At 45.1% G+C, this 54,744-nt stretch overlaps 1 protein-coding gene across 2 annotated transcripts; it reads right to left on the bottom strand.

The window, feature by feature from the left end:
* Positions 1-13,945: 13,945 nt before the first annotated feature.
* Positions 13,946-54,534, bottom strand: ZBED4 (zinc finger BED-type containing 4). 2 transcript variants are annotated; one of them, XM_075927857.2, is made up of 3 exons: positions 54,265-54,534; positions 41,498-41,574; positions 13,946-19,198 (listed from the first exon to the last, which is right to left on the bottom strand). In XM_075927857.2, the coding sequence occupies exon 3, from the start codon at positions 18,804-18,806 to the stop codon at positions 15,288-15,290; it is 3,519 nt and encodes a 1,172-aa protein (XP_075783972.2). In that variant the 5' UTR covers positions 18,807-19,198; positions 41,498-41,574; positions 54,265-54,534; the 3' UTR covers positions 13,946-15,287. The 2 variants fall into 2 exon arrangements, with proteins under 2 accessions (XP_075783972.2, XP_075783981.2); XM_075927866.2 differs by having other exon boundaries at positions 41,498-41,570.
* Between the last annotated feature and the right edge of the window lie 210 nt (positions 54,535-54,744).

Genomic DNA, 54,744 nt, shown 5'->3' with positions numbered 1-54,744 from the left:
GTCTACACTGCAAGGAAGCCATGCCCGCATCTGACGGGCATGAAGCCTGTGTAAGATGTCTGGGAGAGGCGCATGTACCCCAAAAATGTGCTCACTGCACAAAATTAACTCCCAGGGCGCGCAGAGAAAGGGATATGCGTTTAAAACTCCTTCTCTGCGATAAGGCACTACAGCCTTCTGAACAGCAGTTCTCAGAAGCTCCCGGAGGGCAAGGTAATAGATCAAGGTCTCCACCGGCAGCGGGAACGAAAAAGAAAAGGGCTTCCCCTACGCGCTCCCTCCCGCCTCCTTCAATGTCCCGCGTTCCTCAGGGACATGAGCAAGGGGCCTCCGGGGCCGCAAGACAGCCGGAGAGGTCGCATAAGCCGCAGGCGGCAGCATCAAGCCACACGTCATCGGCACCGGCTCTGCGCCCCGCTGACAGCGCCAATGACTCGCAGCGCGCGGCACCGCTGCAAGGGCTGGAGCCGCGGCAGTCTGCCCAGCCGCAAACCCGAGCGGCACCGCAAATGGCTGCATTAAGCCAGGGCAAGCCAGCACAGGGTCCGGCACCGGACGCAGCCCTGACAGACGGCACCGGGGAGTTTAGTGAACGGGGCCGGCAGAGCGCCCCCCACTGTGCTGAGTCGGCACCGGCGAATCAGCCTATTGTTACAGCCGCACCGGAGGAGCAGCTGACCACGGTGCCGGGCAGGGCAGCAGAACAGCATGGACGAGGCTATTCTCCAATCGGCAGCAGCGATTTGGCATACTCCGGCTTCGACTCCACCAACTTCGAAACCGGCGGAGAAGCGCTACTTTATAGCATCTAAAGACTCAGAATTTCTGTTTACTCATCCGCAGCCAAACTCTTTGGTTGTTGACGCAGCTCTCCAAAGGGCTAAGAACCCACAGCTAAAAAATGCGGGGGTTGATAAAGAGGCAAAGAAACTGGATGCCTTTGGCCGGAAGGTTTATACATCGGCCACGCTGCTCCTTCGCATAGCGAACTATACAGCTCTCTTGGCGAATCACAGCTTCGATAGTATAGCGAAGCTTACTGAGCTATCCCAGAGATCATCAGACGCGGACAGGGAACTGCTCCGATCTATCCTCAAGGAGGGCTATGCATGTTCAAAGGCTAACCTCCAGATAGCTATGGACATAGCTGATACGGCAGCGCGGGGAGTAGCAACAGCGGTGTCAATGAGGCGCTCTTCCTGGCTCGCCACGGCGGCGGTGCCTAAGGAGCTGCACTCCAAGGTAGAGGACCTTCCCTTTGATAAGGTAAAGTTGTTTGCAGATAAAACAGACGAGGTCCTTCATACGGGGAAAGACTCAAGAACAACGCTTCGTACGCTCGGCATGTACGCACCACCATTCCGTCGCCGGCGTTATTTCCCATACCAGAGACGGTATGATTATCAGTCTCGGAGGCAGCAAAATCGCCCTTTCGATCAATCGCGATGAAGACAGCGCCCTCAACGAAGGCGTCCACCACCACCACCTAGAATGTCGGGCACACCTGCCTCAAAACAGCAAGTTTGACTCCCTGGTTGAGGGCAAGCGCACACTACCAATCACTCTGGCAAAACCCATTTTCCACCACCGCCTACGACCTTATTATCACCAATGGGTCGAAATAACATCGGACAAATGTGTTCTGGAAGTCATAAACAGCGGTTTTACCATTCCCTTCGTCTCCATCCCCCCCACCACCCCACCCTCCCCGTCCCTTTTCAGGGACCCATCTCACGAAAATCTCTTGCAACAGGAAGCTCATCACCTCCTGGATATCGGAGCAATAGAGAGGGTCCCCGATCAGTTCAGGGGAAGAGGGTTCTATTCCAGATACTTTCTAACGGAAAAGAAAACGGGGGGTTGGAGACCCATTCTCGATTTAAGAGGTTTGAATCGTTATCTTCGCAAACAGCGTTTCAAAATGGTGACCCTGAATTCTATAATACCATCCCTCGATCCCAACGATTGGTTCGCTGCCCTCGATTTACAAGATGCGTATTTTCACATCACAATACATCCCGCTCACAGACGTTTTCTGCGATTTGTGATAGGCCACGAACATTTCCAGTATCGGGTTCTACCGTTCGGGCTTGCGTCAGCTCCCAGAGCGTTTTCAAAAACCTTGGCTGTTGTAGCGGCGCATCTGCGTCGGTTACAGGTGATAATATACCCGTACCTGGACGACTGCTTGATAAAAGCTGCCACGCAGCGAGAGGTATCACAGATGGTGGCGACAGTCGAGCAAACGTTCGAATCACTCGGCCTCCTTCTCAACAAGCAAAAATCGACACTTGTCCCAACTCAATTCATAAAATTTATAGGGATAAACCTAGATTCGCGCATGGCGAGGGCTTATCTACCTCAAGAAAGGTTCCATGTAATCAAGGATCTGGTTACTATACTCACAAGGAACATGACCGTGTCGGTACACAATTGCCTTCGTCTCCTGGGACATATGGCAGCAGCCACTACAGTAGTCCCTCATGTGCGCCTCCACTTGAGGAGTCTCCAACATTGGCTATCCACGGTTTATGTCCCCGTGAGACACGACATTCAAAAACTAGTGTGGTTACCTCCGCATGTTCAGAGATCGCTGCAGTGGTGGACAAAAGAGCAAAACCTCCTGCTGGGAGTTCCATTCCATCGACGACAACCAACGGTACAGATAACATCGGATGCCTCGCTCATAGGCTGGGGGGCCCACATGGACAGCGAACGAATCCAGGGCAAATGGTCGCTCAACGAGAGGCGTCTGCACATAAATTTGTTGGAACTTCGAGCGATTTTCTACGCATGCAAACATTTTCTTCCTCAGATCAAAGGTCTCACAGTAAGGATATTGACGGACAATGTAGCTGCGATGTATTATATCAACAGGCAGGGAGGAGCACGATCACGCTCCCTATGCGCCGAAGCAGTACGGTGTTGGAACTGGTGCATACAGAACAGCGTAACCATAACAGCATCATACTTATCTGGCACCGCCAATGTAATTGCAGACTCCCTCAGCAGGCAATTCCCCACGGACCACGGGTGGGAAGTAAGGACAGACATACTATCTGCGATATTTCGAAGATGGGGTACCCCACTGGTAGATCTATTCGCAACATACAGCAACAGGAAGTGTCGCCTATATTGCTCAAGAGCAGGGCTCGGCAAAGGCTCTCTAGGCGATGCACTTCTGATCAGATGGAAGAAGGCACTTCTGTACGCGTTTCCTCCCACGCCACTTATCTCCAGGACACTGGAGAAAATCAGATTAGAGGCGGCGACGGTCATTTTGCTAGCGCCAGCATGGCCCAGACAAGCCTGGTATCCATTCTTACACAGGATGTCAATTCAGCCGCCTTACCCTCTTCCTCTCCATCAAGATCTCCTTACGCAGGAACGAGGTGCGCTAGTACACCCCAGACTGCAGCCGTTGCATCTGACTGCGTGGCTTCTCAGTGGTTGAAAGGAGACGAAAATCTGTGCTCTGAAGAGGTCAAGACAGTACTTCTTCACAGTAGGAAGGAGTCTACGCGGAATACGTACCTGGCAAAGTGGCGAAGATTTTCTGACTGGTGCACTCAGAACGACATGCACCCCCTATCATCCCCTCTACAGAATGTTTTGGACTACATCCTTTATTTACGGAACTCAGGTCTTACACTATCATCTCTAAGAGTGCACATGGCAGCCATCAGGGCTTTTCACCTTCCAGTAGAAGGTTCAGCGCTCTTCTCCCATGTGATTACAAAGAGGTTTTTGAAAGGACTCCAAAACCTATATCCGCCACGAAGCGCACCCTCCCCGTCTTGGAATCTCGATTTAGTGTTGGATACCATTATGTACCCACCTTTCGAACCCTTGATATCGGTTTCGCTACATTATTTAACGATGAAAATAGTCTTCCTTCTTGCGATTACATCGGCAAGACGGGTGGGGAAACTGGGGGCGCTGATGGCAAGCCCTCCCTTTACGATTTTTTCCAAAGACACAGTAACGCTTCGATTACACCCGGACTTTATTCCCAAAGTCTGTTCTTCTTTCCACATTAATGAGCCTATCGTTCTCCCGACTTTTTATCCCAAACCTCATTCCTCCAGTAGAGACGCTCTGTTCCACACACTCGACGTCCGACGCGCACTGTCTTTCTATATAGACAGAACACGCCAATGGTGACGAACTGACAGGTTATTGGTATCCCTGGCACCTAGATCGGAAGGCAAGGCACTTTCCACTCAGCGCATTGCAAAATTAATTACGCTCTGCATTACGGAATGTCACTCAATTAGAAACAAACCTCTTCCTTCTTTGCCTCGGGCTCACTCCACACGAGCGGTAGCGACTTCCACCGCCTTTGCAAGGGGAGTTCCCCTAGCGGATATCTGCCGTGCGGCTACTTGGGCTTCTAGTGTAACTTTCGCACGTCATTATGCCATAACGAAGAGATGGGCTTCAGACGCTGCGGTAGCCTCGGCGGTACTGTCCACGGTAGAAAATAATTGACCCGGAGCGCGTTCTGGGTTACTGCTTTGTACTCACCTGGAGTGGAGCACCCACGGGGACCACTCGAAGAAGAAGAAGTTACTCACCCTGTGTAGTAACGATGGTTCTTCGAGATGTGTCCCCGTGGGTGCTCCACGCCCCACCCTCCTCCCCGCTCTGGGTCTCTTTGTTTTGTCTTCCAGGGACCGAGCGGTGAGAGGAACTGACAAGCGGGGGCCGGACCGTTGCAAAGGCGCGAACGCCGCGCGCTGCGCTCGCGCATGCGCGGTCCGGCCCGGCTACGGCTATGGAAAACTTTCCGACCAGCGGCGCCGGGACGGGACCCGACACCTGGAGTGGAGCACCCACGGGGACACATCTCGAAGAACCATCGTTACTACACAGGGTGAGTAACTTCTTCTTTCTACTTCCACTACTTTTTGATCCCCAAGGTAAAAGGGGGCCTACGGCCTATATTGGACTTACAGGGCCTCAACAAATATTTAGTCTGCCTCAAGTTCCATATGGTTTCCCTGGCCACTATCATTCCTGTCTTGGATGCTGCTCTTGACCTCAAGGATGCGTACTTCCATATCGCCATCTTTGAAGGCCACAAGTGCTTCCTGAGATTCATAGTGGGGAAAGAATCACTACCAATCCACTGTACTGCCCTTTGGCCTATCTACAGCTCCCAGGGTTTTCACCACATGTATGTCAGTGGTTGCAGCATACCTGAGGTATCAGGATGTATCAGTGTACCCTTACCTGGATGACTGGCTCGTCAAGGGCCCATAAAGGCTGACGGTCCAGTGTGACACGTATCTCCTCCTGGACGCATGCTGCCAGCTTAACCTGCTGATCAACAGATAAAGGTCCTTCTTCATACCAACTCAAAGGATAGAGTTTATAGGAGTTGTTCAGGACTCAACCACAGCCAAAGCATCGCTCCCATCAAGAGAGATTTGAGGCCCTGTTAGACATTCAATAACTCACAGGCACTCCCACGAGAGCACAGATATGTCTGCAGATCCTTGGGCATATGGTTGCTTGCCCGTAGATACTGCCCTTGGCCAGACTCAGAATGAGGCCCCTTCAGCTGTGGCTGGCCTTGGTATACGTACCAGTAAAACACTCTCTGGCAAGAGTAGTAACTGTCCCGCCCCAAGTTCTGTCAGCCCTGGTCTGATGGATGAGCCTGGACCAAGTCACGTCAAGCAATCCATACCATCCTCAACTGCACTTGTGAGAGCTAGTAGCCAATGCTTCAGACTGCAGTTGGGGGGGGTCCACTTGGGGGGACCTTTGCAGTCAGGGCACGTGGTCCGTTCAAGAGAGATCACTCCTCAAACATAAAAGAGCTAAGAGTGATTAGGAACACATGCAAGGGGTCTCTCCCTCACCTCACAGACATCTGCCACCGTGTACTATGTAAACAGACAAGAAGGGACCCGCTCTGCAAGGAAGCTATGAAACTTCCCTCCTTTTCCCCTCATCTACAAAGTCCTGCAAAAAGGCTAAGAGACAAGGTGACGGTGATCCTCATTGTACTGGCCAGGCCTGACCAGCATTAGTTTGGGGCACTGCTGAATCTGGTGTCCCATATGCCCAGGCAGCTGCTGCTGAGATCATACTTGCTCCCCCAGGACCAAGTGTGCTTGCTCCACCTGACAGCATGTTCACCTGTGATTGAACCCCCAAGAGCTAGTGTGTTTGGACAACATTCAGAGGGTTCTCCTCGAGAGTCAAAAGTCCTCAACGTGGTCTGTCTATGCTGCAAAATGGATTTGTCCGTATGGGTGCAGCAGCAGCATGTCGCTCCAGCCAAAGCTTCCCTTCAGGAAATCTTGGACTATTTGCATCTGAAGCAGCAAGGCCTTGCTCTGGCTACCATTAAAGTCCATCTGGTGACCATTTCTGTGTTTCAGCCGCCCATGCAGGCTTTTTGGTATTCTCTCATATCAACTCCTGATTCCTAGAGGCCCAGAATGCCTCTAGCCTCAGGCCAGAGCCCCTGTCCCGCAGTGTAACCTGAACCTAGTCTTGGCACAACTCATGAGTCCTGTTAGAGCCCTTGGCCCCATGTCCGTTGGTGCTGCTCTCCTTCAAGGCAATTTCCTTCCTGATTGCCATCTCTTCGGCTAGACTGGTGGTGGACCTACAAGCACTGACATCAGAATTGGCATGTACTGTACCTGGTTCTTCAAGGATAAGGTCCAGCTGCATCCTCATCTAGCCTTTCTCCCCAAGATGGTCTCCACCTTCTGTGTGGACCAGATTTTTCTGCCAGTCTTCTATTCCAAGCCTCATATGAACAACGAGAGGTGCCTTCACTTACTGGATGTACGTTGAGTGCTGGCCTTTTACCTAGAAAGGACAGCTACCTTTCACTGCTCCACATAGGTATTCCTGGCCTATGAGGCACATGGGAGGGGTTAACCCATTTCCTCACAGCAATTGTTCCAATGGATCACTTCCTGCATCTGCATGTCCTGCGAGTTGACAGGGGCCCAGTCATCAGAGTTGATTAGGGTCCTCTCCACCAGGGCTTGGGCTTTCTCATGCATTTACCTTGTGCACATCCTGATCCAGGACATTTGTCGGGTAGCAACATGGTTATCGGTATGTACATTTACGTCTGATTATGGCATCAAGCAGCAGGCCGGGGACGATGCTGTGTTTGGCAGAGCTGTACTGCAGTCTGCATTCCCACAACTCCTACCCACCTCTGCAGACACTGCTTAAAGTCACCTATGTTGAAGGGACATGAGCAAGCACTCAAAGACAACAATTACCTGTTCTGTAACTGGTATTCTTCGAGATGTATTGCTCATGTCCATTCAACCTCCCACCCTTCCCCCTTCTGTCAGAGTTCCATCAACAAGAAACAGAAGGGAGGGGACAGGGGCACCCTATGTATTGAGGCATGTGTGCGCCACTCCAGGAGCACTGGGGACACCAGCCTCTATGGATACTGCTTAGGGAAAAACTTGGGGCACCAGTGCACATGGCAGGCACACACATCTATGTTGAATGGACATGAGCAACCCATCTCAAAGAACACCAGTTACAGAACAGGTAACTCTCTCTTTTCTTCACCTTGTTTGCAGCAGCAGCAGCCTAAAAAGCAAACAATGTTGGGAATCATTAAGAAAGGGTAATTAAAAAGTGTGTAGTAGGGAATGGTTGACATATGAAGAGACAGTAAGACTAGTACTCTTCAGCTTGGAAAAAAGGTGACTAAGAGTATGTCTAGACTATGTCCCTCTGGCAACAGAGGGATGTAAATTAGACATACCGAAATTGCTAATGAAGCGGGGATTTAAATCTCCCACGCTTCATTAAAATAAAAATGGCTGCCGCTTTTTGCCAATGCGGCAATTTGCCTGCAAAAAGCAGCAGTCTAGACGGGGATTGGTCAGCAAGGAAAGCCTTTTCTTACCGATCTTGTACACCTCATTGCACGAGGCATAAGGGATTGGTCGGAAAAGGCTTTCCTTGCCGACCAATCCCCATCTAGACTACTGCTTTTTGCCAGTAAATTGTGGCATCGGCAAAAGCAGTGGCCATTTTTGTTCTAATGAAGTGTGGGAGATGTAAATCCCCGCTTCATTAGCAATTTCGGTATGTCTAATTTACATCCTTCTGGCAATAGAGGGTATGTCTAGACTACATCCCTAAGTGGGGATATGATAGAGATCTATAAAAGCATTATTGGTTTGGTGAAAGTGAGTTATTTACTCTTTTCCACCTCCCACCCCCGTCCCTTATTCTTCTTCCCCCTTCCCCATTCCTACTTATTTCGTGTTCACATCCCAAACTCATAACTCCAGTTATCTGAAGAAGTGGGTTGTGCCCAGGAAAGCTCATACCACCATCTACATGTTTTGTTAGTCCATAAAGTGCTCCCAGACCATTTGTTTTTTTCTGTAACAGACTAACTTGGCTACCCCCTGAAGCTCAAGAATTAATGTTTCATTCATTTGGGGTCACCAAATGAAAATTAATAGGTGGCAGGTTTAAAACAAGAAGTACATCACACAACGCACAGTCAACCTGCAGACCTCCTTGACAGAGGATGCTGTGAAGTCCAAGAGTAAAAGGGTTCAAAAAAGAACAAAATACATTTATAGAGGATTGTAGGGCCCATCAATGGCTATTAGCCAGGATGGGTACGGATGGTGTCCACAGCCTGTTTGTCAGAAGCTGGGAATGAGTGAGGGGGCTGGATCACCCCCTCTAGGGCACCTGGCATTGGCCAGTCAGAAGACAGAATACTAGGCTGGATGGATCTTTGGTCTGACCCAGTATGACTATGAGTTTGGGGGGGGGGGGGGGTTAAATTGTTTTTATGATGAAAATTGCATTTAAAATGTTTACCAATTTGTTAGTGTCTGTAAAATCGGAACTTTTAGATATAATTGTTAATGAATACATATTACTTCAAAAACATTTTAACTTCTAAAGAACGTCAGATCACATCTTTCTCTGTTCACATTGAGAGAACATAAATCCAGTGCAGTGATATCTTGTCAGAGATGATAGTTGGGAATGTGTTGGCCACAGATTTTGTTTTTCCTTTACAATCATTCTGCATACTCTTGCTTGTCTTTTGTGTAACAATTATTATTCAGGTGTGCAAGTTTGAGGTTGCATCTCTATTGTTTCTAACTGGGAACAGAATTAAAATAATTTGAATGTGTCTAGCATTTTGGGTAACTGCAATCTCAACTTTCATTAACCTAAAGATCTTGAAAATAAATAACTCCATCTTGTCCATATATGTTGCAATCTTATCTTCAGGTCTTTTTGGTCAAGTTTTTGAAAAATGGAAATTATCAGACTGTCCTCAGGAAAGAATGCCTTTTCTGCAACGTCAGAAGGCCCAGGCATGAGAATCCTCATTGTTAGCTACCGCTGCCCTACTTTCCTCCCAAATTTGGGAATGCTCTTCAAAGCACACACTTAAGAGCAGTAGAAGCCAACCTCCCTCATGTTTTTTTATTATAATTCTGAATGCTTAGATTCCTTCTACACAAATTAGTTTAATTCTTCAAACTGCAATAAAGAAACAAAACCACAAACCAAGCTTGGTATCAATATAAGCAAGACTGTTTGACCACAGCTTTCACTGTTAGTGGATTACACAATCGGTCACAGCTTTGTCTTAAATGGAGTTTGCCACTGTGACTGGTTGAAAGGGATGGCAGGAATAAAAGCATCATTAAAAGTTACACTATATTGTTTCTCAATATGGTATTTTTGCCCTGAGCTTTTTAGCCTTCTAGTGGTGGGTGTTGATCCTTTTAATGTATGTCAGAGTATATAACAGCTAAATTGCATTACATGTGTTAATATGATGTTACAAAGACATAACCAAATCTGAGTAAGTTTTAATTTAAAATATCTTAAAGGTGGAGCTGGTAGCACTTCCCTGACACGTTCCGTCATTCTGGCAATCTTTTCTTTGAGAAACTTAGCTCCTCCATACTTTAAGGTCAGGACTTTTAAAAAAAAAATCACCCAAATTTGGCCAATTTATGTCTTGTTACTATCCAGGTATGCTAAGTCTTGTCAGAGTTTAGCAACTAAAATCTAAGATTCTGGCCACTCAAGCATACTCAAACCTTTCACAGCTTCTAGTGCTGACCAGACTGCTCATGCATCATTCCACAGAGTGACTGAGCAGATTTCAGCCGGAAAGCATGGGGAGAGTAACAGCTGTGCAGAACAACTCCTATAACTACTGTTCCCAGCCTGAGTCAAGTCACAGACTAGAACTGAGCAGGGACCCAGTCTTTCCTATGTTCGCAGTGACCTACTGTGCTGGTGCAGACAAAGCAGAGGAGGAAGCCACCTGGATATAAATGTGAAAAGGCACAAGAACCAAACCCAGCTGGGAAGCACTAAGTTAGAACAAACTATTCTTTGGTAGCCAAATAAAATTCCCATATACTGCAGTGGCGTCATTGTGCATATAGATGAAGTGTCTATGTGCCAGAATACAAACTTCACAACTGTTTCGATGTTTCCTTTAGCCGGGAGAATTACACAGGTAGTAACTAACTAAGCCATTTGCTTACTCCTGTTCATACCTGTGGCAAAAAAAAACCCAAAACCAAAACACCTACAACCCTGTAAGATCAACATTCTCCTTTAATGGGTCCATCCTGTAATATCTATAACTCAAGACAAAAGTCCCTTTAAAAGAACTTCAATAACTAATATTTTTATCAAAAATTAATAGGAAAACATATTTCAATTTAAGTATTTTAAAATGTTAACTTAAAAAAATCTTGTCACTGTTTTCGTAACATTAAATTGGTGTTCTAGAGAAAGAACAATTCCTAACTGGGAAATTAATCTGCTGCTATGGGTTGCACACCGAGCATTTAACAGAGATGATTGATCTTTTGCCTTCATAGGGACTGTAGTTTTGGATCTATATTATCTGCAACTGTTTCACACCTTCAGAGTACAAGAGTACAACTTTGCAGTAATCAATATCTTTAAATATTGCTCAGATCATATCAATGTATTATTGACTTGCTTTTACATTTCTTACCTTAACACATCTATGAAATCACACTCATACACAGAAAAGCTTGAAGTACTTCTGTCACAAACTATGGATGTCTGAATTCAAGTGGGCAGGCTCCCATTGTTTGGAAAGATTAAGACTATCAGCAAACAACGTGGAACTTCATTTTTTTCATTCATTTTTATTTAAATATGTAGATCATTAATTGTTTTCAAACAATTAGAAGTCTAGATTCTAAAACCAATTTTTAAAACCAATCCTAGGGATAACTCTGTAAGTTGTTCATAGCAAAGTGGATCAGAGAGAGACTGGATTGGGTAATCTGAAGATTTGAAAAAAATTAAACTGTTACAAAAAAGGAGAACTAGGGTTAATTTGGATTATTTTTATTTGCTAACTATTGAAAATGACAAAGTCATGGGATCTGAAAAACTTCAAAGTAACAAATACTAATTGGTCTTTATGAGTGTTTGCAAAACAGTAGAGAAATGGGATAAAGAGTTATATCTTTCACTTTGCAAAGCCCACACTGGAGCTAGACAAGAGGAAGGTGCAAGCAGCAAGTACTCTTCCAATGCACCAGGAAACTCTGAGTCCAACACCATGAACTGTGATGGTGTGGATCTATGATGCATCTAGTACAGGCCAATGCCTAATATGTACAATCTAGCCTTAAGTGAATATACTCCTGATTTTAAAAATATTCAAATTACTATTCTTTCCATGCTGCACCAAAAAGTCTGTTTAAAGAAGTTTTAAAAAAGGATTTAGTTATGAGTTTAATAGAGAAATATAAATGTTTCCCAATTGACTACTTCCAACTGCGCTGTTAATTCTTATCTATACCAGGACAATATTTTATTTATAGCAGAAAAGGACTCCATATGTGCAACTATTTTTTTACATTTGATCAAAAATGTCTATTATTAAAAAATATATTGCCCTAAACTCCCCCCCAATTATTTTTTAAAATGTTGAGACAAAAAGTTAAATTCCTCAGAAATGCTGTTATGAAAGATCCACTCTATAAATATATGTTTCAAAATATTTAGCTGTAATTGTTCCCTTAACAGCTTATTTTCAAAATGTTTTGGAAAGTGTCATGCAGTAAATATTTAGTGACTGGAAGAACATCTCAGCAATCTTCACTGAACTTGAACGAGCACAGGGGTCAACACAACGCACAGGCCCTTGGGCAGCAGCACAGGTGGAGGGGGGAATCTGCACTCCTGGAAGGGACAGGACCTTGTGTGGAAGGGGTGGGGCTGGGGGCAGCATGCCCTCAGTGCCACCTGGACCATGTTGTGTCCCCTACTACCGCAGCCAGCCTTCAGAACCATCCAGGGCTCTGGCCACCACGACTGCTGCAGTAGTAGCAGCAGCAGTCAGGAGCCCTGGGCCCTTTTGAATTGCCAGGCCCCAGGCCAGTTTCTTCCTTTGTGCTCGCCCCATCTACAGGCCTGCAAATAAGCATACTGAAATACTGTGTACAGATGTGGTCACCTCATCTCAAAAAATATATATTGGCAGGGCTCGACAAATTATACGGTCTACTCGCCCAGAGCGAGTAGATTGTAACCCGGAAGAGCTGGGTTCCGGCGATCTGCACATGCGCAGATCACCCAACAGCACGGCTGGTGAGCAGGGCTCGCCGCGGTTCAGTGAGCCCTGTATATTGGTATTGGAAAAGGTTCAAGAAAAGGGCAACAAAAATGATTAGGCGTTTGGAACAGGTCCGATATGAAGAGAAATTAAAGAGACTGGGACTTTTCAGCTTAGAAGAGAGGAGACTAAGGAAGGATCTAATAGGGGTATATAAAATCATGACTAGTATGGAAAAAGTGAATAAGGAAAAATATTTACTTGTTCCCATAATATGAGAACTGCAAGTCACCAAATAAAATTAACAGGCAGCAGGTTTAAAACAAAAGGAAGTTTTCCTTCATGTAGCACAGTCAATCTGTGGAACTCCTTGACAGAGAATGCTGTGAAGACCAGGACTTTAACAAGGTTCAAAGAACAGATAAAAAGAACAAATTCATGGAGGTTAGGTCCTAAGTTCTGTCTAAGCCATGGGTTCCCAAACTGGTGGGGGATGCACCCCCAGGGGTGTGTGAAGAAATTTCGGGGGGGGGGCACATGAGGCCACCCAGACCCCTGTCAATTCCCCCCGCCAGAACACGCACAGCTCGGGCTGGCTGGGGCAGACTTCAAAATGGCCGCCACCTTAAAACGGCAGCGCCTGCTCTGCTCTTAAAAGGTTTTTTTTTCTCTCAACAAGTCTTGCTGACTTTTTGGGGGAGGAGGAGCATGAAGGTTTCTCAAAAAATCAAAAAGGGGGCGTGATGCCGAAAAGTTTGGGAACCAGTGGTCTAAGGTGTGCAGCAGCACAGCTTCACAGATGATTAATCAGCCCTGCCCAGTCAGTTCCATGCAGGAGGCCTTGAGCCTCTGACTGAGCAGGGATGATTAAATCACATGTGAAGCTGTGCTGCTTTGCAGATTAGGGGAACACTGGTTTGGTACAGAGACTATTAGCCAGGATGGATAGAATGGTGTCCCTAGCCTCCGTTTGTTAGAGGCTGGAAATGGATGACAGGAGAGGGATCACTTGATGATTCCCTGTTCTGTTCACTCCCTCTGGAGTGCTGGGCAATGGCCACTGTCAGAAGACAGGATACTGGGCTTAGATGGACCTTTGATCTGACCCAGTATGGCCCTTCTTATGAAAGAAATGATAATACTTGTAGTAAAATGCTACTCAATATAATGGCTGCAAAATATAGTCTGAAACAGAGAACTAAATATACCAATTAACCTTGCTTGCATCTAGTGTTCTTTGCAAAAATGTATGGTTCTGTATGTATTTGTATCAGTTTCATTCTCACAGTAAGCAGTTTTTCTACTTCCATCCGAGATGTAAAAGGCACATTGAATAGCACCAGAAATTGCAAATAAAATGTTTAATTTCAGAAACAGTTCACCGTTTATAAATACACTAAAACATAGTAAATGCAAAATTAGATTAGCATAGGTACAGTATTTTAACAAAACTACAATTTTTCTAAAAGGTCACAGGCAAATGAAATGACTTGCTTCCCAGAAGTATTTAATCAAACTGAAATGGGAAGATGAATATTTAGTAGTTGAAAGGAAAACATTCTTTAAAATTAAAATGCTGGCTTTTTATACTCTATATTTGAAGTTTAGAGGGTTCTACAATATCTCATTTGTCAGATGGACACCAACAATTATGAATCAATCCTATTACATAAAATTCTAAGCAGTGTACCATATCCATAAGGCTATTTATTCTTCAGAGGTGGTTATTTTTATACTAGGAACTTTTAAGATAGACTATTTGTTACACCCAGTTGTAATCATGTTGGGAACCAGGATTTAAATTTTAACCCATGGAACCCTTAGAATTTTGGTGAACAAAAGTTTTAAAAAGGCATTAGAACACCATCAAATCTTTCACTGTAAATATCTTGCCTTTTCACACACTGCATTAAATAAGCATTAATTCACAAACTTTAATAAAAACTTCCAGGAAGAGCTTATATAAATACTCAGAATATTTCTGTAATTCAGTTACAATGTAAAACCTGAATAGAACAACAGATGGGAAGTTTGATTACAGACTTCTGTATTATGTTCCATAATACCTCTAAATTTAGTTATATTTTCAAATACTAATCCAATCATCTCCTGACACAGTAAACAAACATCTTCCATAATAATTCTTCATAACCCCTTAAGTACTTTAGGGCTTGCAATTAAAAAAACTGCTAGGTAAAAAGATGGCTTGAATTCCACCTTTTATATACAGCTTTCTTTGACAGCTAGAAAAAAGCTATTTTGCTGAAATTAAAGCAATGTTTAACTAAAATACAGTACCTGGTTTATGGTTTTTACATAATTGAATAAAAACTACAGAATAGAACTGTTTACATCTTTTTGCCATTCTATTAAAACAAATGACCGCGCTTTTAATGTTCATTTACAATTATGGATTAAAACCTACATAATTTTGTATAATTTGACAAGACAGGCTATTTCTAGTGTGAACTTTTAAAAAACATATATACAATATCTGGCCTGAAGAACTATGAATAAGGCACATGTAGACATAATGAAAGCTGACGAAACTAAAATTTGGAATTACAGCCGCTGATTAGATGTCATACATGGCCCCTACTGGAGCAATTTAACAATCCAAATATTTAATATCCAAGTGAGCAACAATAGTTTTAGTCTGGCAATTTGTTCATTAGTTTCAATACTGGAAGTATATTAAGGGAAGATTCACTTTCAAAAAGATAAGTTTTTCAAAGTGTTCAATCATTAACCTTGACTGACTAAAGCTGCTGTTTTCATTGGATGTATTGAACAATCTCTCAGAAGGAACAATACTTGGTGGACAACCCAAGAATCTAACAGCCAATTTTGACAATACTGGCCAAGATGACTTCTTAAAGTTCCAGTAAGTTAGTGGGTCACACTTATGCTCAAGCACTTCTTCCTCCAAGTATGAGAGCACCATTTCCTCTGGTAACTTTGCCTTCTCTTTTAGATCTTTTGATTTTTTCATGTCAGCCATAAGTGAACAAAGATTATCCTCCCTATAGGAGTTTGTAGATGGTGAACCTATATCACACCCATTAGAAACAGGTTTATTATCTGAGGTAGAACTCAATATTTCCAGTTCCCTGATTAAGTCCAGTTTATACTGTTCAGCCTCCTCTTCTGTAAATAAGGATGTTTTGTAGCGAGGGTCTAAAAGTGTAGCAAAAATGTACCTTGGATCATGAAGCGTGCTGGACAATCTACTTACCATAGCTTCTTTCAAGGATTTTAACATAGTGTCAATGCCCACTGTTTCCTCAAACAACATGTCTATTTTTCTGTTAAGTATGTGAATCACTGGAATCACCTGGCTTAAAGTGGACATGTGAGTACTCATCTCTCGACTCGCAACTTCAAACGGTTTCAGAGCGTGACACACAGACTGCATAACTTCCCACTGATCGCAACTTATCAGCTCCCTAAAGCTGCACTCTATTGACATTTCATCAATTGCTCTTTTCTGTTCAATTAAGCGTTCAAGCATATGGAACGATGTATTCCATTTGGATGGAACATCCTGAATAAGTTGATGCTGAGGCAACTCATATTCTTTTTGTAACTCTGCTAATTTCTCCTTTGCTTTTGCAGACCGATGAACACGTTCACAAATCTTTCTTGCAATACTAAGCAAATTTTGAACCATTCTCTGACTTTTAATAGCCTCATTTACTATGAGATTAACAGTGTGACCAAAACATTGCACACTTGAATAATCACTTTCATTTAATGTTTTCCCTATACTCTGATTATCTGTAACAGTAATCCCAATCTGAAGGCCAATGGAAGTTATCCAGGCTTCCCACCAATATTCTAGTTGTTTTTGAATACTGATGCCATTGTAGTCGCAATCAATCTGTGACACATTTAAAAGTGCTGAACAATGGTAATCTTCACACTGTGGTCTAAATGAGGACTCAAATGATACCCAGTGAGCAGTGAGCGTTAGATATTCCCGTGTTTGATTGCTCATCCATATTCCTGATGTAAAATGTATTAGTCCGCTTTCAGCTTCTTTCAGATGTGAAATAATTATTTGTTTCACATTATCATACATTTCTGGAATTGCTGTCCTAGAAAAATATGATGGTGAAGGTAAAGAATACTGAGGTTGCAAGTATTCAAGCAGCCTGTTAAAGCCAATGTTGTCTACAAAAGAATATGGCTGAAGGTCGAGTGCAATCATTTCAGCTACAAGACTTGTAATTTTTTTGGCAACTGGGTGAGAATCACAAAACTTGTCATTGGTTTCATCAAAGGTTGAAGATCCTAATAATTCTGTGCTCAGTGGCATGTGATTATCCACAGAAGAGGACAACACTGTCTCTGAAACATCAGTTTTCAGCACATTGTTATGAAACCGCTGCAAATGTCTTAGAAGGCAACTTGTACCCAAATTTGTTGGCTTTTTCCCTCTGCTTATTGTATGTCCACAGTGCATACATATTACTTTAGTTGAATCTGCAGAACAAACTGAAAAGTGATTCCACAGTTTTGAGGTCTTCTTGCTACTGACAGGATATATAATCGGATTACCATTTGTAACCATAGGGGGTAAGTCAATCAATTTTGAAGATGAACATTCTGCAGAAGCCAAAGTAGCATAAGGAGAATTTGCCAAACTTGCATCTATAAAGCTTTTTTGGTTCCCAATCACCTCAGGGTGGCGTCTATATAAATGTCTCATCAAGCAGCTTGTCCCTACATCTCCTTTTTTGCCACGACTTATCATACAACTGCAGTACCTACATACAGCTTTTAGACTGTCTACGGGAGACAGTGAAAAATGATGCCAAACTTCTGATTTAAGCCTTTTCATAATCCTTTTATTCTGCTGAAACACAGAGCTATGTTCAAATATCAATGGACTTAATCCCTCACATTGCTTCTCAGGAGAAGACACTAAAGAGGCTTCACCTATATCATCAGATGACAATACTGATGAGTCTTCCACCAGAGAATCTCCAGAAGGGAGAGTAGAATGGATTTCCTCTGCCATTCTATCTGGAGAAGAAGAAGCAGACATTGATTCTTTAATCAGTTTTCCTGGAGAGGACGACCCAGAATTCAGATCACCATCGAAGGGCACTAAAGAAGGCAATAAAGTTGGAGGAGCAGAATACAAGGGTGGTATGCTTGTACCACCACCATTCTCCTGCAAAACAATGGAACGATGGGCTCGCCACATGTGCCTTATTAAGCAACTAGTTCCAAGATCTTTTCCATTCTTTCCTCTACTGAATTCATTCATACAGTGGATGCAGACTGCTTTAGAATTATCTGACGGAGACAAATAAAAATGTTTCCAGACAGCAGATCTTCTTCTAGAACCTGATGTACTCTTTGGAATTGGAACAGTTTTTTCCACTACATTCTCCATAGTTTCATCATACTGATTGTGTGGTAAGGGTGGAGATGACCTGACCATAACTTCTTCTTTGCTGCATTTTTCAGAAACTGGCAGGTCTGATACTTCTTTAGAAGAGACGACAGAAACAGATTCCTCAATTACTTGATCTGGAGATGGTATCTTAGAAGCAATTTTCTTGACCAGTTTTATAGGTGATAACACAGCACTTAAATCTCCAACATCTGCAGATTGAGGAGACAGTAACAATGAAGGCGAAGAAAAAGAAGATAGACCCGGAATACTTCCGTTTTCTTGAATAAGGACAGTAGGATGAGCGCGCCTCACATGCCTCATAAGGCAACTTGTACTTAGGTCCTTTTCATTTTTACCCCTACTAAATTCTTTCATACAGTACATACATATTGCTTTAGTGCTGTCTCGAGGAGATATAAAAAAATGATTCCAAGCAGGGGATTTTTTCCGGGAGCTTATGTTTCTACTAGAAAGGAGGCTTTGTGTCACAGCTTCCATTGCTACATCATAAAGAGTGCTACTGTATTGAGAAAACAGAGATCCATAATCATCTTCATTTTCTGTGGATAAATATTTGACAGGATTATTACTGATTAAATGTTTTTCTTTGTCTTCTTGTTCATCACTACTGTCTGTATGTTTGAAATCTTCAGGTTCATTTTTTATATCCATTCCTTCCAAAGTACAATTATTTATACTTTCTTCTTCTTGCTCTACTTTTAAATTGTTGATTTCATCTAACACAAAGTTACTAACCATTTTTGAGGAATAGGTCTTATTTTTTTCCATGGATGACAAATTATTCTTGCTGAATCTTCATGTATTAAGAAATAAATAAATACAAAAATGAATTATAATTTAGTTTAAATTATATATCATGTGCAATGCACAAACAAAAATGCATCAGCATAATCCTTGATTTTTGTATTCAATATTTTTTTTGTGCAAATGTAAATATGATTAGGCAAAAATGTACTGGAAAAGTTATAGCTCAAATTTGTGAAATCTCAATTTCTTTCCGGGACCAGTAGATCTCAGGTCACAAATTAATTTCTCAGAGACAACTATGGTTAAATACTTCATGTCGTAGACATAAGCCTATGAACTGAATGTTCTGTTTTCCTCATCAAGGAAGCCATTATATTCATCTTGATTAGATAATTATGATCCTTTCACACCATCTAGAAATAAAAAGAAACCCAAGTTAAACGGTTCAGATTTCAATATATGAAAATTGAAGATACTTATAAAACTAGTGGGCTTATTTAATATGCAATCCTGCATATAACATCCTAGCATTTAAACATTAATAAATACATTATTCACATTAATACACATAGGTTCAAACTAGTTATTTTAGCTTTGAATTTTGCACTTAAAACTAAAATCCTTATTTCACATTTCAGTGATTGAATTCAATCTGCAAATTTGTTATAATTCTTCAGAGGACAAATGAATGTTCCATATAATATGTGTTTCTAAAGTTTTGACGAGGTAATATGTATCCTTTAAAATGCATCCAGTTTGCTGAAACAGTTCTTCACGTTCCCCTAGCTCAGGGTTGGGGAACCTCAGGCCCAAGGGACCGGATGCAGCCAAAGGACCGGATGCATGTTTCCTCCAGCATTGGGGCACCTGTATTGGTGCTCCAGCCCCCTGCTGCTCCTTTGAGGGCTGGAGCACACAAAATCTTCAAGGCTGGGGCCCCCAAGGCCCTGGTATGAGATGTGAATGTGAGGAGTGTCTTTCTCCTTCTCAGTAAGGGGCCACATTAGTGAGGGGTTTTTTTTCTTCTCACTTATGTGCGCCCCCCCACCCACCAACTGACTTTTCTGGGGGTCAGTGGTCCTCGACCCCCAAAAAAGTTCTCTATCCCTTCTCTAGCTCATGGATGGGGAACATAAGGTCCGGGGAATGGATGTGGCCCCCAGATGCCTGGATCCAGCCCCCAAGGATCAGGTACCACATAGCATTGGGGAACACACACTGGCGCTCCGTGGGGCTGGAGCACACAAAATCTACTAGGCTGGGCCCTTCTAGGCTCTGGTGTGGGAGAAGAATGTGGGGAGTGTTTCTCCTTCTCAGTCATGGGCCACACCAGTGAGGATTTTTTCTTCTCACTTGTGTGTGGCCCCCCAACTGATTTTTCTGTGGGTCAGTTGCCCCGACCCAAAAAAAGGTTCCCCATCCCTGCTCTAGCTGAATAACCACAGTCTTCATGAACTCAAAAATTCACTCCATCACCTTACACATTTTGGATGTAAGTAGCTTTAGAATTATTTTTTAATTAAATGCAGTAACTGTTTATTCCAGATAATTGAACTATACCACAAAAAATAATGAATTTGCTTGGCTCTGTCAGCAACTTCCTTTTCTGACACAACAGGACGCAGCTGCCTTCTAGAAGAACTGCAGGCTTCCAGCTTGACGCCTTGGATTCCAGTTCTATCACCCTGATCCCTTCTTTCTTTTTCTTAGCTCTTATTAGTAACAAGAGGCTCACAGAAGGGGAAGTTGAAATTGTAGTGGACCACAGCTTGAAATTCAGCTACAAAAGCCGCTGTTCTTACTGACCTAACTGCCTGTGGTTCATCAAAGCACTTCTGGCCTGACATCAGACAGAGTCTGTGTCAGTCTGAGACTCAGGTGCTGGAATTACCAAGCTAACATAGTTAAGATGAGGGAAGAACAGAGGTTAGCAGCAAGGCTGGAGGGCACAGCTTCTGGCTGACTCCTACTAAATCTCACTGATTAAATTGATCAGCATTTTAATGCTAGAGAACCACCAATGACCAACACCTGACTCTTACCACCACAAAATGCACTTGTCTGTGTAAGTTACGTTTATAGGGGCTAATGTTCACCAAGGGCGGGGAGGCACACAACAGAATGATGGCTTCCCTGTAAGCTCTACCTCCACAAGACAAGGTAACAAAATCTACATGGCACATACAGCAAAACAGGTATGTGTTTGTGGTACCAAGTAGCTGTAATAGAGCTGTCAGTTCTCCGAGTTAACAGGATTTTTGGCCACTGTTGTAGGCAATCTTGGGAGGACATGAACAGCCACAGCCTTTATATGACTTTCAGACTTACAAGTAAAAACCCTTTTGTTTCGTTAGGGTCAGCATTTTCCTAATCTTTTCAGGAAGAACAGCCTACCCCAGCAGCTTCAAGAGGTAGCACTCCCTCCCAGGAAAAGCAGGAGCAATCTATATCCTTTTCACATGTAGAAAGCGGGTAGCAAAAAAACCCAACACTCTCAATAGCTCTGCTCCCTCCTGTGCAAAGTGACAGTTGCCTCTTCTTCTCAAGGAGGAAAAGAAGAGGACCCATACTGATCACCAGGCTTAGAAAGTAGAGCTCTCTTGATGCTGCAGATTGGGCAGATGTGGGCTATGTGTGGGGCAAAAGAGACTCAAGTAAATTAAATGACACTTTTTGCAGAGAAGATAAGAAAATCCTCCACAACAATATCAGGCAGCACTTAATACAGGGTTGTGTAATGTGATTTCATCTGGGACTTTGAGCACGAGCTTCTGGAGTGGGAATCAAATAACTCATTTGCTACCTACTTTCACAAGTTTGTAACAACACATAGAGGGGTGGGCAGGAAACCCTCAAAGGGGGAAAAAAACAAGGCGTAGGAGAAGGGAGGAAAGAAAAAAAATCTTTGGAAAATGGTGAGTGTATGAGAAATTAGTTAATACTTATCCCTTAAATCAGTGTTTCCCAATTAGTGCTCCACGGAACCCTGGGGTTTCGCGAAGCGAACGTAGGGGTTCTGTGAGGAGCCAGCACTGCCCTGCCCCCTCTGAAAGAGAGAGAGAGAGCTGGCTAGCCAGCTTCTTAAAGAAGCAGCACACTTGTTTCCCGTGCCTCCCCAGCAACACAGGCGTAGAGAGGTGGGGGCAGAGGAGAACAGTTGCTCCTGGCCGGCACACTAGGGGGGTGGCAGACAGAAGTGAACCCACGTGACACACAGCAGGGAGGGAAGCACTTTCCCTCCCCAAAGGAGCTGGCGCGCAATGCCTGAACAGCTGGGGCTGTGGCACCCAGCAACTTAGTTCCGCCACCTTTCTGCACGGTGCAGGGGCGGGAGGTCAGGAGACTGGAGTCTGCGCAGCTCCGACTGTGAAGGCAACGCGCTGTGCCCTGGGACTCACTGCGCCCTCCCCCTGCCCCCAGAACAGAACTGCAGAAGTTGCTGGAGTGCAAGAGCCCCTGCTGTTCAGGCAGCGCATGCACCAGCTGTATGGGGAGGGGAAATGCAGTCGCACACTTCCCATAACCCAGAGGCGCTATAGGATTGCCAGGTACTGCTTCCAGCTGCCCCTGTCCAGACCCCCCCACAAGTACCCTGTCCCTTGCCCCCACCAGCACTGTCACCAGCACCCAGCCACCCACCGCAGCACCAAGCACCACCTTGTCCCTGGCCCCAGCACCCTGCCATCCACCCTAGCAGCACCCTGGACCTGGCCCCAGCACCCTGCCACCCACCCCAGTGCCCAGCAGGACCATGTCCCTTACCCCAGCATCCTGCCCAGCACCCTGCCACCTGTGCCAGCATTCTACCACCCAGAAGCAACTTCTCCCTGGCCCCAGCACTCACTAGCACCCTGTCCCCTGCCCACACCAGCATAGTTGGGACCACATTAGTGAGGCTTGGAGTGGGTTTTTTGCATCTCATTTGCATGGCCCCAACTGACTTTTCTGTGGGTCAATGACCCTTGACTCAAAAGAGGTTCCTTGCCCCTCTCATAAATAAAGACAATGCTAAAACCTTTTGAGTTTGACATAATATTTTATTTAAAAATGAAGCCGGGCCAACATGCCCCCAATTGGGGCCAAATCCCCATCTCACTACAGCATCATAATACTCCTGCAGCACCGGACCCCAAATCTGAGCCTATCATACACTGGAACCCCCTGTCCTGAGCCTCTTACATCCCCAAACTCCTGCATCCCCACATCCTCAGTCTTCTGCCACAACATTCCTGCATCATCCACACATGGCAACTCTGGGTCCTGAGTCCATCATACTCACAGCCTCCTTGCCCTAAGCCCCTCACATATCCAGCCCAAACTCCTGCACCCTCACATCCACCAGCCTGTGACTTGCTCGGCACTCCTCAGCCTGGAGCCCCCTCCCTGAGCCAGCATCCCCTTCTCCTGCATCCAAATTCCCTCCCAGAGCTTGCACTTCTTACCCCTTCCCACACCCAAATCCCTCATTCCCACCCCAGGGCCCGTACCTCTTGTCTCAACCCAGTGAGAGTGTATAATGGCTGGGAATAGCAAGTGATGTGGAGGAGGGGAACAGAGAAGGTGGGGCCTCAAAGGGGTGGTGAAGGAATGTGATTCTCATGCATTCGTGGGTTCCTCCCTTTTTTTTTTTTTTTTTGCTTGACAAATCTAGGGATTCCTTGAAATTCTGAAAAGCTGAAAAGGGTTCCATGGCCAAATAAAATTGGGAAACACTGCCTTAAATATACTCATATGTAGGCATAAACACAAGAATTCTAGGCCTACAGGCTAGTTCCCAATTTAGGAAACCTACTTTACAGGAATTATTCAACCCTCAGCTAATCATCAGACCCCTTCAAGATGATAAGTTGAGCATCAAAAAATTGGAGCATCCATCATAAGAATTAAAATGGTTTATCATCCATAAACATGATTATTCCCCCCATTCAACTCTACATAGGATTTCAATCTGTAAAAATCAGATTTTTCCAAAAACATGTACAGTGGCATGCAATGAAATCTAAATCTGCTTATAACTAGTGTACAGGATTCATGCTTGCCTACACACTGGACATATAAACTCTATTTCAGCTTTAGTGCTACTTCTAGAAATACAGGATATGAAGCAAAAACCTTTCTCTTGAATATTAGACATGCATAAAACAGATATTCTGTAGAACATATTTAGTGCAAACTATATAAATACTGTGGATTTTCCAAAGACAAATATGTCTAATAGCCCTTAACACTCATTTCATCAAGTTTTGAAAATAGTTCTCTTAAGGTCATCTTTCAAAAAGTATGACGTGTATACTGGGAGGAGGGGAGGACCACAAATATATAGAATAATGATATGGGGGGGGGGGTGTCAAGACTGATAAATAATTTTTGTACAATTGGATGCTTTTTTGGTTTTGCAGAAAAATATTGTAAGGGGTTTTCCTCCTGCGGTGAGAAAATACTTCTTTCTAGTAAAGATCCACATGATTTTCTCCTGGAAGTGGCACTGTAACTAGTGTGTACACTGGAAACATAAGAACGGCCGTACTGGGTCAGACCAAAGGTCCATCCAGCCCAGCATCCTGTCGACCAACAGTGGCCAACACCAGGTGCCCCAGAGAGGGCGGACCGAAGACAATGATCAAGCGATTTGTCTCCTGCCATCCCTCTCCAGCCTCTGACAGACAGAAGCCAAGGACACCATTTTATCCCCTGGCTAATAGCCTTTTATGGACCTAACCTACATGAAATTATCTAGCTTCTCTTTAAACTCTATTATAGTCCTAGCCTTCACAGCCTCCTCTAGCAAGGAGTTCCACAGGTTGACTACACGCTGTGTGAAGAAGAACTTTCTTTTATTAGTTTTAAACCTGCTCCCCGTTAATTTCATTTGGTGACCTCTAGTTCTTCTATTTAGGGAACTAATAAATAACTTTTCTTTATTGGCCCTCTCTACACCACTCATGATTTTATATACCTCTAACTTTAAGAGAGTTTGAAATGCTTCTCATTGATTCAGAATTAAGAAAATTTAACCACAGTTCCAATGAACTTATCATCTGGTATCTTAAGAAAAAAGATTTGATATAGTTCTAAATGTAAATGTCTACTTCAGCACACACAGTTGTCATATTTGTTAAAATGCAAATTTTAAAATACTGTAAAATATGCACGCAAAATTCTCAAATGCGTAACATTTTCAAACTCCAACTGAAAGTCATATGTGTCTTTGAATTAAGGAAAGTAGTATGGCAGCGGTTCTCACACTGGGACCTCAGCTAAAAAGAGATAAGGAGGTGCGGGACTCTCGCAGTCCTACTAAGTTAACAGGGGTCTGCACAGGCACAGATCAGCCAAAGTGGATCAAATTGCAGGATTAGTACTTTAGGTTCCAAGACCAACTTTTTTTCCCCCCCTGTGCTGAGCCTCACAGCATGATTTGTGAGGGCAAGAGTTGGGAAGAGGTAATGAGGGTCTGTAACTAAGGCCACATCTACACTGGCAGATGTAAAGGGCTGGTAATTACAGTGCGTCTCAGAGCGCAGCAGTGAAAACGCTACTGGGTGTCCATGTCAGCCACCAGTGCAGTAGTGTAACCATACTTGCAGTGGCTTTTGGAGCGGTGCACTCTGGGCAACTATCCCACAGAGCAACACAGGTTTGCGGGAAGGTGGAGGGGAGGTCCTGGGTCCTGTACCAATGTTTTGTGGTGAATCACTTGATATTCCAGCAACCCCCGTGCTTCCATCTGCCTTTGCTGCCATTTCTCAATGACTTCTGCGCTGCCTCCTCTGTGTGCAGGACTGGATCCCCAGCAGTTGATAAAATTCTGATCACTAACATGTCATGAATGGCAGCTGAATTATTCCTGACGCTGCAAAGTAATGATGAAGAGTCCATGCACCCATACATACAAGATTTCCTGTGGCATTCACAGAGGTGCAGATCACAGTGGAATGCTGCTTTTGGGTTCCTTTGGAATGGAAAAGTCAACGGTTGAGCTTATGCAGAGGGCCATCAATTGCATATTGCTCAAAAAAAATGTGACTCTGGGCAACGTGCATGAAATTGTGGACTGCTTTAAATGGATGTGCTTCCCAAACTACAGAGGGGTGACAGATTGCATGTACATTCCAATTCTGGCACCAGACTACCTAGCTTCCCAGTACTGTAATCACAAGGGCCATTGCTCCATGGTTCCGCGGGCCTTGTGGATCAACATGGGCATTTCACAGACATTAATGTAGACTGGTCCGGAAAGGTGTATAATGCTTGCATCTTTCAAAAAATCAAATTGCAAGCAAGGATTTTTTTTTTTTTTTTTTTTTTTTACAGACCAGAATATCACTGTGGGGGATGCGGAAATGCCCACTGTGACCCATGGAGACCCTGCCTATCCCTTAATGCTGTGGCTCAGGAAGCCGCACACAGGGAGCCTTGACAGCAGCAAGGAGAGGTTTAATAATACACTGAGTAAGTGCAGAATGATGGTGGAGTATGCTTTTGGCCATTTGAAAGCCCCTTGGTGTTGTTTATACAGGAAGTTGGACATGACCAATGATTATATCCTTATGGTTATGGTTGCATGCTACACTCTTCATAATATTTGCAAAGCGGGGGGTGAAAGCTTCAACTCAGAGCTCGACTGTTGAGGCTCAGTGCCTCAAAACCAAGTTTGAGCAGCCCGAGACCAGGGCTACAAGGCTTAAGGATGCCTTGAAGTTGCAATTTGATGCGGAAAGTCACTAAAACTGGTTGCCATGCATAGGAGTGCAGTGACTGCATTGCTAGGGGCTTATCCTCATTGGTCCATGTGCTGCACTTAAGGCTACAGTGACCATAGCTCTGCTGGGGTAGGCTTGCTTGCTTCCATGTAAAAGAATAAAGATTGCTTTGAAACACATGAATTTCATTTATTAAACATAGTAAATGTAGGACACACAAACCATGAAACATCTGCACTGGGTGGGAGACGGGGGAAGGAGGAGAGGCAGGAAGTAAGGCATGCTCCAGGAGTTTTATAGATTTGTATATGTCCAAGTTTCAAGTGCAACCCTATTATCTGTGCTGTGCAAGAGGGGCTGCATTTCATCAGAGCTAAACTGCATACAAATGAGGGTTGAGCACAGTGGGAGTCTGTATGGGTGAAGGTTTGGTAGGGCAGGTGTGGAGCGCATTGCGTGATGCCTGGGAATAGGGTGATGGCCAAATTGCATTGGCATTGACAGAGAGGTTGGGTGTATGGAAAACAATTTTGGGACACCAGCTATGGCAGAGAGGGAGAGTGGACAGTCGCACATACGCTCCATCTTGTCCACTTGCCGCTTCATAACATTTAAAAGCCCTGCCCTCCTCTCACTGACCCTCTGCTCCAATTCTTTATGTTTGGTGTCAGAGTGACTCAGGATGTCATGCAAAAACTCCTCTCGAGTTCTGTGGGGGCGCACACTAGACTTTTTGAGCCTCTTCGCAGGCACTATGACTTCAGACTGGCATGCCAAGGTCAGCTCTATCAAGGCACAATTGTAACATTAACACTAGATACAACACTGCACCAACCCCTTTTAAACACCTGCACTGTTCACATACCTAGTACCCATAAGATACAGGAACCCCACAATGGTCAGTTCACCACCAGGGCTAAGGAATCCCTTGGTGTAGGAGGCTGGGAGTCTCATTTGTACCAGGGAACAGCTAGGTTCTCTTTCATGCTGGGCGGTACTGCACTCTGGGCCAGTGTAACTTGAGGAGAGCATTGTGGGAGGGGCATGGGGTGCCCGATAGTAATGGCCACTCATTTCCACACACTGCATTCATCCCAGAAGACATCTCTCTGCTTAGGGTGAGCAGAAAAGCAAAGAAGGGGTCTTTTACTTAATTGTAGGTTCCATCCAGGACCATATACGCCTTGGCTACGTCTACACTGGCCCCTCTTCCGTAAGGGGCATGTAAATTTCAAGAGTCGTCGTAGGGAAATCCGCGGGGGATTTAAATATCCCCCGCGGCATTTAAATAAAAATGGCCGCCGCTTTTTTCCGGCTTTTAAAAAAGCCGGAAAAGAGCGTCTAGACTGGCCCCGATCCTCCGGAAAAAGCGCCCTTTTCCGGAGGGTCTTATTCTTACTTTGAAGTAAGAATAAGACCCTCCGGAAAAGGGTGCTTTTTCCGGAGGATCGGGGCCAGTCTAGACGCTCTTTTCCGGCTTTTTTAAAAGCCGGAAAAAAGCGGCGGCCATTTTTATTTAAATGCCGCGGGGGATATTTAAATCCCCCGCGGATTTCCCTACGACGACTCTTGAAATTTACATGCCCCTTACGGAAGAGGGGCCAGTGTAGACGTAGCCCTTGTGTTTGTACATCAATGACTTTAGCACTGTCCCACCCCTGCATCCTCCCCCCCCCCCCACTCTCCCACCGCTGACAGCACAATGGTGAGGGAACGTCAGCCTTCAGAGGACAAAGAGCGCAGGAGCATTGCCAGCAAATCTGTGCAGACACCTGGCCCAGCAGCTGTATGAGACATTTAATGAGATCTGAGGCAGATTACTGTGAAATAAGAGATTGTATCAACACCCCGTTCAGAATCTGAGTAACCCTGTGCTGGTAGATCTAACAGAACCAAGCCTCCTTTCTAGAATTCTTTTGTTCCCAGCAACTTGCCTGAGTGCTTCCAAAGACCCAACCCACTTACTAAGCTCTTCATCTGCAGCCTCCTACTACTGCCACAGGCTCACTTCTTCAGAGGTACAAAACAGCTCCTGATCAAAGGCATCTGTGGATGATGAGTCCTGCTCTTGTTCTGGGTCTCCCTACCACTCAGCACACTTGTCCATGATTTCCTCCTCCTGGCTTGGTCCATTGTTGGATGAAATATCCATGGGGGTCTTCAGAGCCAAGATAGGGTTGCCTCCAAGAATATAATCCAGTTCTTTGTAGCACTGGCAGGCTGTGGGTGCGGGACTGGCGCAGCAGTTTGCTTCCTGCCCCAAGTGGCAGATGTTTCACAGCTCCTTGACTTAGATCCTGCACTGCAGGGTGTCCCAGTCATGGCCCCTTTCAGTTAAGCATCTTTGAGATCTGCCCATAGGTACAGCTGGAACTGGACAGCCTCCTCACCTCAAACACTGATGAAATCTCCTGGGGCAAGGAGCAGGCATGGCATGATGGAAAGATGCACTAAGAACACAGCACTGAGCAAACAGGAGGGGGATTTTCATGTTTCAAAAACGATGCAAAGAGCAGGTCTGAGGGTTGGTCACCTGAGAGCAGGGCAGTAGAGTTAAACATATGAACAGAGATAAGAAAAGGCATTGTGGGAAGGATGCCAGAGGCCAGTCATGACACAATACTATACCATGGTGTCCACACTGGCACTCTAGTGCTGTTTACAGATCACAGTAATCTCTATGCTTCCCATCCAGGAGGTTTACCTAGAGTGAGGCAACTACAGAGCTAGTGTGCGCTAAGTGCCTTGCCAGTGTGGACACCTTGAAAATTACAGCACTGTGGAGTTAGAGCATACTAAGTAACTTGCCAGTGTAGACTTGGCCTAAAGTTAGTTGTGTCACATGGATTTTTGGCAAGCTGAGCGCAGCATTAGAAATGTTATAGTTCAGGGGCTGCTTAACGACTGTGTATTAGCCTGTAACAACCAAAAATGTTTGTAGCATCATGCTGCACCCTCTCCCCAGGCCATGTGTCTTTTGATTAGGTGGAGTTCTCCTTGCAGTCAGTTAACTGCATCATATTTACACCCCCTATAATGCCACGGGAACAACTTATAGTGGTTGGGGACCAGACATATCTAATATCTTTATTCATCTCCTGGAGGATTAATGAAGTACATAGTTTTAATTTAAACTTATAAAGTCTGAACAATGCTAATATTCTGAATATTTTAGATAAGTTGAGGACATTTTAATAGGATAAGAATTTAGAGAAATGTAAATTTGCAAGTGAGATAAATTACTACCAGCACAAAAAAAAACAAAGTAAGAGTAATATCTAGAACAGTCGCCAGAAGAAGAACAAAAAGGATACGGCAGAATAAAAAAGGACAAAATTATTCTTAGGACATCTGATTAGTAATACTGAAAAAAACACTTACTGTAAACACAAAGAATTTTAAATATCTGTTTTATTGTGTTTATGCTCTTAAAATTTCCTTTTAAAACTTGATTCACCTTTTTTAACAATGACAAACTGGAACAACAGGGAAGTCTTATGATTAAGCCCAGGGTTAGGACTCCAGATATCTGGATTCCATTCCAATGCTGCCACATCTCGTGCAAATCTCAGTTTCTCCGCACCTCTGTTCCTCACACCTAAAACAAAAATACCACCACTCTCTTGTCTACTTAGATTATGCAACCTCTTTGGGGCAAGGAAAGTCTTACTACAAATTTCTACAATGCCTGGTTTTGGTGTGGTTCTCTAGGTACTATTGAAATACTTACTAGAATAAAAAATACATTTGGTAATTTACAAATATTCTAGAATTGGGACCTAAAGGGAACATCTTATTTTAGGAGGAACTAGGATAGTGCAAAATTCTAATCTATACATTGGGGTACACAAAAGTATCACTGCTAGCTGTCTGAACTGTAATAGGGAAAAAAAGAGCATCTGAGTCTCAGTAATTTGAAGGCAATGTCAATGAGGTTTCACTGAATAAAACCTGTGGCAGCAAGCAGAAACAGATCTGGAATGTTGTGTGACATCTCTACTAGGATAGGGGGAAGAATGCTGGAATTAGATGGTTCATGGAGATTCTGTGACAGTTGGATACAAGCTGTTGGGAAAGACAAGGCAAGCACCTGAAGTGCAGTGACAGCAGCTGGTTCCCGAATCCCCGTCACCTCCCTAGAAAGGCAGGAAACCAGAATAGTCAGGAATAAGAATGCAATATAGACTAGAGTAAAGCAAGAAAGCGATGGAACAGGAGAAGAAACCCAGAGACCTAGGCTGACAGAGAAGAGTGGGAGGACTGAGGAATTCAGCTACAAAGGTATGTGAGCTGCTAGCTATTCTCTCTCAGACTGTGGAGGGTTCTGACTAACCAGAGATGATTCATTTCTCCCCGCATCACTAAAATCTCTAGGTGCCTGGTCAGAGACTGCAACCAAGTCAATAATTCATTCTGGTCGGGGTACAGGTTTGAAAATACGAATATGAAGTCACAATTAACAAATGCAAGGGGTTCACTTTTCCAGCTGCTGTATCTTCAGCCTTAAAACTATGCTACAATGTTAAAATTAGCAATACTAGTACCCACAACATAAATCATAACATAATTTTATTGTACATAAACAGAAACCATTTGGTTTACATTACAAATAGAATAAAGTGCTGATTTCAAGTTGCTATTGATATTTCTGAACTTACATTTGTTTATAACGGTTGTTTCAGTTAAAAAGACACTGTCAAGCTTAAGTATATCAGAGGGCTTATTAGTCTGTAACTTTAAAAACGAGCAGTTGCTTGGCACCTTAAAAACAAGCAGTTGCTTGGCACCTTAACCAAAATATATAGAATCAGGAGCTTTCATGGGCAAAGCTCACTTCAGAATGTGTGGAAATAAGAAACCAAAAGATATATAAAACAGCAGAAGTAGTACCTGTCAATTGTAGGATCTGTGTTAATGAGGCTAATTAAGTGGGCTGGATGTGTCCCACAAATAGATTTTTTTATATAGAAATACAGATGTTAATAGCAGGAGAAATTTCTGTATCAGAGGCAGCAGCATGGGGACAGGGGACAGGGACCAAATGCTCACAGAGAGCCAGCTCCCTGCAAATACCAGCTCCCTCTTGCCCACCTGCACTGCTACTTCTGATACAGAGGTGGTGGAGATGGGGGTAGGGCTCTGTGTAATCGTGCACATGACCGAATCAGCTCAGGCTCATACATGGTTACACGTTCACATCCCAACTCAAAGACATTTTGTAATTTAAAAATAGTGAAAAGCATTTAAGGAACGTGGGTTTATTTTAAATGTAAGGATTTGATCAATTATTAGACATTTATATTCCTGTAGCGTCTACACACCTCAAGAAAACAGTTGTATTGTGCTAGACTTCAAATATGTGCAATCCTTTTTCCAAGGATTGTAATCTAAAAATGTTTTTTGCTTTGCATGTTTTGAGGGTAGGCATGATTCATGTTGTAAGTTCTAACCCAGAAATACAGTTAATTGTTGCCTGATTTGCAATACCCTAATACAAAACCCACTAAATATATAACAATTGTATTTTGCAGTTACTTTGCTACATTTAAAAAAAAATTACAATTTCAACATTTCAAAATTTTAAAAAAAATTAGTGGCTCAAGAACTAAAATACCTTCATACCTCAAATGGTGGTACAAACACTCAAAATATCAAGTATTAACTCTGATTTAAATTTTATCATTTGTAGACATTATAGAGTCACAAGTTGTTGGAATTGTGTGCAATATCTATGGATAAGATTTTCAGAAATTCTCAAGCCTGGTCTAAATGTGCTTCCCCCACATTCAATGGGAAATTGTCCAGTGACATTTTGATCATTTATTTAGACGTGAATTTCCATGTCAGGCTATATAACTAGGGCAATGTCACTATTAAAAGTCATATTAGAGTATCTTTTTCAACAGAAAAACTGCTATTTAGGTTTTATTTGTTCATAGGATTTTTAGCAGTAGACATCAAAGCTGTTGTTAAAATCTAGTGCTATATAAGTATTCGAGGAAGGGATGAGGGGAACAGATACAAAAAGGCTGGAATAGGACAATATGATGGAGAAGGAAAAGATGAAAGTAAGAGCAAGGTAAAAAGAACTCAGACACATCAAGGAAAGAGAAAATACAGATAAAACAAAAGTGACAAAAGAAACATCGATCTCGATACAAACTGCTTTTTCGTTGATTGAAAATACTAGGTCTACTTTTAGAAAAGCAGCAGGAGAGTCAGAGCACAGATCCTTCATGGCAGGGGTTCTCAAACTTTGTGATACTGCGATCCCCCTATAGGTTGCTTGCGATGGGACCCACAGTTTGAGAAATACAGTTTCATGGGTTTGTCCCGCTCCCCACCTCCGTCCTGTCACTCAGCAGAAATACTGTGCTTTAGAGCAAGTGGTGCTCAACCTTTTTTAATTTGCGACCCCCCCCAGGACTGGGAAAATTTTGGTTGAGCAGGAGAAGGGGCAGGGGGAGAGAACAGGAACATTTTGGTTAAGGGAAAAAAAAGGCGCTGGGAACATTTTGTTGCAGCCCCTTTAATTTAAAGCGCTGATCCATTGCAATCCCCCCCAGGAAGACAGCTGCAACCCCTGACTCATGGGTTGCTCACCGCTGCTTTAGAACGCCCCCGCCCACACCCCAACAGAGCCACTCATTACCTATGTTGCAGATCCCTGCTCGTTCCCTACCTCATAACATCCAGTCTGCTCCTACTGTACCTGCACCATGTGTCAATGATCTGAAGTGCAGCTGAGAAATGCAGAGGAAAGACATGTCTCGATCATTTTATTGAAACAAAGAAATAAAACAAGTCAAATGATTCAGGATAATGCCAAATAATCAGGAGTGGTGAAGGCATAAGGTAAAGGAGAAAAGACAGGCAGGACAGCTGGTGGATCTGAATGTTGCATCTAGTCAATTTTGCTGATTGTCTTCCTGAAAAATCTCTTTGTAAATATTAACAGAGCAGTAGTAAAAATACAGGTTTTAAACTAGGTTTTAAAAAGTTAGACTACATCATTTAAAGGATGGTCTAACTAAAACTGGATTTTTTTCTAAGTTAGTCAATTTTTAAAAAGTTAAGTTGAAAGATCAACTAGGAAACTCCTAGGACACTTACACTGTGTGTCAGTTTCCTTTTGATACTATCAATGATCAGATCCCAGGAAGGTCTGTTTTAATCCCCAACAGCCACTCAGAACCTTGATCTTTACTCATAATTCCCAATGACTTTGAAGGACTGAACTTTGATGGGCTAAATACAACAACATGGTCTTTAGAAAGATTTATTTACAGCTTTTTCATTATTTTATTACAATAGAACCTTGGAGTTATAAACACTAGAGTTATGAAATGACTGGTTGACACCTCATTTGAAACCAGAAGCACACAAATTAGGCTGCATAAGAAAAAAAAAGGGCAAATAAAATTCAATATTGTGTTAAAAGTAATCTACTAAAAAAAGGGACAGTTAAAAAAAACTGACAAAAGGAAATAGTTTATTTCATTTAAATTAAGATAGTTAAAAGAAGCAGTTTTCTTCATAGTAAAGCTGTATTAAGTCAATGTTCAGCTGTAAACTTCTGAAAGATCATAACGTCTTGTTCAGAGTTACAAACTTCCATTCATGAAATATTCATAACTGAGGTTCCACTGTATATTAAATTTATATAGAGATATGGAACAATATTTACACTTAGCCTGATTATGCATATATAGGTGAATTAATAAACTAGATACACGTATTAAAGCAGAGGGTCCCTGAAATAGCAATATGTGTACTGTACAAAGCACTGAGTACTACATAAAAATATTACACATTAATTTTGCGTTAAATTTGACTATTTTTCTTTGGTTAGTTCTGAATAGCTTTATATAACTTCCAAAAATTACCATAAATTACAAATGATTCTTCAAACAAGCCTCTAGTTCATCTCTGTACTATGCTTTCCTCAGAATTAAAATATCTCCAAATACCTTCTTTTCCCTGTTAACAGAGCTAACCTTTTCTTGGGTTCACCCTAACACCTAAACATATTTCTCAGATTCCCTTCTGGTACAACTAACAATGGACCATGGCAAAAACACTAACTTAGAACATTTCTCTAAGTCTTTAAAAAAAAAAAAATCTTTGGAAATACTTTACCTTGCCTATCACAGGAATAACTAAAACCACATCACTCTATTTTGGGTGCTCAAGTTTAAACTGAATTCAGTGATGTGGTTATATAATCATAAATAAACTGTACACTCATCACAAGCACCCGAGTCTACCACTGTGCCATAAAACCCATATCTCATTTTAGTACAGTAAGTTTATCTCTAACTCCACAACTGAGCCCACTCCAAGACCATGCTATGATAGCTTTGCATAGGCTTTTCCTGTCCATTTGTCAGCAGTCAGCTCTTCAGCATACAACTGTTCTAGGCTCCATGCCAGGAGGCACTGATCCTAGTCTTTAGTGCAGGCACATTTTGTTGCTGCTTAGGCAAGAGTACAACAGGAAGAGGCAGTTGTCACTGAGAGGACAAGTAAGGGTAAAATGGTGGTTCCCACCATTGCAGCATTTGGTACAAGGAAGAATTCTGACACAGATACTGGTCTCTTCCATGGTACACCAAAAGATACTCTTCTTCTCTTCTCCAAAGAGCCAGTCACAAAAGAGACTTGTCCTATTGATGCAGGAATGGGCAAATAATATTTTGCTCAAAAAGGTGAAATTGAAATAGGATAGGAGTTTAATGTATATGAAAAATGATTTTGAGTAATATTTGGCATATTCAAAATGCTTCACAAACTTCAATCTACATAACACTTATTTAATACAGATAAATGTTATCCAAGTGTCATCTGTGGCTCAGTGGTTAAAATTGCATTAATATTTGTTTTTTAAAAATTCAAAGTAGTTTAAATCACTTCATAGAGTATGAAATTTAGTATTTTCTCTCAGCAACATTATGCCATTTATGTTTTATGTCATGTACAGTTCTAATTTCCTAGAAAACGTGAAGTAAATCCTTTTAACAAATCCAGTTTTTTGGAGTCTAAGGAAGGGGAACTGAACAAGACAAATGTAACAAAGGAGAGGAGCAGATATAAAAGAGGAAAAGCACTTTGTTGCTCTTTTGAAGGCGAAGAGAGGGAAACATGTTCCTAAAGCTATGGCTGCTTTTTTCTCCCTATTACCTCAGTGCATGTACAGGTATCAGCCTACATGTCCAACTTTTTCTTCTACTTTCAACTTAACTGTGGGAACATATGCAACTAACACATTACCATTTCCCCCTCCTTGGATTGTCTATTCTAGAGCTTTTCTGAGAGTGGAAAAATGAGGGGGAGAGAGAACAAAAGTTATCAAGATAGAAAACAAAAGAAAAAAGTGGATAGAAAAAAAACAGATGACTGTAGCTATGTCAATGAATGATGGGAAAGACCACAGGGTGTGTTAATCTTCTAATCAATCACCAGGAAGGTTCCAACAAGATTAGGAGAGCCACTAATTTAGGAAGTTTTCTAAAAACTAGAAGTGACATTTTTAAAATTTCAGGGCACATGTCCGATATTGATTGATCTCGCTAACATGCAACTAGATTTCAATTCATACTAAGCAGACACATAAAATCTAGTGAATTAACTAGATGTTTTAATTGCTTCTATTTAGACTAAAGGCTAATGAATAAAAGATGTTTACAACCAAAATTATGAGATCTTAAATTTTAGACATAATCCCTTTTGAGAAGCAGAGGTGAAAATACCTGTTAGCAGGACTAAAAGGTCAGCAGAAGCAGAATCTCTGCTCCTTCATAACTTAGCAGCTCCATACTCCAGGCAACCGGCCAAATAGCACATAAGTTGTACAGGAGGTAAGCCTCAGTGACGCGCACAACCTTAGAAACTCTTAAAGGTATGTCTACACAGCAATTTAACACTCATAGATGGTCCAGGTCAGCTGACTTGGGCTGCAAGACTGGTGTGTAAATATTTGGGCTCAGGGTCCCCCAGCCTAACCCCAATAGCCCATCAGTTGAACTAAGCCAGCCACAGCCCAAAGGCTGTCTCTAACGCAATGTAACTGCAGGGTTAACAGAACCTGAGTTAGCAGACTGAGGGTTTGTTGAACTGGGGGTTGAGGCTCTACACTCATTTGTAACCGAAGGTTAGGAACTGCTGAACTCTGAGTCCTAACCTGGTGGCCCAGCATCTGCACTGCATCATATGACCAAGTCCTACCACCCATATCCCAGACTTCCTAGCACCCCTCCATAAAGCGGCTGCCCTGGACTCTTGGTCGTAGTGCAGCATAGGAAAACTTCAGTGTCCATCAGACTTGACTGACAATAAGACAAAAAGTATTGGCTCCTGGAATTCTTTTGATGGACATCAAGTCCAGTGGGATTCCATATCCACTAAAAAGCAATACTGAATCCTGAGTCCAGGGTGGACTCAGATTTGAACTCCTCAACTCCAGGGGGCCCTTGAATCTGGGGCCTGGTGAACACAATGGATGGACAGACGTAAGGAAGGCAAGGTTTGAGTAAGAGTTTGAACCTTGAGCTTACACTGTAGAGCAGACATATCCTAAAATATTCTCATGCTTGCTCTTGTCCACACGTGCAATCCCAAGCATGAGCACGCAATGACCAGAGAACAATATACTTTGAGCTGAGATCTATTTTGGTGGATACATTTTATATTAGGCATGCTAAAATGTGATCATTTAGGTAAATGCGTAACCACTGAAAATTTCAGCGGTTACACATTCATACACGGGGGAAGCAGCCTGCCAACTACGCAGAAAAGCAGGAGGAGGGAGCTCCATGGGAGCTGGTACGTGTGAGGAGCTGGCTTAAAAGTCAGCTCACAGTACACTACGAATGTTAAATTGCGGTTAATTGACTAGTCGAGTAGTCAACAGAATTTCTATCAACTACTCGATGGGCACTTTCGCATTCCTCCTTTGAAGTTTCAAAGGAGGAATGAGGAACACCGTGTGCAGCTCGGGGCCAGCAGGAAGTCCCACTCACTCTGAGCTGCATGCAGGCATGCCAGCTTCAAAATGAACAAGAGTCCCTACTGGGGGCTCTTGCGCATTTCAAAGCTGAAGCCCACTCTCAGTCCCCCACTGACCCCGGGCTCCATGTTGCGTTGCTGATTTGAAAAGCCACAGGGAGCCCAGGGTCAGCTGGGATCCCAGGCCCCGTGCAGCATTTCAGCGGAACCCAGGATCAGCAGGGGACTCCCCAGCTGACGACAGGTTCTGCGCAGCATTTCCCAAAAACCCAGGGTCAGCTGGGGACTCCCCACCTGATCCTGGGTTCGGGAGAAATGCCACATGGAGTCTAGGATCAGCTGGGGAGTTCCCCAGCCAACCCCAGGCGGCGCTGCGGCTTTGAATCAACAAAACAGCGCCTTACAGCTGAGCTGGGGATCAGCTGTGTGGCGCTGCCCTTTGAAGTACCCCCTCTCCCCCCCCCCCCCCCCCTTTGCTGCCTCTATCAGATAGAGGCAGAAAAGGGGCGGGTTGGGGGGGGGGGGGAACTAGTTGACTAGTCTTAAACATTCTTAGCATGCACCCGCTCCCGCCTGCCCCCCCACATTGCTGCATCTGTCTTAGAAAGCAAAGAGGTTAACCCATAAGCCCAGTGAATCATGTAGTACATGTTTACACTTTCACATCCCTATTTTATATGTAAGAAAATTTAGCATTGCCATATTTACTCTTAGTATACCATATAATGTTTCTTACTAGAAGATTTACCCAACATTACTTGGGACAACTCAATTTTTGGTTTTCGTTTTTTTTTGGGGGGGGGGGGGTTTGAAAAGAAAAAGAAAAAGTTCATGCTTCATTTAAATCACTGCTCTGAGGTGGAGCGGAGCGGAGGAGTTTAGTATGCAGGCTAACCCGGGAGAGAGGACTACCCCAACCCTCTCTTACCACAGCAGCTTGGGGCCAGGTGAGGAGTGCCTCGCCATTGCCACCACTGGAGTGGTGCATGTCCCCCAGTTGGGGCTGGTCCAAGTTCATCTCCCCCCTGCATTCCTCACTCTAGCTGGGGAGCGCAGCCAATCGGGCAATTTCCTTCACTCCCTGATGAAGGGGAACAGCCAACCATGTTCCTGTATGAATTGGGGGGGGGGGGGGGGAGGAAGGGAGAAGCTTCAGCAAAACAACCCCAGCCAGCCTCTTTCACCTGACTGGTGATTCTTCTTCCTTTAAATCAGGCCTGAGCAAAATACAGCCCATGGGCCGAATCCGGCCCGCCAAGCCACTGGATTCAGCCCACAGAGGCAGCAGAGAGCCCCAGGAAGGCTCCCCAGCTTTCCCCACAGCCCCGTGCAGAAACGCGGCTGCAGGGTTCCGTTTCTGTTTTAAAACGGGAGGGGAGGCAGGGAAACATTTTAAGCTCTGCAGGCAGGCAGGCTACTTTGGCAGCTGGCAAGTAAGTCTCTTGGTCACAGGCTGCTGCTGGAACCCCAGCCCTTTCCTGCCCCATCTCCCCCCCCCCCCCACTCAACATACCCAAACCCTCTGTCCCCCTCTTACACCCATACCCCCTCCCAGATCTGGCACCCCAATCTCCTGCCCCAGATCACAATGCCCTCCTACTCTATGTCACATCTCAAACCTCTGCACTGCAGTCCCCTACCCTAGGTCACAACTGCCTGCTTCATCCCAACTCCCTCCCAGACTCCAGTCTCCCTCCTGTACTCCAATCCCTTACCCCAAGCTCCTTTCTGCACCCAACCTCCATCTCAGACCCCGCTTCTCCTCCATTAATATTATGTGGCCCTCAACCACTTTCCAAAATCTTGGAGTGGGCCCCCCCCCCATCAAAAATTATCGCCCACCCCTGCTTTAAGTTACGATATGAAGTTGTATACCAAATTTGGTTGTCCCGGCTTTTACCATTTAGGAGTTCTTTAGCAGAAAGACAGAATCTCTTAAACATATAGCAGATTAATACCTACACAAATTACTTTTGATAAAAGAATGCAAATGGATACAGTAAATTTAACCCTGATACCAAAAATCACAGCCAAAAATTTAAAAAACTAATTGGTTTAACATTTACATAAAATTCTATTTTCTTTACTTTTCATATTCCCCAAAATAGTTATTTTACCTAGGATTACCCTAAAGCAGTGGTTCCCAAACTTTTTTATACCGCAGACCAGCAAACTCACTCAAATACTGTTGGCGGACCACACTGAAATAATTGCATATTCATTATGGTAATTTTATGTCATGATATATCAGGCAAATCAAAGGACGGGGACATGATAGTTAACAAGAATTTGAAAAACTGCTGTATGCACACATTTTTTAACAATAATAAAATACTCGCTAATACTTGTTAAAGGGTATTCTCCGGTCCAAAACCTTTGCTTCCGTTATGCCAGAATCGAAGAGACAGAATTAACAGTGCTGACACATTTTGCACATTCATATTTTCCTATGCACTTAATAATACATAACAACGTGGTGGGTACCTGCTGGCTGGGAGCAGCTAGAAGCCTTGGGAAGGTGCCTATTGATCAGGGAGGGAGGGAGAACAGAGTTGAAGGGACAGTAGCACTCCACAGAGCACTTGGCCCCTTCGTGTAGCAGTTGCTGGAGCCAGAACCGGGGCCACAGTGAAGGTGCCCCAGTAGGAACAGCCTCACCATGGTCCCGGCTCCAGCTGCAGCCCACCTGGCTGCAAGCAGCCCCACTCACCCAGCTGCTGCATGGGTAAGTGGGTGGAAAGGGAATTCCCTGGGGAACCCCAGCGGGGGAAGCTAAATAAAAATTGAGGGCACGGCCTGGCAATGTGGGATCCGTTGCCCTAAACAATTATTACTTGAGTTAAATCTGAGACATGATGCCCATTTATAATAGAGTTAAAGTAGATATTTTCATATTTTCAATTAATGCTTTTAACTTTGAGAGCTGCAATAGAAAATTGCTTTTGATACATCTATTAAAAGCTGCAGTATTGGACATTATATAAGGAAATGTGGTGAAATTACTAAAATTCACTTTGATGTGCACATCTGTTGAAGGCATTTTAAATGAAAAGGTATATATTTTAATAATATTTAAAAGTTAATATTACCATCTTCCAGAGAAAAAAGTATCATCTAGTTTCATGAAGTCTCTTTGGAAAATACTAGCGGTGAACAGGACGGCCACTACAGAAACTGCTCTTTCCATCCCTACTACAATAATTCTGTCTTAAACAGTCAGGGTAGTTTATTTCTCCTTAACTATGTGCTAAACAAAAATAGTATGCAACAAGACCTCTCTGACTTACCCCTAACATATGACCTGACCTAGAAGAACTTTCCTGTTACTGGTTCTTCAAATGTTGGGTACATTTTGAGAAAATATTTGAGACTAGTGTAGTGTTTGTAAGTGAACCTATCAGTGTCTCCAGACTCAACATTTTACCTATTTAAAATATTTTGCCCATCTGTTGTCACTGTCCATACGATCCAATGAATACATTAATTTGAAAAGTTAAGTTAAAACTGGACTTAAAGAAAATAGCACATTCTGAAAGCCTACACAAGAATAAATAGCATTTTTGTCCACCTACTTTAATGTACTATGAACAGCTTTTACCTACTGCATTTTTCCTCTATTTTTTTAAAAAAGCAATAAAGCATATCCTGCTTTTCTGATGATCTTTGCTTTCTGATCAGAGTAAATACAGAGAGAAACTTTAAGCCTAGCACTTATCATTTCACAGGATAAAGATCCAAAAACCATTAGAGATTTTGGCAAGTGTTTATTTCAAAAGTATCTAAAGGATTTAGGAGCACAAATGACACACTTGTTTCTGAATTCTATAAGCACTTATGCAATTCCTATCACACTCGCACTAAATTATTGATGAACAAGTTAAATAACTTTCATTTATTCAAGTCCTTCTGTAACAGCTGACTTGCTCTAAATTAAGAAAAAAATAAAAAGAGGCACAAACTGGAAAAAGAAGAGAGTTGTCCAACAGTTTTTTGACAGAGACTTACTTATCAGGTCCAGTGTGCTCCACCGTCTTCATTTCAGGTTCAGTACATGGTATCCAAATTGATGCTGAGAAGTCTACCTAAGGGAGGGAAAAAACTTTGTTTTATTTTACTAGGGGGCAGCGCACCCTACTTGCTATGTTCTCCAACCTCCCTCTCGGCTGGAGAGGGCCCAGGGCCAACGCTACCTGGCCCCGGCTCTTCCCCGCCACCCCCCACACCGATAGGGAGGGTTAGAGGCCACCCCAGCTCTTCTCCCCCTGCTCCTGTGGAGAGCCCAGCCTCAAAGCCACCCTGGAGGGGGGCAGACCCGACTCTACCCTGCCCCCCAGCCTCAGCTCTACCTTGATCCCCATCCCCAGCAGATCCAGCTCTCCCCCACCCCACCTACCTCAGAGAGATGGGGAGGGGAGGAGAGGGGAGGGGAGGGGAGAGGCCAGGCCAGGCCAGGCCTGGCCCAACCCCTGTCCCCTCCCTTGCCAGGCCTGGCTCACTTCCCCCAGTCGCTGGGCTAGGCCTCATCACGGACTCGGCTCGCTCCCTCCAGCACCAGGGGATTGGGCCAGGCCTGGCTTGCTTCTTCCAGCTATCCGGGGGTTGTGCCAGGCTGGAGGCCACTTGGCTCTCTTTGCAGACACACACCACTCAGCACCAGGGAGGGGAAAGCTGCGTGGCTCCTGTAGCGCTGGGAGGAGGCCACGTGCCATGTAGCTCATGGCTCCTGCGTCCACCCCCCTCCCCAGCACAGGGTAGAGCAAAGTAGGGAGGCCGAAGGAGGAAGGCCATATGGCTGTGGCTCCCACTGAGTGCGGAGGAGGTGGAAGGCCATGCTGCTAAGGGTGGAGGGAGGGGCTGTGGGACACAATGTCATTCTCATCCCGCAGGAATTTTTTTTTGAGAGAGAGATGTTAGGTGTTGTCACAAATCTTTCAGTACTTTTTTTTTTTTGCTTTTAGTCCCAGCTCCTGAGGTTATAACCACCTGAGAAATCAGCTTTCAATTCCTATATTTCCAGCTTCAGTTGTCAACAAAAACTGGAAAAAATGAGCTCTATAAACCTTGTACAGATAAACATCATGCCCAACATTATAAATTTTTTAGAAAACTCACGATTTTAATCCAAACTCATGCTTTTTTGGTAACTTGCTGCAATTATTTAATTATTGGGTTGACACGACTGAATCTTTCCCTGACAATAAGGTCAAGGCATACCATTCACTTCTCTATACACGGGACTTGTATCACACTTGAAAGAGTCCACTCAAAAGAGTCTATCAGTTTATGACATTAGAGACAGATCTACTTGACAGCAAGTTATTCCTTCCCTCCATAAATTGAATGTTGCTTCACCAGTACTCCTAGCCTAACAGAATTTTATATTAATCAACATGTGATACAGCACACAATCACCATACACTGAGTATCTCATATACAGGCAGTCCCCGGGTTACATACAAGATAGGGACCGTAGGATTGTTCTGAAGTTGAATTTGTATGTAAGTCGGAACTGGCGTCCGATTCAGCCGCTGCTGGCCAGTTTCAACAGCGGCTGAATCTGGACGCCTGGGACACAGCAGCTGGGGCGCTGCCGGGTAGGTCCCCGCAGCGCCGCACTTCAGCGCTGCGGGGACCAACCCGGCAGCACCCCAGCTGCTCTGCCCCAGATGTCCCCAAGTCAGCCGCTGCTGAAACTGACCAGCGGCTGACTACAGGAAGCCTGAGGCAGAGCTGCTCTTCCCCGGGCTTCCTGGAATCAGCCGCTGATCAGTTTCAGCAGCGGCTGACTTGGGGACGCCTGGGGCAGAGCAGCTGGGGTGCTGCCGGGTTGGTCCCCGCAGCGCCGAAGTGCGGCGCTGTGGGACCAACCCGTCAGCCCCCCAGCTGCTCTACCCCAGGTGTCGGTGAGAAAAGCCTGGTCTGCTGGGGGGGGGGGGGGGGGGGCACTAGCTGCGCCTCCCCCCCAGCAGATCAGGGAGACGCAGAGCGGCTTTTCTTGCCACAGAGGACGCGGGCAGCAGGACCGCGGCGTGTCTCGGCGGTCCCCTGCCTGCGTTCGCCATGGCTAGAAAAGCCGCTCCGTGTCTCCCTGGTCTGCTGGGGGGAAGCGCCCCTCGTGCCGCCAGAGGCGGCGACAGTGGGAGAAGCGCATCTTCCTGGTCTGCTGGGGGGAAGCCCCCCCCCCCCCGTGCCGCCAGAGGCGGCGACAATGGGGGAAGCACCCCACACTTGCTGTGCCTCCCCCCCCTAGTTTGTAACTGAGGGTCCGACTTAAGTCGGGCTGACGTAACCGGGGGACTGCCTGTACCTATAAGAAAATGACATGCATCTGACGAAGTGGGTCTTTGCCCACAAAAGCTTATGCTCTAACACTTCGGTTAGTCTATAAGGTACCACAGGACTCCTTGCCGCTTATACACTGCATGACTGTGTCTAGACTGGCAAGTTTTTCCGCAAAAGCACTTGCTTTTGCAGAAAAACTTGCCAGCTGTCTACACTGGCTGCTTGAATTTCCGCAAGAACACCGACGATCTCATGTAAGAAATCAGTGCTTCTTACGGAAACACTATGCTGCTCTCGTTCGGGCAAAAGTCCTTTTGCGCAAAAGGGCCACTGTAGACAGCTCAGATTTGGTTTGTGCAAAAAAGCCCCGATCGCGAAAATGACAATCGGGGCTTTTTTGCGCAAAAGCGCGTCTAGATTGGCATGGACGCTTTTCCGCAAAAAGTGCTTTTGCGGAAAAGCGTCCGTGCCAATCTAGACGCTCTTTTCCGCAAATGCTTTTAACGGAAAACTTTTCCATTAAAAGCATTTGCAGAAAATCATGCCAGTCTAGACGTAGCCTATGTGTTTCACCAAAAACAAGTATTGTAAATTAACAAGTAAAAATCAGAGAAGAATTGCAGTGGGCCAGAAATCATTTCCCACCTCCACCCTACCCCTAACAGAAAACTCAGAGAAAGAGATTGAGAGTATGTGTGGGGGGTGAGGTGAGGGGAAGGAGGAGAGAAAATATTCAACACCTCTCTCTCTCACACACACACACACACACACACACACACACACACTTTTCAGCAGGCAACAGGAGCTATTCTGTATACTGCTCTACAGTAGGGATGTAAAATCCCATTTAATCAGTTAACCAGTTAAACGTTAGATTCAACTAGTTAACTGATTAACTGGGGCCCTGGGTAGGAGATTGCTCAAGCCTGAGTGGAGCCTGGTCTGCTAGCCATCCAGGCACAGGTGGAGGGCTGCTCCCAGGCACTGAGTAACCCAGCGTTTCTCAAACTGTGGGTCCCAACCCCCCAGGGAGTTCCGAGCAACTGAGGGGGAAAGGGATCGCGGTATCACAAGTTTGAGAACCCCTGGAGTAAACCCATTCACATCCCTACTTTGTAGCTTCCCATGCATCTGAAAACATAACTCAAACAGATGCCACAATACCTCTGACAGACATCCCCTAATACTGCTCAGTAACATCACTCTGTATTACAGGCTGGACCTCCTTGGTCTGGCACTGTTTGCTGGATCAGAGGAGGTCTCCTGCCACCAGCTCCCAAGGCTGCCCTAGCAGGCATCCTGTATCGCCCCTTCTCTGCCCCCATCCTGGCTGGGCTGCTTGCCCAGCTGCTGCCGGCTCCCTGGGCAGCAGAGGCTCGGACTCCTGCTGCAGGGCTTCAGCCTCGGCTCTGTGTTCCAGTGGGCTGCCAGGCGGCCTCGGGGCTTGTCTCCGGAATCATGCTCATGGGGGCTGCCGTGTTGTTTTGGCCCTAAGCTCAGGGAACTCCTGTGAGGCTCCATACCCAGGCCCATGCTCCAAGAAGCTGCCGGACTACTGTTCCCACACTGCTACAGGGCTCTGACTTCAGACTAGAGGGCAGCCACAGGGGGAATCTGTCCCAGCCCCACACTGCCATGGACTTCTAGAAGCTGCCATGAGGCTCTGGCCCTAGTCTCGCACTGCCCCCAGCAGGACTGCTGACCCAGTTGCCCCAGCCAGCTAGCCCTTCTGCCCTTAGGCTCCTTGGTTCTCTGATCCAGGAGCATCCGTTGTCCTGCGAGACGACGGATATTGACAGACAAGAAAGTACTGGTTTTTGGAGGTACGAACTATATCTCTTGCATTCATATTTCCATGAAGAAATCCTTGGATTCTGCAGTGGATGGTAGATAGTTCGGTACTTGCCTTCCCTCTTCAATTTCATCATTCTCCACAGTCCACATGGGGTATGGGACAATTAGTACAGTGTGTGCACATAGGTATGCAGGGGAATGGAGGGTGAATGCCAAAAGGAAATTCCACACATAGATCCATGTGGGACAATTCAACCCATCAGTATTACAATAATCAATACTACTCTGCACAAATAGCAAATGTCTTCAAATTCACAGTCCATTTTGGTCAATTTCATGGTCATAGGATTTTTAAAATGGTAAATTTCATTATTTCAGATTTAAATGTGTGTTGTAATTGTAGGGGTCCTAATCCAAAAAGGAATTGGGCAGGGGTCGCAAGATGTGAAATTGCTGGCAACAGCCCTGCCTGCAGAGCTGAGCAGCAGCTGCTAGCCAAGAATCAAACTCTAGCGCAGTGTTTCTTAAACTGTGTTCCATGGGCACACTGGTGTGCCACGAGGCAGTCAGAGGTGTGCCAGAGAACAGAATTCAAAATGGCCAGCCTTAAAAGGGCAGGCGACCTTTTTTTTTTGCTCAATAACTTTCACCCAACCCTTTTTTTCCCCCTCAATAACTGTTCCCCTGACTCTCCCTCCCACCCACTCACTTTTTTTTTTGGTCAACAAAAAAATTCTTGGTGTTCCTCATAAAATAATTGTTTGGTGTTCCTTGGTCTTAAAAAGTTTAAGAAACACTGCTCAAGAGGCAGAACGACTGACAGCAAAAGCAAGGATTGCATGGTATGGTCGTACTTCTGCATTGCTGCTGGCAGGGTGCTGCCTTCAGAGCTGGGTATCTGGCCAATATTACAACCACTGATCTCCAGTTGCCTCGCCCTGAATGCGGTGCAGAAGTAAGGGTGACAATACCGTGACTCTCCTGAAGTAATCTTGTGATGTCCCTGCAACTCCCTTTTGAGTCAGTACCCCTAATTTGAGAAATTCTAGTCTTCTCTTTGAAATCTGTACAGTATAGTAAAAAGCACACCAAGTCAGATTTCATGGGAAGACACCAGATTTCACAGTCCATGATTCATTTTGCATGGCTGTGAACTTGATTGGGACCCTCTCTCTAGGGCAGTTACTAGTGTGAGAAATATTCACAATGAAGAACAAAACTATTTGAAACTGGAGGTTTTCTGAATTTTGTTGCAGATTCAAAAGAGAACATGAGAATCATTGCTAAGATGAAACCTTACCATATCCATTTTCTTGTGAAAAAGGCAACAATAAGCACAGACTTGACCTGTTGCCTATGAAAAGACATTGTTTATGCAAAGATGGTTGTGTGTTAGTAAGTCAAAATCTGTGTTTTCAATGCCAAGGTAGAGCTTTATTTATAACCCAGCAAGAAAGATGACATTTTAGGCAGTCTTTTTAACCAAGCACGAAAAATGAAATTTTAGGTGGTATACCTTGGCATTGAAAGCACAGATTAATTTTGCACAGTCTAGTAAAAGCTATGATTTCTTTTGACAAAATACAATGAGCTTCTACACAGCTATAAAAATGAATAACTAAGTTTGAACAGAATAATCAATCCTTGTTCAGCCCCATTTCATTACTTAAATTACTGAAAAAAAAATTATACAATTTTATAGAATGAATTGTTTCCTAGTTTAATAAAAAAACTAATAATATTGTAACATTCATTGTGCCAACTTCTACTGGAAACTATTACACTATGAATCTCAGAAAGATCAACATGTTTTAAAAAAACACCATGTTTTTAAGTTTTCAAGAGTTCAGGACAAATTATGATTTTTTAAATTAAATATGGGACAAATAAAAAGAAGAATGCCCGGATTATGTTTTCCTATTCCGCTCATGTCACCTTAACATGGCTAACCCATAGCATAATAAATTGTCTAATGCAGAAGTAGTGTATTACCAGGATATGATCATATAGTTTAAGTCAAAAGTTTATCTTTCAATTAGTTTTTACCTGGTGGAACCTTTATGTTCCAATTTATTATAAAACCAACTTTAAAACCCACTTAAAAAGCTTTTTGAGTCATCAGAAATTAGCATGTACTCCACCTTCTAGTTCAGAAGCTGAAATTAACCCATTTTCACAATTGTGCACATTTCTGCTGATACTAATTATGCTGGTACAAATGCAGGAACAAAGAGTCACAGGGACACAGAAAGCAGGGCACTTTTGCCCAACAGATAAGGGCACATATCTTAGGGAAAATGGATTTCCAAACTTCTACAAAAGTAAACTCTTAAGATAAATGAGTTATTAAACACACATAGTAAAAACTGCTATGTCAGTGCTAATAATGTACTTGACACACTACTACTTAAAGAAAAAGTTATTGTTCTCAGTGCCACAGTGCTATTACAGGTGGGACATGCCTGGTCCAGCACTTCTGGGACTGAAGTGGTCCCAAATGACAGTTTGCCAGACCACGGGGGGGGGGGGGGTGTCAAGGCTCCCATCCTGACTCTTGGCCCTGCTTCCTACCACAAGCCCACTGCCCCCAGCCCTCCCCAGTTATGCACCCCAGTGTGCTAACCCCGGCTGGAGCTGTGCTCTCACTAACAGCCCAGGCTATTCCCTGTGTTTCCAGGCCCACTGGCCAACGCTGTATACCTGGCTGCCAATTCCACTGCTTCCAGCCGGATGGGACTGTGCTCCCTGCCGTGCTGACCCTGCTGCCACTGAGGCTGCACTCCTGGGGAGTGGGGCTGTGCTCCCCACCTCCAGCTGCACACCATACGATGCTGGCCACACTACCGCCTGGGCTGCGCTCCCTACCACCCACCCACTCCCTGAACCTGGCCCTTCCAAACCACTGATGTTGCTGGACCAGCGAGTCCCATATTTTGGAGGTTCAGCCTGTATAATCTATTCAGGTTTTTATCTCCTATCACCAAGATATCTGACTTACTGGGTGAACTTCTATAGCTTGTGATATGCAGATCAGATTGGATTACCATTATCATCAGATTGGATTATTAAATTTAGATTAATCGGCTAATAAAATAGTCAATGCAATTTGCATCGACTATTCAATTAGTCGATAAGGGCACCTCTACCTTTGAAGTGTAGCAACAGCCTTATGGCTATTGCTACACTTCAAAGGTAAAAGCACCGAGGGAAGCACAGGACCAGCGAGGGACTCAAGCAGTCTTCTGCTGGCTCCATGCGGTGTTTCAAAGTGGCAGTACCACATAGAGTTTGGGATCAGATGGGGACTCTGAGTTGCTTTGAAACACCACAGGGAGCCTGCTACACACAGCGTTTAAAAGTGGCAGTGCCCTGAGTTCCATGTGGCGCTGCTTCTTTGAAGCTCCCCCTTTTCTCCCCTCCCCACTCCTGCCTCTCTCTGATAGAGGTAGCAAGGGTGGGGAAGCAACTAATGTGTAAACTATACGATAAACAAATGCTTATTGGCAGGGTTCACCGAGCGGCAGTGAGCCCTGCTTGTCAGCCACGCGGTTCTGCGCAGATCGTTCTGTGCATGCGCAGATTGCTCTGTGCCAGCTCTTCCAGGGTGTAATCTACTCACCTCGGGCGAGTTAATTACACTATTTGTCGAGCCCTGCTTATCGGATACTCGACTAGTCGTTCACATCTTTAATTATCATAATGATCCCCTTCTATTTAAAAAGATCTATTTTTACTTTTTGGTCCCCTCAATTACGTGAGTATAACTAACTGCTTAAGTAAAAACAATGAGGTGTCCTATGGCACCTTAAAGACTCCTCATTGTTTTTAGTAAATCAGACTAACCCCGCCACCCTCTGAAACTTGTTTAAGTCTACTTTATTTCTTTTCAATGTACTCTGCCGTAGCAACCAAACACAAAGTATGCTTCCTTTGAGATACTGAGAATTTCTAATTAAGAAAGAAAACCTCAAAGCCAGATTTTCTCTTATGTGGAAATTACCTGGTCTGGGAAATGGAAATGTGATTTCTTCCCTTGACCTTTGCAGACTTACCGTGGTATTTTTATGTTGACTGTGGTGAGGGGCATAAGGCAGTAAGGTGTTCAGAGAGAGAAGACAGAACATTTACACAGAGTTCATGTCCCTCAGTCCCAACCCCTCCTTATCCAGAAACAGATTCCCAAAGGTAATATTCAGTTATGTCATGGAAAAATAAGACAGAAATTAACACATGCCTGCTGGGGGACTGTGGCAAGAGGAACAGTCATTTCCCAACAATCTAAGCATTTTCTGTAATATCTACTTCAGAAAATCTTATTGGAAGATCCTGTGCATTACAGCACTGCAATGTCAAGCACATTTCGGAACTTTTTAAATAAAGTGGGTTTCTGAGCTTCTTTCATTCTGTATAGGTGACCATGATGTTTTCTTTTTTGTTTTAATTTTCATAAATACCAGCAGCGTGAACGCTGATCTTTTCTGCTTGTCCTAGAGGATTGTATGCATCAGAGATACATTGCTATTTGTATTGAAGTCCCCGGGCAGTCCCCAGGTTACGTACAAGATAGGGACTGTAGGTTTGTTCTTAAGTCGAATTTGTATGTAAGTCGGAACTGGCGTCCAGATTCAGCCGCTGCTGAAACTGACCAGCGACTGACTACAGGAAGCCCGAGGCAGAGTTGCTTTGCCCTGGGCTTCCTGGAATCAGCCACTGATCAGTTTCAACAGCGGCTGAATCTAGACGCCTGGGACAGAGCAGCTGGGGCGCTGCCGGGTAGGTCCCCGCAGCGCGGCTCCTTGGCGCTACTGGACCAACCCGGCAGCACCCCAGCTGCTCTGCCCCAGGTGTCCCCAAGTCAGCCACTGCTGAAACTGATCAGCGGCTGATTCCAGGAAGCCCGGGGCAGAGCAACTCTGCCTCGGGCTTCCTGTAGTCAGCCGCTGGTCAGTTTCAGCAGCGGCTGACTTGGGGACACCTGGGGCAGAGCAGCTGGGGTGCTGCCGGGTTGGTCCAGTAGCGCCGCGGAGCCTGCTGCAGGACCAACCCGGCAGCACCCCAGCTGCTCTACCCCAGGCGTCGGCGGCGAGAAAAGCCTGGTCTGCTGGGGGGAGGGAGGGGGTGCGGCGCACTAGCTGTGCCCCCCCCCCCCAGCAGACCAGGGAGACGCGGAGCAAAGTCGCAGAGGACGCAGGCAGCGGGACCGCGGCACGTCTGGGCTGTCCTGCTGCCGGCGTCCTCCGAGGCTTTGCTCCTTTGCTCCTGCCCCCCAGCAGACCAGGGAGACGCGAAGCAAAGCCACGGAGGACGCGGGCAGTGGGACCGCCGTGCGTCTGGGCTGTTCCGCTGCCGGCGTCCTCTGAGGATTTGCTCCACGTCTCCCAGGTCTGCTGGGGGGGGGGGGGGGGGGGGCGCCAAAGGAACAAAGCCTCGGAGGACGCCGGCAGCGGGACAGCCCAGACACGCCACGATCCCGCGTCCTCCGCGGCTTTGCTCCGCGTCTTCCTGGTCTGCTGGGGGCCCTCCACCCAGCAGACCAGGGAGACACGGAGCAGCTTTTCTCGCCCCAGAGGACGCAGGCCGCGAGACCGCGGCGCGTCTGGGTGGTCTTGCCACCCGTGTCCTCCGGGGCGAGAAAAGCCCCGTTCGTAACTGCGGATCCGACATAAGTCAGGGACTGCCTGTATTATCTACGGAACCTGAACATGGTATAGGGCTCCAACCTGCTAGGTATTGCATAGACAAGAAAGAATGACAGTTCCTACCCCATATAGCTTGCAATCTCAATTTTGACAAGACTGAACAGGCAGGTTAAAAAAATAGATTTGGAGAGGGTGGGAGAACAAAGTGGCACTGAGGCAAGTAGGTTTCACAAAGTATGCAGTCATCCCAGTTCACAATATAAACATGTTTAATATATTTAGCATTCACATAACTGAAGATGTTGAATCTCAGAAAATCTTCCTTTATCCAGAGTGCCAGTAACTGAAGTTAAACAGGCATCATTAAAACCAATCAATTTTAAACAATGCGATTAAAAACTCTTTACTTTCAGATAGGGACATGAATGGCTTACCAGTTTCAATTAACAGGTAGGGGCTGAAACAGTCCTTGTTCATGGCAGCAGAGGAGAAAGGGGTGCAAGCACCTGCCACCCCCCTCTTAAATTGATTAACCAATTAAATAGGATTTTACATGCCTACTCTCTGAACTGCTCATCTTATAGTCTTGTCAGGCCAAAATTTCACATTTTCCCCATTCAGTTTAGGTTTTGTTTATATTACTCAGTTTACACAGAAACACCCGCAGTTACCGAAATAGATGTTAGGAGTTGGGTGTTAGCACTACTAGAAGGGTTCTGAGACTCTCTACTACTATATTATACATGCTCTCTCCAGGGTACTCATGAATAGTCTTCAACCCAGACAGGACCACTATCTCTAACTTAAAATGTGGAAGAGGAAGGACTTTCAGGACTCACCCCCCCCCCCCCACACACACACCACAAGGAAGCAAAAAATAAATATATATAAACTCTATTTTCCTTTGCATCCACCTTTAAATTTTATGTTTCCATTATAACATCCCTTTCCCTCTCCCCTAGCCATAAAATATTCAAAAGAAATGGTCATTTTCATTGTCATAGGTACGACTTTTTGGGTGGGAAAGAAAAAGCTGACAGATCCCTAGACTTTCCCACCACCACAGCCTACAAATTATAGATTTCTGCTAAAGAAAAATTAAGAGATTGTGTCCCCTTTTCTTTTTTATAAAAAGGCTACAAAGCAAAGCCTGAAAAGCTTGTTTTAATGGGAGCTGAAATTATATCTTTTCTTAAAGATTCTATAAAATACCTCTTCAATTAAGGCATAGTAAGTGAAGGCAAAGACCTTTTAGGCTCCCAAGAAATCCACTAGCAAAATAAGACCAGCTTCCAGATTTGACATTTCTTCTATTTCTAATACAGGTTGAACCTCTCTAGTCCAGCACCCTCAGGATCTGACCAGTGCCGAACCAGAGAATTTGCTGAACCATAAGAGGTTACTATTGTCTAGAAGTGTTACCAACACTACTTCTGCTCACGAGGCTCTTAGAAGACATTTGAGGGAAAATTAGATCTAAGTAACAGCCCAGCCAGTACATTTTTTAGCAGGATGGCCAACAGTCTCTCTCAGACCTGGCTTGCAACGGGTCCAGGACCCGTGCTGTGGCACAGCATTTAATAGGTGACAGGCAGTTTGTCCACGAGGGAAGCTAGGTCCGGGACCTACCTCCTCGCAGACCAGCTCCCGCCTCGCACCCTGCACTGCTGCTCTGATACAGATACAGCAGTGTGGAGTGGCAGGAGGCTCCTCAGGAGATGGACTGGATTGCACGGGCTGCCAGTCCCGCTTCCGGGGTCTACAGAATAGCTGAGTAACCGATAAGAATTCATGAGGTTATTCGACTATTCATTTAACCAATATTTAATATCCCTATGCTGGACCACAGATGTTCCTGGACCAGAGAGTGCCGGACTAAAGAGGTTCAACCTGTATAAAAAGGGGGAGAGGGGAGGGAAGAAAAATCAGGCCTTTTTATAAATCATAATCCAGCAAGAAACACGTACTTCTAACTCGGCATACTTTTTATGTTTTCACAATTTCAAAGGAGGTAGGGATAGAGATAACCAGATTATTGCTGATGCTAGCTATGGCTGTTTTCCCTCTAAAATCCAGTGTCTCTCTCAAAACCAATTATTTAGACCTGATATCTAGAATCTCATTTGTAGCTGTATGTTCGTGTATGAAAGTCCAAAACGCACTTTCCGTCTCAGCTCGTGTGCACGCAAATGGGGGCAGGGGTGTGTCTTGTTGAGCACACACTTTCCATCTGAGCTTCACCTAGATGCAGTACGCTGGGCAGGGAGCGCCTCATACTCGTCAAGCCCATACCCCAGCATGCGTTAGGAAGCTGGACACAGCAATCACAGCTCTGCAGCGCTCACTGCTTGGCTAGCGGGGCCCTGGGCTATTCTTATTCACTCTTAGCCATCTTAGATCAGGTTCACGTTGGCCACATGGTCACTTCTCCCTCCCACTCTCAAGCGATGGGCCCAGTTCCTCCCGCGGCAACTGGGCGGGGAGGGCGCAGTCCCGGGGGGATTTCGGGCTGGCCTAGCGCTGTGCAGGGAAGACAGCGACGGTCGGAGACAATGCAGGGCGCGCGCTACCATGAATGCAAACCGGGCCTCGGGCCTCCAAGGAGGGCCAACCGAGAGCCCTCCCCCGAGCCTACCGGACACGGCAGAGCGCGCACAGCAGCTCCCCGGCCAGGTCACATCTGTGCCCCCAACACCGGGGTCGGGGAGAGCCCCGCCCAAGGGAGCGGTACCGGGCACCCCGCAGGCGGAGCCGCCTCCCCGGGCCTCAGAGACAATAGAGCGAGCAAGCACCAGGGGCCTAGTGCCCCGCTTCCTGTGCCTCGCCGCCGCACGCCCCCTCCCCGGCCTGGAGGCGCTGCCCTGCGGGAGCTGCCGGCCGGAACAGGGCAGCGGAGAGCCCCAGGAGCCGGGTTCCCGGGCACACCCGAGCAAGGAATCGAGCCCCTGCAACCGGCGCCGCTCAGGCAGAGCCAGTCAGCGGCGGGGGCAGCCGGAGCCCGGGAGAGGCAGATCGCCCCGCGCAGCCCCCGCCCCGCGCCACACTGCGACCACTCACCGCGCCGGTCACCCGCCGCGAAAGCGGGAGGCCACCAGTTATCGCCGCCCGGCCGGGCCCGAAAGAGTTAACGGGAAGGGTCAGGCAGGACCGTCCCATTCATTAGTCGGGCGCTTTGTCTCCAGCTGCCGCCGCCGCGACGCTGAAAGGCTCCTCCGGCTCGGCCGCCACAGCGCACACCGCGCAGGCGCCACGCGCGGGGGCGGGAGCGGCGCACGCAGCGGAACGGCACCACGTAGTGCGCGTAACGTGTCATCGAACCGGCACGGGGAGGCAAAATGGCCGCCTGAGCGGGCGCAAATAGGCCCTTTGGGGGGGCTGAGCGGCTGCCAGGCTGTGGCGTAGCCGCGCCTCCTTCCTCAGCGGAACAGGCCCTGTGCTGGCGGGGCCTGGCACCGACCATAGGAGGGCCCGGTCTCTACGAGGTTTCCAGGGCTGCGGTGGGCGCCTGGCGGAGCTATCCTGGGTGGGGCCATGGCC

The sequence above is a fragment of the Pelodiscus sinensis genome, chromosome 1, assembly GCF_052426305.1.
Source record: "Pelodiscus sinensis isolate ZL-2025 chromosome 1, ASM5242630v1, whole genome shotgun sequence".
In the NCBI taxonomy this organism is placed as follows: Eukaryota; Metazoa; Chordata; order Testudines; family Trionychidae; genus Pelodiscus; species Pelodiscus sinensis.
The sequence above is the reverse complement of the archived record's forward strand: the minus strand, read 5'-3'. Positions and strand labels throughout refer to the sequence as shown.

What these genes read in the sequence shown, in the direction of transcription:
- ZBED4 (XM_075927857.2), bottom strand. Translation starts at nt 18,806, where the DNA reads ATGGAAAAAAATAAGACCTATTCCTCAAAAATGGTTAGTAACTTTGTG.